Genomic DNA, 71,852 nt, shown 5'->3' with positions numbered 1-71,852 from the left:
CACAGCTGAAGGAAAACAAGGAGTTTCTGTCATGCCCTGCACTACTAAACTGTTGTAAAGGGAAAAGGGTGAAGCCCTACAATATGAAAGAAAGGTGAGCAGAGCAGGGTTGGTGACGTTTACAGGTTCCATCGACAATCCAGTGATCATGAGATAAATGCAAGGTGGCAAGGCAGGTACGGAGTCAATTGGAGAAGCCTAGAAACAAGTCAGGAACAGCAGGGGACAGGGTTGGACACAGGCCAATGGATGGGTCCAGGCTGGAGCTTATGGACCCAATGGTCCAGCAAGAGTAGAGGTACCAAATGATACAGCTCAGGACAATTAGAGCACCAGTGAGCCCTCAGGGCCCTGGTAAGTATCTCTTCCAAGAGAAACATATGGACAGAGATGTTTAATCTTTCTTGTTCTGTCTGTAAAGTTAGTATTTTTTCCAGGGCTTTCTTGGTTGAAGGGTGTGAGGGAGAAAGTGTCCATATATGATGTAAATCAAATTAATCTGTCTCTCTTTCTTGCCTCTCTCTCAGCCCCATTTCTATCTGTATGCAAAAGGAAAGAAGGCTTTGTAAATCTGACTTCTTTTGCTGAAATGTCATTTTATAGATTTGGAGACATCTGTTAATGTACAGCTCTAGCTACTAAGGATGTTAGCTCACTGTGAGTCTAAATGCATATCTGCTTTCACTTTTCATCTATTAGTAAAGAAGGGCAGTGGAAGAAAGAGCAATGAGCACTTCAAAGGAAATGAAGTATGTGATATGTATGCAACGTACAAATATGCAAATATGCAATATGCAAAAATGAATCAATTTAACAAAGTGGTTACAATATGACTTAAATTTTGAAACATAATTCAAAGCATTACACACATTTGGCAAGACTCAGTTGTCTAAAAAGGACTGTCACTGTACCTAACCCTGACCTGCATATTGACTTCCTGGCTTGTCCTCAGACTTGTCTCATCACTACAAACTTCTCTGGTGATCTGGACTCTTGGCTGATCCCAGTTGCCATCTTTGGGCCTGCCCTACTTGCCTTGCTCAGGTACTGTGGATCTGGACCCTGGCTGGCAAAGCCCCTGCCTTGGCAGTTGTGTTATGCCCCTCGGCTCCTGGCTCCCCATCACTTAGGGAGCAGCCAGCCCTCACTGCTCCCTGACAGATAGCTCAGGCATCCTTGAGCCCTGAGCCAAGGACCATGGAGTATGGCCTGCAGCTGTGCAGTGCCAGGGTCCTGAGTGAAACTCCCACTAGGCCCTTTTCCCACCCACTGGGGATCATCAGGCACAGCCTGGCTCCCTTTTGACCCATTTCCACATGCCAGGCTTGACCTCAGACCTGTCAATAATCAGAGGCACTGTAAAGAGTCAAATATGCTAATGAGAGTTCCTATTGAAGCCTCACAGCATGAATTTGAGGACTGTTTTGACTTTTGTCATCTCTTGAGAAGGACTAGGATTTTTCTGTTAAGTAAATCATTATTAACTCACTGATAAAAGCAGCACCAATAAAAACTGTGATCCTCAAATAAAATTTTGAAAACAGCCTCATCAGAATCAGTAATACTTTCCCTTTTCTTTCTTTTTTTCCTTCCCAAAATATAAGTTTTAGCATGCTGTTCTATATACTTCTTACACAGTTAACAAATTAATTGTAAGAGACTAATACAGACACTCTTCATACAGAGAAAAGCATATGCATAGGAAAGTACATAAAAATATAAATGCTATCATTTATAACATCCAAAGTAAAAAAGAATACACAAACTTATGCATGCATAGCACGTGAGCCTACAAGCAAGAAAGATACTCACAGTCCCCACAATAACAAGCATAGAAACTCATATATACAATCACCAGCAAAAAAAACTATACTAAAATTTTCATTCATTAATGCACTCATTAATTTTTTAAAAAAAGTTTAAATAATAATTTTTATATTCCTAGACATGCCCATACACTCATGACCACATATAAGAACGCTCACAAAACGGCCTATCATAGATGTGTACAAACCTGCATTCAGGTTCACCAGCAGTCTTACAGATTTTCTCTGGGTTTTCTGAGTAAATATATGATTTCTTGCTGAAGAATGGGAAATAAGCAAACAGCAAATAATCTAACACAGTGTTGCAGTTTATAAGATGAATGTCCAGTTCCCATACCCTTAATTAGGCTGACATGATAGTGTTATCTACTTACTTAAACATGAACCAAAACATGTAATTCTGAATACGTGAGAGCCATTCTGAAAGAAAGTCCGGTGCTTACAGAGCAGATTTCCAAACTTGGAACACATTTGAAAACTCTGAGGCTTGGATCTGTATTCAGATCCTTGTCTAAGAGTGGTTGCATTGGTAACATTTTATCAGTAACTTCTTAGTTTTACATTGAGACACAGTTAATCACAGTTTCTGAAAAAATTTCTCACCCTTTATTCTTTGATTTCACTCTCACCTCCTTATTCCAACTATAAAAAAGCATACCGAATAGAACCCCTTCTAGCCCTGCTGGAAGCAGCTACCTCCTAGTCAATCTTCTTGTTAGGTTCCCCAAATACAACCCATGTGCGGATTCCTGACCCATGTAATGTATAATACATATATAGACAGATCCCCCATACATATACGCATATTTATCTATATTGGATAGACAAGCTGATACATTTGAAGACAGGGCTGCCATTCAGAAGAGCTTACGATGGAGGAATGGGCCAGCAAGAACTACATAAAATGCAAAATCCACCACCTGGGAAGGAAGAACGGCTTGCAACTCCTCGTTTGGAGACTGACTGGCTGGGGAGCAGCTCTTTGAAAAAGCCCTGATGTGACCAACCAATAAACCCCTATAATAGGAGAAGGCTCAGAGGAGATGGGCAAGGCTGAGGTGCCCATGCAGCTCAGGAATAGTGTAGAGAGTGACTCATTAACCACAGCTGCTACACAGAAAGTTGCCTTTGTCTCAACACAAAGGGGACTGGAAGGTGGCCTTTGTTTTAGATAAACAGCTATGTCAGTTGAGTGGATCAACTGACTTCACCTCAGCTGAGTGGATCAGCTGGTGTAAATGCTTCCCCTTGAGTTCATCAAAAGAATGTAAATGTTTCTCTCTGAGTTAGCCAGACCACCACGTCAGGAAAGGTATACATGGCTCAACCCAACAGAGTATAAAACCTGAACAACTAACAAAATAATTTCAAAGAGAGCAATGGGCTTGAGCTGGCTTCAATCCATGTATTTCTTCCCAGCGACTGTGGTCCTTTTCTGCAAAGCTGCTGTCTAGTCAGTAAGCCGCAGCATGTGCTGTTGCATGGGGTTATTCCTTCCCAGGCACAGTACTTTGCATTTGCCTTTGTTGAACTTCATGAAGTTCCTGTCAACCCATTTCCTCAGTCTGTCAAGGTCCTCTGGACTGATGCCCTGCCCTCCAGTGTATCAACACTCTCCCAAATCTGGTATCATTCACAAATTTTCTGAGCGTGCACTCTATCCCATTGCCAAGGTCTTAATAAACATGTCAAGCAATATTGGCCCCAGTACTGATGCCCTGAGGAACCTTTATCAAAATTGGCTACCGTCTAGACTTCAACTGCTGATCATTACCCTTGTATCTCAACATTTTGGCCAGTTTTTCACTTACCTTGCATTCTCTCCATATAGTCCATAACTGCCCAATTTGTCTGCAAGGAAGCAGAGGGAGTTCAGATTGCCTCACCTCTAAGGGAATGATGGTGATTACCTCACCCATAGATAACTACACTGTTGGCTTCTAAAACTAGGTATAGTCAGTTCCTAAGATTGTTTTTCCAATTGGCTCCCAAGACAACCAATGGAAACAGAAAAGAGTCTAATTTTGGTGGCATCTCTTTTAGACTCAAAGAGTCTGCCTCCTCACTGTTCAGTGTATCACAGATTTAGACAATTGTACTTCCCATAGCAACAGACAACTAAAATGCAGTATCTTCTGCACCTCAGGACTCAAGCTGAAGTTATCTAGTCTTCTCTGGCTTACATGTCGAATTTCATGTCACCTCTATCTCGACCTGGCCATGAATCTGTGAAACTCAGACAAAGAGTGGAAAGATGAAGGTTCTTGTTTGGATTGAATTTCTCCAGGCAGCATCTGCCTCAGGTATGAAGAACTGAATCACTTTTTGTTATTAGCTCAAATCCAAACTCTAGCATAGCTATCAAAGTCTGGCAAAATGTTGCCTTACCTAGACTCCCTGGATTTTATGACAGACTACAAAAGCACTGTTTTCCCTGACATTCCTCCCCTTCCCATTTTTCCCTTTTTTCCTATTGGTGTGTTAGAATAATCACAATAAAAATTTTTCAGCAAAATCCTCAAAAGTAGGTCATCTGTACTGTAGGTAGGACTACAGAAAGAAATTTTTATTTTGATTCTTCTTTTCAAGAGCAATAGATTGTCCTTCATTATTCACATACTATTATTTTTTGTTTTATCTCAGAAATGTGTAGACATTCTAACCAAAATCAAGCTGGCTACTGCTAAGTCAGATAACAACATGTAAACTCCATCATAAAGTGATGACAGTTAATGACAGATAGTTATACAGATAGTTATTTGCATTATTCAATGCAAATATTTTTATTCCATAGCCATTTAGAACATATGGTAGTTCATTTGACAAGGCATAGTTTTACTGTTCACATTTTCAGCAGTTTCTCTTTAGCTTACAAGTAAATGTAAAGGCAACAAAATCTAATAGTGGCCCAATGGTTTCCCAAAGAAAGTCTCTAATGAATTTAGAACTTTTATTTATGATTTTTTTTTCTAGAGATAATCTTTTTTTTTTTCCTATGCTTCACTGGTAATGGTTCTAGACACTATGGATGTCCATCCTCCTCAAGTAATTTTATACAGTTAAAAACTAGTATCTAAGTCTAGACCTGATTGGTCTTTAGAGTTGATGGGTAGAAAGAGGCATATTCAGTGAGCAATTCTTCCTAGGTATTTTAGATGTCAATTTGCAGATAGGATGAATCAATATCAATGACTCTTGAACAACTAGAAGGAGTTTTTGGGAAAGCTTAACTCTACACCTATATTTAGGGAACCAAATTCCATACCTAAAATTTGGTACAATATCTCATACTCCGGATGCCCAGAATCTGCTGATATGAACAAAGCTTACAGAAAACAATCATCGCCTGACCCTTTGGCCATTTCTGTCTTTCACAGTCTGTTTCTTTTAAAACCTTAAGTTTAATTTAGGACCAGTCCTGCAGGCTTCTGTAAAGGTTATTCAGGCCCCAGATAATGAAAAGAGAATAAAAACCATACTGAAGTGCATCAATAAGGAGCACAATCTCTCTATATTGCATACATAAACACTGAATAGAAATAAGCATCCCTGGAGGGTAATAGATGGTGACCAACAAGAAACAAGGATTAAAAATGGCTACTCCCAAATATTTTGCACTTGCACAGACTGACACAATTAGTGGCTTTTTTGCACTCATTAGTAGGTTTTACAGCTACAGACATAAACTTTAAAAATGCAACTGTACAGGAATGATACAATTAATACATGCTGCATCAGAATTTCAGGAAGTTTTCTAAAAATGTTGTATGACTGCATTGAGTGATTAAAGTAATCAATGGATTTATTGGATGTTACAACAAACTCCAACAATCAACTAACTATGTGCTCTGCTTGAATGAAATTTGAAGAATTTTTAACAATGTTTTAATATTATTAAGTATGATCAGCATGTTCCACCTACCTATTCAAATGGACATTAGTATTGAAATGGAAAGTTTGAGAGGAATCGATACTGTATTAACTTTTCTTCATTTCTAGCTTTTTCTCTTCTGGAAGTTATGCATCTCCCTCAGGGTTGAAATAAAGCTCCATACCTCTGAAAACTTCTTAAAACTTGGGTCAGTAGGTGATTTCTGATCTTTTTGCCTATAAAGAGAAAGGTGCATGTGATACATGAACGGATTCACTTTTGACTCTTGAGATGGAATTTATGCCACCTGACTTGTTATAAGGAAGGAATATAGTAAGTGTTCCTGACAAATATCTTTCTGACCTCTGCTCAATAACCTCCAGGCTGCACCCTTTCCCCACTATGTATTGCAGTATCTTCTATTACAATGTATTCCATGCAATAGTCAACGAAAATAGCATAAGAAAACCAATGGATTTTTATTAAATTATCATAGATTTCTGGTCTGAAACTTCAGGTTTCTCATTTTATGACACAACTGAAAGGTCAGCTTTTTGTCTCATTCAGTCTCATTCAGACTTGAGAAAAAAAAATCAACAATACTTCATGCCTTCCTAGCATTTTAGGGTATGGTTAAAGTTGTCTTGTTGCTCTCTGAAAATGGCCTTTTGACCAGCTGAAGCAGGAGGTATAGAATATCTCACACCATGTACTCAGAATCTTCTTGGGAGGCATACAGTACTTTTGGGAATGATGTAAAAAACCTTCTCCCTGTGTAGGAGTAATGCACCAAAATCCATTCTGAGTATAGACCAGAGTTATGGAAAACATGGCTATTGTGAATCCTGCCTCTGAAGCTTTCTTCAGTTTCTGTAAAGCTGCCTCACTGTTTCACCAAGGTCTTCAGGATAACTGAGTGGAAGGATGTGTTTATGTCAGGGTGGCTGCCCATAGGTGGGCACCAGAAGGAAATGTGCATCCAATCCTTGTCCTGTCCTTCCCCCCCTTCCCATGTTTCCAGAATCCACAAATAGTAAAGGATATTTTATGTACAAATATCTTCTTCTTCTTCTTCTTCTTCTTCTTCTTCTTCTTCTTCTTCTTCTTCCATAATTCTCTCCTTATTACATTAGGAGAAGGTAGAGATATGGAGGATGGCCTAAGAGACAACAGTCAGAACTGTGTCTGCCCTAAGCAAGTGTCAGGGAGAAGCAAAGGCCAGCTGTTATGCAAGGGAAGGTAAGCTGGTAGCAGAAAATCATAAGGCAGGCAGGTACAGTGACCTCATCAACAAGGAGAAAGGATGCAGAGCAAGAAGTCGGGGTCAGGATCAGGGTCAAGAGAGAGCGATCAGGGTCAGGCACAGTCCAGTGCACCCAGCAAATCTATAGTAATAAGCCATGTCCAAGATCAAGCAAGGAAGCTGAGCCAGCTGGTCTGGGTCAGGGTCAGATTTGCAAAGGTAGGAGACTGAGCACAGACATATAGCTGCTGCACAGCTGCAGTTTAGCATAGGGTGGGGACCAACAGTAAAGCCTCAGTTTAAAAGCAATTCTAAAGGGAAAGGAAGGGCAAGCCCTTACTTCCAGCTTTCTTCACAAGAGCTCTTATCAGTGAAGGAGCTGATGCTGGACTCAGCCAGCTAAACACTTTAATTTACCAACTAAACTTCTAGATGGGGCATGCCCTCTGGGCCCTGACAGCTAGTTATTCCCTGACCAGTACAAATAAGGAGGTTCCAGCAGAAGACACTCTTTGAACCCCAAATTTTGTCTCATAAAGACAAAGTCATGGCACAGTCTTATGGCAGAAGGACCTGATTCTGCCGTTTTGTATCCAAAAGTACTGCACCCAGTACAAATACTCCAAGGACCAAACTTATCTCCTGGGCCTAGAACATGTGGTCAGCCATTGGCATTGTAGTCCTGGTGGCAAGGACTCCTGTAAAGTCACTGTTCATGTTTTCTCAGGAAAAAAAATACATCCAGGAAGATCAGTCAGATCATTTAAGGCATCTTTTTGGAAACATTGATTTAATGATAGGATTAAGCCCACTGCTCCCCTCCCTTACTAATAATTTCTTGTTTGGCTGCCAATTAGTTTTGTAGTTGGGATCAGGTTTGGGGCGTAGAGATTATGGTGTCATTCATTAATAAGCAGGAACAGAATAATAAGAAAGGGAAAAGAAGCTTGTTTCCACGTTTAAGGCCTTGTATAGGTGTTACCAGTAGAGCAGAGATGTACAATCATTGTATAAGACAGATGAAAAGAGAGTACAATATTTCCTGTGGGGTGCAGAATGACATCAATCTTCAGAGGGAAAGGGGAAAAAAAAGGGACGGTGGAATGGGAAATGTCCATAGTTTGGATATCTGCACCATGTCAATGTAATTGTACCAGCATAATGGTACAAGTGTTGTGGCTGGAACAACACACTCCATATGTGCTCTTCGAGTGGGCCAATAAAAGTAACTGCATTTAAAACCACCCTCTGGCATTGCAAGCACAAGCAATTGTTTCTCATTTATTTCATTAACACTGTATAAAGGGTGAGGTGCTTCTGAGGAAATGTTAAGAAAACATGTCAAGTGCGTAGTCTCTTTTATGAAATCCTAAGGTATCTGAGCCATTCGCATATGGCTGATGCATAACTTAAATGAAACACATTCCTCTCTGGTATTGCAGCTGGAAGCCTGGAGTTCCAGCAGCACTAAAATGACAGAAGGCACCGACACTGAAATGCTTGAATACACTCCATAGGAACGTATAACTCATATTGTGGTCTAGACTTTTTTCACAGTCAGTGAGTTAAATAAAACCTGTAGAGATTCCAATTTTTGTTACTCTCAGGTGAAATTGAAATTAGCTCTGATTAAGCACAGTAAAAATACCTACTTCTCTCATTTGGCAATGAGGGAGACCTTTCTAGCTCTTGTGCAGACATCAGCCTGGATGACCCCTGAAGTGAAGGATGAGTCCCAGCTCAATGAGCTACAGCAGGATCAAAATGTGAGGGCATCTGGATTAGGATCCATTTGGCCTGTCCTCTTCTGGATATTTACAACTCTCTTCATTGCAGCCACTTACTTTATAGCTAATGAGTAGAAATGGGCACCTGCCAGGTGTGAACAAGGGACAGGGGGCTTCTGTCACTTATTTAACATATTTATAAAATAGTAGCACCTCAATTCGATGTCATGATGTTGCTCCTCACTAATAAAAGTCAAACTGAGCCCAGGCAATGACTTTGTGTTAATTGATACTTGGCAACGTCTCTGTTTTTTGTAATTCCTCGATGACTTTCCTCATGTCTTCTCTGGTAAGTTTGTAATCACATTCTCATATCATGTCACAATTTACACAATTTAAGAGCTATACCACCTCAACATATGATCATTTATGCTGTGGAATGAGCCATATCCTTGTTCTATTCTGCTGTGCCCTGAGTAGTCTCAGTGAGATAAATTTATCCTTTTCAATCATAAGATCCACCTACTACCCCTCTGCAGGATTGTTCTCTGATAAAAAAATACCAGCTTGCTCGGGACTGGTAGGTTAACATATATTCAGAAGAGAGAGATAAGCATTTTGTCAATTCCTTGGCAATCTGCCTGAGACAAGTTTGATGAAATACCTTTTGGTACTTCTCCAAAGGTCCTTCCCAGTCTCCCAATGAATGCAACTAACAGCCAACATATGCAACAACTTGTGCAGCAGTTCACTCAGGAGGGCACAAAGAAGGGGTCCTTGTCTCCATTCAGAGCAGCATATGCTGTTATGGTTGTGAGACACCACAGGGCACATTCCCCAGTAGCTGCTGGAGTCACTGTCCCTGACATGTCAGAGGCTTCGATCCAGACAGACCTTCTGACAGAGAATGCAGCTCAGCAAGTTTCAGGCTGCAGGGAGTGCCTGGGGCTTCTCGGTGAGGTTGGGGCTGACTGTCATCTTTCCTGCAGAAGATGTGCTGTTGTTGAAGAGCTGTGTCACCAGGTAAAGGAGTTACGGGAGGAAGTCAGTAAGCTGCATAGCATCAAAGAGGTTGACCAAGAGGTAGATAAGATATTCTCAGAGACTCTACAGCTTCAAGAACCCCAACCGCCAACTGCAGCAGAGACGCAGGCAGAGCCTTTGCCTTGCCAGACAGTAAGTGGTAACTTGGAAGAAGGTGAAGGCTGAAAGCTGGTGACTTCTCATACCCAGAAGGAAGGTTTCAACTCCTCCTGAAGGCCTGCAGCTACTGAACAGATTCACTGCCCTCAAAGCTGAGGAGGAACTGGGTATGCTTTAGAGTGAAGCATCTGGGCTGACAGACTCTGAGCCATATACGAGCATGTGGGGAAAGTGGCAAGAGATAGTGGGTGACTCCCTGCTGTTGGGGACACAGGCACCCATCTGCCAACTTGAACTTTCATGTAGATAGGTTTACTTCTTGCTATGGGCTTGGATCTGGGATGTTGTGAAGAGACTGCCAAAGCTTGTCCGTCCCTGTGGCTATTAGCCCTTGCTGCTCTTTCATGTGGGCACAAATGATAGAGCAACTTGGGAAGTATCAAACATGACTACAGAGCTCTGGGGGAGATGGTCAAGGGTATGGGGATCCAGATGGTTTTCTCCTCTATCCTACCAGTGAGGGGCAAGGACGTGAGGAGTTGTGGAAGCATAGTGCAAGTCAACAATTGGCTGTGCAGCTAGTGTCAGTGACAGAGTTTTGATTTCTGTGACCATGGGACCCTGCTTGAAGATCGACATCTGCTTGGGAGAGATGGAATCCACTCCGCTAAGCAGGGCAAAAGTACCTTTGCCAACAGTCTAGCCAACATGGTAAGGAGAACTTTAAACTAGGAAAGCCAGAGGAAGGGGAGAGTTACAGGGAATACACAATCAACTAAATGGAGCTGGAGTAGGGACACAACAAGCATCTGCATGCAAGAAGGAAGGATCTATAAGACAACACTATGGGGAAACCTCTTGCACCCCTGTGGGGAAATCAGCATGCTCAAAGGCCTCTCTGAAGTGCCTGCACACAACTGCATGCATCCTGGGGAATAAAGAGGAGGAATTAGAAATCTGTGGGCAGTTGCAGAGCTATGATCTCCTTGGGATCAAGGGATTTAGGAAGGAATCCACCCTCCATGTGAAAGAGCAGCTGGAATGTATGGAGCTCTGCCTAGGAGTGGATGCTGGGCTGACTGAGAGCTTATGGGTAAGGATTACAGGGCAGACTAACACGAGTGACACTGTGTGGGTGTTTGATATAGGCCACCTGATCAGGAAAAAGTGATAGATGAGGCCTTCCTCAGACAGCTGAAAGTAGCTTCACTTTCACAGGGCATGGTCCTCTTGGGGGACTTCAAACTCCCCAGTGCCAGTACATTAATGCATGCAGCATGGGGAACAAACAGGATGAATTTTGAGTCTTGTGCCTCCATTCAGAGGGACTTCAGCAGGCTGGAGAAATGGGCAGAGAAGAACCTCGTGAAGTTCAATAAAGGAAAGTGTAAAGTCCTCTATCTGGGGAGGAATAACCCCATGCACCAGTACATCCTGGGGGCAGGAGTGTAGGAAAGCAGCTCTGCAGAGAAGGACCTGGGAGTCCTGGTGGGCAACAAGTTGAACATGAGCCAGCAATGTGCCCTTGTTGCAAAGAAGGACGATGGAATCCTTGGCTGCATTAGGAAGAGCATTTTGAGCAGGGCAAGGGAGATGATCCTTCCCCTCTACTCAGCCCTGGTGAGGCCACACCTGGAGTATGGTGTCCAGTTCTGGGCTCCACAGTGCAAGGCAGAAATCAAGCTACTGGAGCAAGTCCAGCAAAAGGTCCCTAAGGTGATGAGGGCACTAGAGCAGCTCTCCTATTAGGAAAGGCTGAGAGAGCTGGGCCTATTCAGCTTGGAGAAGAGAAGGCTGATGGGGGGATCTTATCAATGTGTATAAGGATATGAAGGGAGGGTGTCAAGAGGATGGGGCCAGACTCTCTCTGGTGGTGCCCAGTGACAGGACTAGAGGTGATGGGCACAATCTGAAATACAGGAAGTTCCATCTGAATCTGAGGAAATCTAAGGGAGACCTTTTTTACTGTAAGGGTGAGAGAGCACTGGAACAGCTTGCCTAGAGCGATTATGGGGATCCTGGAGATATTCCAAAGCCATCTGGACACGGTCCTTGGCAGCCTGCTCTGGGTGACCCTGTTTGGGCAGGAGTGTTGGACTAGATGATCGCTAAAGTTCCCTTTCTGTATTTATGTAATGTTCCCTTTTTCTGTATTTCTCTGAAGGTCTGGAACTGTGATGAGAAATCAGAGCTGAAGGTGCTTGTTCCATCTCCTGTGCAGGGAGGAGGATATAATTCATCTGACCAGCTAATGGAGGAAGAACCTGGTTACCTAAGCACAAGTACCAAACCTCATTTTAGGCTCAGTGTGATATCCCTGCTAGCCTCTAGCTGCCACTCCAGAAGAATTCAGGTCATCCCCAAAACCCATGTCAGTTCCAGTAACCCTGTGGAGACAGACCGATAACACTGGATATCTGTTGTCTAATCTTAGACAACTGAATCCTACCATAGGTTTCCACTTTGAGGTAAAACGAATCTCTCTGGTATCACTACTTTCTGTACTGAATAGCTTGCCAGTGATTGTAAGGAGAGCTTAGACCAACTTCACATAAAAGTACAAACAGGTGACTTCTTAACCTTAGCATGTGAATTCTGAGGGAGCTATACTACTCATTCTAGACTATTGGAACGGAAGGGAGAGCCATACTAAGGAGACTTACACCGTATTTCTGGATTTGGTTGGAAGATGACAGCAGCCCAGGGAAGGGCAAAAGTTTCTGTATCTGTTGTCCATGCTTTGAGCTGAAGGGTGCAATATCAGGGCAAGGTTTGCCATCAGTGAGAGACTTCGATCTTTAGGCAATTCCACCATACAAAAACATATTACAGTAACAGAAAACAATGAGCAAGAACTTTGACACTGACAATAATGCGCTATATTTTCATGTTAATCTTTGAGCTCATATTCTTTTTCAGAAATAACCTTGAGAAATAAATCTCTAAGTCTTATGACCACTACTCCCTTGGAAGTGCTATGTAGTAATTCTCCTGAGATTCAGAGTTCGGTGTATGGACATGGGAATTATCTAATCTTTTTAGCCTTTTAAAATTAAGAAAACAAACTCCCAACTTGTTGTCCAAGGTCCTTCCAAAGTCAGCACAGCACTATGCTGACTTTGTACTGACTTCATTCTGTCCTCAGGAAGGTTGAGAGCTCCCTGGCAAGTTCTTATTCCTCTCCTCTGACTTCCTTGTCTATCAAATCCACCTTCAATGTCTAAAAATTTGATGATGGGAATCCCACCAAGCATATATGCATCTGTATGTGTGTATCTACATATCCTAACTCCTTAATCCATGGTGCTTTCAGGAGCCATGATTGAAATCAAGTCTGAGTTCCCAGAGCCTGCTAGTTAAACCATTTGACCCTCAAGGACTACAGCTATTGTGTGATGCAGGCCTTCAGTTTCCATTTCCTTGCCTGGAGGGCAGGTGACTCAGCCAAGAACAAAGTTAGTAGGAGGAGTAGCATGAGAGAACTCTGGATGGTCAAGAAGTGGAGGGAAGGACAAACCCCAAACTAGCAGTAGGGAGCAGACACCCCCTGCCCTGTCTGCCAGTGCAGCCTATCCATGTTGGTCAGGGATGGATTTTAAGCTTGCACAGGAGGGACAGCCGTAACAGAATATGTCATCGCAGATGTATCCTGAGTCATTAGGATCATCCTTCCAATTTCTGTATGCACTTGTAGGGCTGAGTCTTCTCTGCAGGCATGTTCAAGCTACGGAGGGGCACAAGAATGAACAGGGTCCTCCAGAGACCTGTTCAGTCAAAAAAGAGAAGTATCTCAGATGGAAGCAACAAAATGCCCTCTGGAGACTCCTGAACAATCCATAAGCAATGATAAGTACTGTTTCTTAGAAAATAAGTCTGTCTACAGTAAGGTATCCTTGACTGGCTTCAGTTAGTTCCAAGTGTTAAAGAAAAAAAAACAAAACAAAATAAAACAACTGTGTTTATTTACTGGCAGAGAAATAGGAAAGTTATCTCTTAACTTTTCCTTTTAAGAAAAGTAAAAGTGTACATTGAAATTAACTTTTCTGCACTGTAGCTCAGCTCCAGCAGGATGCCTGGAGAACGCCATGTCCCTTGTCTCCTACCTTTACCCTATACTGTAGCATTAAGGGCACCACAAGATTCATCCCCCTCACCCTGAAGACATTGAGAACTCACCTCTCCCTCTTCCTTAACTTGTTTCCCACGTGCTACTATAAATAAGGTCATCACTATCCCTTTGTCCATTTCTGATTTCTAATTGTGGTTGTAACTACTGTGTTTTCTGTAGAGCTCAAAGCTTGTTTATGCATTTCTAATGTATTATGTAGACATAGTTTGTATTGACTGCTCAAGAGGCTTTGTAATAGAGTACAAGTAGGGTGTTATGCAAGTGATGACCTCCTCGATTTGATCCTCAACAAAGAGAAAAGGACATTGCAGGGTAAATTAGGAGTGTTGCAGAGGGGTAGAAGGGCTTAAAGGAGAGCAGTGTGAGAGATGAGAAGAGAAAGGGAGGGACTTTTCCACAGGTGCCAGTCAGGGCAGGAGGAAAATCACAGAAGTCCAGGTGCGCTCCTCCTCCTGGAGCAAATAGTGGGTATTGGTGGTAATGGCAGGTGGGCTCCCTCTGCACCAGGTGAGAAGGGCAAGGACAACTCCATTCCACTGAGCACAGTCCAGGACCAACCTCCAGGACACTGAGGGCACTTCTGCCACATTCCCAAGTACGCAGGAGGTTTATAGCCAGGATCTCAGCAAAGAGTTCTAACATGCACATACACACAGATATGCATGTGCATGCACACACACAAATGTGCATACATGCACAGATGCCATGTGTGAACCCGGCTGCAGATGCAGATGAGCTTTCCTGATGACAGCTCCTCAGTGGTCAGAACTAGCTGGATTATGACCACTGCATTCTGCTGAAGGGAAAGGGAGTAAGGGATGGAGAAAGAAGATGGAACTAGACTCTTCTCAGTGGAGCCCAGTGGCAGAGTGAGAGGCAATGGGCACCAAGCAAAATACAGAACACTCTACTTAAACATATATATATATATGTATACATATATATATGTATACATATATTTAAGTATGAGCATGGTCAGGTTGGACCAGAGCATGGGACAGATTGCCCAGAGAGGTTGCGGAGTCTCCATCCATGGAGATATTCAGAACCAGACAAGGCCCTGAGCAACCTGCTATAGCTGACTTTCAGTGAGGAGTTGGACGAGAGACCTCCAGATGTTCCTTCCAGCTTCAGTGATTCTGTGGCATGAAGGGAAGTGCTGAAATCCTACCCACCTCCTTTATGGCTCAGACACTTTTGCAGCTGAAAGCAGGATCAATGGCAGGGAGAGATCAAGGGAGACATCGGACCCCTACCCCATTGTACAGGGTAGTGAGTGAATAGGAAGGAGCTTGCCTGCCACCGGTCTCACATAGCTATTGCTTTTGACCCAGCTAACCTGAGAGGGAGCAGGTGATTTGGAAGGCCTACACACACACCACATCATGTGCCACAAAGTCATGTTGGGAGCATATTGGGAGTGTGTCAACAGGACCACCTAAAAAGTCCTCTCTGAACTCCAGCTCCACCAACTCCTCATGGAAGAGACTCAAGAAGGTGACAGAGAATAACAGGCCAGAGAAGGGGCTGCCCTGATGCATTCCTTTTATAAGATCCAGATAAACATGGCAAAACACTCTGCAACACTGTAGTAAAGCTCTCCTATGTAAGGGGTAAGGCATTTTATTCCCTGAAGTCTTACCACAACCAGATTAAAGCCAAGGATGTTCTGGCATGTGCCATAATGCTAACATACTTCTTAGTAGGATGAAGAACTTCCAAGAACTCAGCCAACATGGTCCAACCAATCACAGCTACTTGTCCTGACCATGGGGATCCTCTCCCATGTAACTTGTCTTTTAACAGAATGTGTGGTATCCACAGAGGTCCATAAAAAATACTCTATCTTTCTTACATCTGCTCTGGATCCATAAGAGGAATGCTCTCAGTGAGAAAGCAGGTAAGGTGTTCCTCAGTGCCCATCTTATTTTGCAAGATGTAGAAGAGCATGCCACAACCTACTTCATGAAGATATCAGGAACGTAACTGGATGAAGGCACATAGGACACAGGGATCTTAAAGGACATGAAGTTTGTGCCATTTATCTCATCACTCATTGCAGAAGGATGGATTGTTAGTGGGGGCAGCCAGGCAACTCAATCTCAAAATTGTCTTTCCCTAGCTACCTATCGCAACATCCTTCTGTGAGCTGCTGTAAACTTGCCATCATTGCAAAAAGGTCTGACATATATTGTTTCTCCATCCCACCACATTTGTGGCAGAACTCCCAGAAGGCTGCTTCATGTTCTTAAATTTCTGAAGAATCTGTTGTTAAAACGCCAGTTGGATGAACCTGACCAGTTGTTTTTTATAACTGTCTGTCTCTAGATCCTACCGTAAGCTCCCCCCAATCCCCAGGGGATCAGCTACCTATGCTCCAAGGATCCAAGGTCCACTTCAGATATGGACCAACTCTGTAACATTGATTCAGACTGATGAAAAAGACCTGTGAGAAAGCCTGTAGAGAGGGAAGAAAGGTAAAATTACAGACAAAGGTGGGATTTTTGAGGCAGGATCTTTGCTAGCTCACAGGTTTAAGAATGAAATCACCAGCATGGAAAGGTGCAAGACACTAAAGGAAAAGAAACAAGAAGGCTGGTCAGGTTAGTTGGGGCTAGTCAGGAATCATCAAGTCATAAGGTTGAGCTGTTAGTCAACAGTGCTGACAGAACTGGTGGTAAACAGCAATTCTGCAAACTGAGAATCCTTTCCAGGGAGCCACCGCAGGGAGTAATATTGCTCCTTCTGGCAGACACCTGCTTGGCCAGTAAAGTCTCTTTAGGTGTTTTACCAGGAGTGGAGAGCACACTAATGCTTAGCCTTACAACATTCATTGCCCACACAGGAGACTGCAGATCAGTCTCCTTCTCTCTCTGAGAAAGCTTGAGCTCTCTTCCTCCCTCCTCCCACGTGAATATGCCAAGATTCTGTACTCCCTTATCTGAGGATGCTTGCAGGAGGCTCTCAGGCACTCCTCTTGAAACTGTTATTCATGGCATAATGAAATAGCATCTGAGAGAGGCAGAATACAAATGACCCTATGGCCCAGATGACAAGGTACTCACGTGTGAGACACATTGCCATCTCTATTACAAGGATTATACTATATGAATGCTTTATTTGTTCTGGAAACAAAGATTGAAACCTAAATGTTCTTCCTCTCTTCCCTGTCCTCCAAGTCAAATAATGAGGTGCTCATCCTTTAAAAGGTGTGTATTGGGCTCTATCTCTATGAATTAATGAATATTTCTTTCATCTGTGCAGGAAGGAAAGAAAAATCACATAATAGCAAAAAATGAAAATGTCTAAGTCTGATGCAAGGCACTGTATCATGAATACTGAATTAGAAAAAATCATATATGCTCAGACTGGACAGCGGAAACAAACTCTCCAGGTAGACTTTGAGATACACTTCTTTTGAGAGTGTTTCAAATCGTCTAGGTTTTTAAAAGCAGTCAAACATAAAAGAAATACAAGAAAATCCAAATATACAGAGGAAAAGAAAAATTCCTTTCAATCAGAATATATCTTTTTCAGATCAGCTATACTTTTGATGAGGACACCTTTGACTTCTTTATTTCTCAAGCTGTAAATCATGGGGTTTAACATGGGAATTATGGCTGTGTATATGACAGCCAGAATTTTCTTAGTGTCTTGTGAAAAAATGGATCTGGGCCGTAAGTAAATCAAAGTCCCACTCCCATAATACAGTGTTACAACAACAAGGTGTGAAGAACAAGTGGAGAAGGTCTTTTGTCTGCCTTCTGCAGAGGAAATCTTCAGAATGTTGGAGATGATGCAGATATAGGATAGAAGGATAAAACAAAATGGTATGAGGATGACAAGGACCGTTGCTGTAACTATCTGCATTTCATATGAAGAGGTGTCAGTGCAGGAAAGCATAATGAGTGGGGGAATATCACAGAAGAAATAGTGAATCTCGTTGGGTCCACAAAATGGCAGTGTGAACACCCAAGCTGTCTGCACCACAGACACCACATTACCACTCAAGCATGACAGCAGGACTAGAGAAGAACAAACTCTCCTGTTCATAACAACTGCATATCTAAGCGGGTTACATATGGCCACATAACGGTCGTAGGCCATGGCTGCCAAAAGGTAGCATTCTGTGGCTGTTAAGAAAATTGCAAAGTAGAGCTGTGTGGCACAGCCCATGTAGGAAATGCTCCTCTCCTTTGACAGAAAGCTTACCAGCATCTTGGGAACAACAACTGATGCTGTGGTGATATCCAGGAAGGACAGGACCCGGAGGAAGAAGTACATGGGCATACGAAGGGTGGGGTGTACTGTGACAATGAAGATGAGAAGGTTCCCGGTGACAGTGATGGTATAAATCAAGCAGAATGTGAAGAACAGCAAGTTCTGCAGTTCTGGATGGCTAGACAATCCAGAGAGGACAAATTCAGTCAGCAGAGTGTGGTTTCTCAGTTCTGATCCCTCAGTTGACTTCATCTGGGAGGAATCAAATAGACAGACTTTCAGAGGCATAGTCACACCAGTGAGATCAGGGCACTTCAGCTAGTTACTGCAGCTAAGAGTTTCGTGGAAATCCCTGGAGAGTCATTGGAAAGAGGAGAGCAACTCTAGAGCTAGCTTAGCTAAGCAAAGTAAAAAGACAATGTCTGTATATGCTGAAAAAGTGTAACATTACTGGTCTCTAAGTTCTGTAACTTAGGGTAATGAACAAAGCACGCAAGTATTAGGAATTGGCATTTGGTGGCTGGCTCCCATAGCCGGGTAGGGTTAATTTCTGAGAACTTTTGTTCCCCTAGAATGTCAGGTCTGTAGTCCCAGATGGTTCCACGGGCTGCTTCTGCATTGCAGTGAGGCATCCAGCTACCTCAAGAAGCAGTGACATTGCTCCTCTTAGAAACATCTGCTTGTGCTCTGATGGGACCTTTTTCTCTCTACTAATTGGATGGCAGGCTGGCAGCCCTTCTCCAAGACTGAAGTTAGCTTAGAGGAACATAACCTTAAACAAAAGTCAGGGAAGCTCAGGCTATGAGAGGCTTTGGCTCACATTAACAGCCTCTCCCAACAGCCAGTGGGACAGAAATACTTCAAAGAGCCCAACTCCAGGGAAAGCACACCCAGATGGAGCCACTAGAAACTGGGAGAGGACAGATCGGCTCCTGTCATTGGAGGAAAGCCCAGCTGACAGCTGAAATACCCACAAACCAAAGACAAAACAAAACAAGAAAACATATTCTGCCTATAGTCTGGCAAAGGAAGAAGGAATAATTAAAGGGAAAGATACCCATGGAGAAAACTAAGAAAGCGTAATGGGTAAAGCTCAGCAATATCTGCTTCGTTGGTAACCTCAGCTCAGTACCCTGATTAGTACCTCTGTGTAGGTGCTGCAGGTGGGATATTCATGCAGGCATGTTGGTGCCAGCCATGGAAACTTTGTATTCTCTTACTGCACAGAATGGGAAACTGATGCTCAGAAAGAGAAAAGAAATTAGTCTGCCACAGAGGAGAAAATGGTTATTAATTCTGAGTTCTCAGGCTCATCCTCTCTTACTCAAGCGGCAACCCAGCCACTTTACTATCTCTCGGCATGTAATGTACCAGTAAATCTCTAGGCATGGGATGTGCTTTTGTACAAAAAACCTGATATCAGGGTGAGGGGAAGTATCTTTTTCTCTATGGACATATGATGCGGTCAATAGACCACAGCACATAGAGGAGGACACACCATCGAAAAGAACATCAATGAAGCTTTCATGAGCCAGTTATTCTTGCTACAGACTTAATTCAGCCTCTCTGCCTTGTGTAACCTAACTCACATGAGGTGTCTCTTTTGTCAGTGGGTTTTCTATCATGAACATGGAAGTGAAAGCTATGGAGGTTCCAGCTACAGATAACTTAGGTTACAAGTGCAATAAGGAAACTCATAATGTTTTCAGGCATTTAAAAATCTGATATATTCGAAGGAGAATCTTTGTGGATTTGATTGCTTCCGTTGACACAGAAATGAAAGAAGAGTAAATTACTTGAAGGTCCAAAGTTTCATGGAAACCTCATTATAGCCTATTTTCCTCTCATAACAGAGGAGAGAAGAACATAAAAAAAAAAACCAAAACCCCAAAAAACTGTAATATGTAATGGCACACAGTCACAGTACTTTTCTTAGTTTATCTGACTGATGTAAATAAAATGGAATCTTCCTAACTGTGCTCTTTGATTCCTTACAAAAAAAAAATATCCTATTATATTGGGCATTAGCTGTTAATTAAAGTTAATAAAATCCATAGCAGTCATTGTTAAACTGACAGGCTAGTATTTCATTACCTAACACAGAGCATCCAATGCAAAGCACCTATCACTTTCTGTATTCTTTGTTTTGTGGATATGAGGAGGTATATGTTTGGGGATTAGCTTTTTCTTGGATTTGTTTTATGTATTATTTCTATATTTGTAAACACAATAATCATTTCGAAGTAAGTATCTTACCTTTAGCAGTTTTGTCATCCAGTACCTCCAAAAAGGATTATGCAAATTTCATTAGAAGTGGTTTCTTTGTTTTCTTGCATTAGGGACAGTGTTGGGCTGATGATTCCTACAGACAGCTTATGTTGCAGATTTTAATTTGTATTTTAAATATAGATACTCTGCTGCCACAGCTTGAATAACCTGTGGCATTAGAATATGAATTCCCTTCCATGAAACATCAGTCAGTATTCCTCCTAAGCATCATAAACGGAACTCATCTTCCTTTCAAAGATACCTTAACATCAGTTGCTGAAGACTGATCTCATAGAGAAGAAAAGGCATTTGTTAAAGTAACTTCAATGTAATTGAATTGGATGCAATTGAAAAGGAGGATTCTTCTGTGTGTCCGTGTTTCAGCCAAGAAGAAAAACAGAGCTGCCTCTGAGATATGACTCATTCTAGGTTTAAGTATACTCTCTTGACATCACCAACTCTCTTATGGGTGGGATTCATTTCAGCTAGTTCTGGAAATGTTCCATTGCTTGACCACCCTCGCTGTAAAAGCAGTTTATTCCTTTTTTAAATAGAATATCTTGTATTTCTATTTGTGCCCATTGCCTCCTGTGCGTTTACTGCTAAGAAGAATCTGGCTCCTTCTTCTTTCCCATCAAGTATTTAGACACATTGCTAAGATTCCCCAAGTCTTCTCTTCTTCAGGCTAAACAATGCCAGCTCTCTCAGCCTTTCCTCATATGAGAGGCTCCAGTCTCTTCAGCATCTTTGTGGCATTCTGCTGGACTTACTCCAGTATGTCCATGACTTTTTCTACTACAGACCCCAGAACTGGACACAGAACTGCAGATGTAGTCTCACCAGCACTGAGGAGAAAGCAAAAATCATCTCCTGCAACCTGCTAGTGATGCTCTTCTTAATGCAGCCCTGGATACATTGGCCTTCTTTGCCACAAGGGCACATTGCTGGCTTGTGTCCAACTTGGTGGCCAACAGAACCCCTAGGCCCTTTTCTGAAAAGCTGCTTTCCAATTAGTTGGCCCCTAGCCTGTACTTGTGCATGGGGTTATTCTTGCCCAGGTACAGGACTTTGCAGTTCCCATTGCTGAAATTCATGAGGTTCTTCTCTGCCCATTTTTTTTTCCAGACAGAATAGCAGTGCAACCATCTGGTGTATCAGCCACTTCCAGTTTTATGTCATCTGAAAACTTGCTGAGGGTGCACTCGGCCTTATCTGCCAGGTCATTAAGGAAGATGCTAAACAGTTTTGAACCCACTAACCACCCCTGGGGTACACCACTAGTGACTGGCCTCCAGCTGGACTTTTTGGTGCTGATCACAACCCTACAGGCTCAGAAGTTCAGCCAGGTTTCAATCCACATCACTGACCACTTATCTAGCCTGTACATCATCAGCCTGTCTATGAGGGCATTATGAGAGACAGCTTCAAAAGCCTTACTGAAGTTGAGATAAACAGCATCCACTACTCCCTCTTCATTCAACAAGCCAGTCATCTCATCAGAGAAGGCTATCAGGTTGACCGCTAATGATCACATTCCTTTCCTTCATGTGCCTGGAAATGGTATCCAGGATTAGCTGCTCCATCACCTTCCCAGGGATTGACATGAGGCTGACTAGTCTGTAGTTTACTGGGTCCTCCTTCTTGCCTTTTTTGAAGATTGGAGTGGCATTGTTTTCTTCCATTCCTCAGAAGCCTCTCACAATCACCATGATCTTTCAAAGGTAATAGAGAGTGGCTTCACAATAACTTTAACTAGTTTCCTCAGCAATTGTGGCTGCATCTCATCAGGTCTGATGGCTTGTGTATGTCCAGTTTGTTTAAATGTTCCCTAACATGAATCTTCTCCATTAAGGCTCTCTGCCTTGCTCCTGTCTTTCACTCTGGTCTCAGAAGCTTGAGATTCTTGAAGGCCAGTGTTACCAGTAAAAACTGAGGTGAAGAAAGCACTGAGTACCCCGCCCTTTTTCCATGTCCTTTGTCATACCTTCCTCTTTCCTTCTTTTACTTTGTCGCTTCTCCCTCCCTTCCTTCCCTTCCTTCCTTCTCTTTTCCCTTTGCCTCACCTTCCCTTCCCTTCCTCTCCCTCCATTTCCCTTCCTTCCTTTCAAACCCCTAGAGTCAGTGGTCATTTTTGGTTAATTATGGTAGCTGGAAAAAGAAGAAAAAGAAAAAAGAAAAGAAGATTAGAATTATTGGAATTCAATCTGTATTTGCTACCAGGCTGAAAAAGCTTTTTGCTGTCTAAAGGCAGGTGAGATGGATCTCACTCCATGGCACTATAACAACAGGTGTACTAAAAACAATAGTTCTGTCTTGCTTTATATTACTCTGTATTGTTCTTTATTTTTCTTTGTAAAACAAATAAGTAATTTTATATAAAGTTTTACTCTGAAGTGTCCACTGTTTGGATCGTATAATTTTTCTCAGTAATTCAGAGAGTAGTGAATTCAGCAGTTCCTCAGGACTGAGGAAGACCCAGTAAAAACTTGCTATTCTGTAAGTACTCTAAATGCTGTTTCTTCAGTACCAGGAACATATGCTTGAATTTTAAACTTACATAGTTTAGAAAGACACATTCACCATTATCACCAGCACTGATTCCCAGTACCTAGATGGCATAAGAGAGCTGAAAATCACACACTATTTAGCTTAAACATTAAACTATCCAGCAGCTGTTTGTCTATGTATAGTATTACATAATGATGACTTTTATTGCAGTTCTATTCCCAACTCAGAGTATTTATGTTCCATATACAGTTCAAAGCTCTGGCAGAAATAATCGTGATGACCGAAGATGGTTCAAATGATCAACATATTACTGCAGTTCATTAGCAAAATTAGGAGGAATATAAAACCATGAAAGCAGCTAGGCTTGTACAGAAGCAAAAATTTCTGTATCATTCTATTTGATGCAGTTAAATAGCCCCTATTCTGGGCATAATCTCCATCTTCACTTTCAGATGGAAATGCTTAATTTAGAAAGATGAAATACTGTATATTGACTAGATTAGAACTCAGACATCTGTAAGTAGGCATCTACAGTTATGTGCATGTCCTAGGATACCTAAAATATCAGTTCAGGACTGATAGATAAGTCTAAAGACTAAGGGAAACCAATACCCTCCTAGCGCTGTAGCTGGAGGCTGAAGGAGATACAAAAGAGTATCCAAAATGAGACGCAATGGCTATCTTCAGGAAACTGAATTCCACCTGTGAGGACATGTGAGAAGTATCTTAATCCAAATATCTATGGTACTAATGTCAATATCTGGACTAATCACCATGCATCCTTCTAGAATCAATGAAGAGAAATGGGCGCTTCAAAGACATTATTCACCTCTTGAGAGAGGGACAGTTCATCCTCTAGGCCTATGGAAGATGCTGACTTTTTAAATATATATCCAATGTCTAAAATTAGAAACAGACTTGAAGGAAGGAAAGCACAAATTGCTATTAAAAAATGAGCATAAGTACAGACTAAGCGTTTAGGCAGATGACGTCAAGCATTTTCAGCCACATTTTACAATGCATTTGACATCATCTGCAAAGCTGCTTTTACCTCTTTGTTCCTCAATGTGGAGATAAAAGGGTTTAACAGCTGAGTTACAGCAGTGTTTAGGATGTTGACAATCTTGTTCACTTCCATTGAGGCTTGTTTAGAAGGTCTAACATAAAGAAAAATGGTGGAGCCATAGCAGATAATGACAACAACGAGAAGGGCAGAGCAAGTGGAAAAAGCTCTGTAATGGACTTGCACTGTTAGGTTTCTGTGTATGGTGGAGATGAGATCAGGGACACCAAGCATGACCCAGGAATGACAAAAATAGAGATGGAGAAAGCTGTCATGTCAACCACATGGCTGTCAGTGCAGGAAAGGATAGTCAAAGAATCAATGCTACAGAAGAAGTGATTGATGGCAGGGAAAGAGTGCACGATTCATTTCATCCTGAAATAAGCATCTCAGCAAAATTGGATGACTTCCCTATTTTAAGGACCTAAGTTATAGTGTATGCAGCCCACCTGAAATGTCAACAGAGCTTGTTTCTGTGTATCCTGTCTCAGTAGAGTACAGGACAGACTACTGTGAAATATGTCACACTTTTGGGCCACAGTTTTTCCATTTATGTAGTGAAGATAAATGAGATATTTAAGTCTCACTGAAGCTATTAGCCAACTAAGTGTTCTGAATTAAAGATGATCTAAGCACAACAAATACAGTAAATAGATGAAAGCCTAAGTAAAGTATTTTCATAATTTCATTAATAATTCTTAAGAAATTATTCTTAATTACTATATTTATTAAATTAACAAAATATTTTCAATATAATTCTTGTAAATGGAGCTATAGTGAAAACTATTTCTTAGTTTCTCAGGGTGATTTGTGTCCTAGGTGAGGAAAGAACAGAATGGAATATTTGCTTCATACTTAAGAATTTCTTGGATTTGAAATTTCTCAGGTGAGAAGCAGCTTCAATTTCAAACATCTAATTCAGAGCCTATCTGTGTGTAGGTTTCTATACTCCCATTGCAGTTAACAGAGATCTCGTAATACAGTCAGTCAAGTCTAGGACAATATTCAGTTTACTCGCTTTCGGTCTACTGAATAAATCTCTACCCTTCATTTGGTATGTTTCAGTACTCTAATATGACATTTAAAAGGCATAATGTACCCCATCTGGTCTCCATCTGCTGCTATAGAAAGACATGGTGTCAGGTAGTTCCTGTGTTGCATTTACCAGGCCTATGTGTCTACTTCAAATAGTCCATAGTCTCAAAGGGTACTAAATACCCATCTTTACGCATCTCAGTGCCATCCATCTATATTTAGGTCATATGCAGATGTGTATATGAAGATGTCTAATTTTAATTGTTAGTCCAGTGAGCTGAATTCTGCATTTGGAGGTCTTAAAACAGTTAAAGCTGGCAGTTCTAGTTTGGTTAGTAGAATGAGAATTTGCCGTCAGTTCTCTGAAATCATCTCATGCAGTCATGCCACAGCCATCAAAGGAAGGATTCAACTGATTAAGTGTAAGTTCAGGATTCATTCTGAGATGAAGAACTCTGCAGTTCTGAATTTACAGTGTATATGGATAAATATGACTGAATGTTCATCCTCAGCTAGTATAAACCATACTAATGCAATTTTCTCAGTCAATAGGCAGATGTCTAAAACAGGTCAATTAAAATGTGCCCTAGAAATGACTATTTGTATTATTGATGCTAAAAGGATTCTTGATGACTAACTCAGCTCTAGACATTTGCACTGTGGTATCTGTACATAGATGAGATCAATACTTTTGTAGATCTCATTTTTTGCAATTGCACCATGGTAATCGGCACCAGAGGATTGCCAATATCATTTTTACACTTAAAGGGTGACATTTCAATGCCAGTGACATGGAATCTAAAGGAATAAATAGAGTTATATTTGAATTTCCTCAGGAATAAAAATTTATAACCTTTATTTCTGGCAAGCATGCAAATTCTAACTCATTGTATAGTTATAGTTCAAAAAATCCTGTTCAGATCTCATGTGTATTGTTTTAAATCTGAATTAAAGCCAAAAATTTGAGGCATAATGCTGCACAGACCTGCTTAAAGTAGAGAGGTGGACTAGAGGGCCTACAGAGATGACTTCCACCTTTAACTTTTCAATGATTCTATGACTTTAGGATTCATGTAGAGGAGTGTAACACTAGTTACTTCAATTGAATTATTGCTGTTAAAATTCTACGTGAATATCATCATGGCATTCCAGTCAATCAGTTGCTGGATATGACAGTAAGACTATGTCATACTGGTATGTTTAATGCAGAAAATGGACAGATTTACTGGAAATCAAATGAAGTCCTGTAAGTCTCTATTTCAGAATGTGGTCCTGGACATTAAGTTGTGTGGGGCCCACATTTACATTAGGATTGTGTCCATCCTCAGAGTCTTGAAGTATCCATGGCATGCAAAGTAGTCTTCTGATCTAATAAACATTCTCATAAACATTTGTAACACAACTATTTCTACGTGATATTTAAAGTCTCTTTACAATCTTTAAAATTATTTATGTACACACACACACACACACACAAGCATTGCTAGGAAAAAACTCACTGGACTTGTATTTGACCTTAATCTCAGCATGAAACAAAAAATGCTTTAGCTGTGCATGTTTCTTTTCAGTGCTCATAAAGAAAGCATGGGTTACCAACTCATTTATTAACATTTAGACAGTAGATTTCTAAATTTTGAGAAAAAATTCCACCTGGCGTATGTAAAACAAAACTATCAGAGGAAGGTAATACTTCATTTTACACAGCTTGGGGGCTAGGACAGAAAGTACATGAAGTGTCAATGAGCACTTGTGTTGCACTTTAAGAAAAGAAGAATTTGTAACTATACGGATGGTAAATCATGGGAATAGATTTTTATAGAGATATCATCATGGAGGGATTTTTTTTGCAGGTAAATAAACAAGTGTATGTTACAGTAACATGGATCTGAACTCTACTTCAAGCATACAAATAAAACTGAATATGTTCTAAAATTCTTCCCAGAATTCCCAGTTCTTCCCAATTCTTCCTTTTTTGTTCCTTTTTCTCAATTTCTTCTTTTCTCCTTCCTTTTTTCTTTCTTTTTTTTTCCTTTTCATTTTGGCTTGCATATACATGAGCTTGCTTCTGCAGCACAGCTAGGTAGTTCCTTTTAAAATGAAAAAAACAGGAGCAGCTTAGCAAATGGCTTACTCCACGTACTACGCTAAACATAAAGTATAAATGTACATTTGCTCAAGCAGGGCTTTAGCACTATCCTAGGATGTCTTGAAGTCACATCATCAGCATGATATTATAAAATTAGCAGTCTGACAGGCTGCAGTGAAGAAGTATCATTATGTGAGGCAGTTCAAACAGAAACAAACAAAGAAAACCAGATTTTTTTGTTTGCATTCTTCTTTTTTTATTTCTTGATTACAGGAGTACCATACTGTGAGTCAGTCCAACAGAAGACCTCAGAAGAGGATAAGAATTCAACAGAGCTTAAGACAAACAGGCACCAAATTCCTTTAGACCCTAGAAAATACCAGCCACATATATTAGGCTAGTTTCAGCCAAGCTAAAATGCATTTGCCCCAATTTTCTTCAACAAGTGCTCAAAATTTAGGCCAGAGCTTGGGTACATCTCTCTTAATTTTTGATATCTAGAAGTGGGATAACTCATGTTAGGTATTGTTTCCTCTTTTAGATAATGAAGTAGTTCTCCAGATTGTTCTGGAGAATGATCACTCTAACCAAGCTAGATTTCTAAAGAGATCAGATGAATCACGCTCTCAAAGTTCCTGTTTCCTCTGATAATTATAGAGACACAAGTGTAAATATCTCAGATACAGGCACATGACTTTGATATGGCCAAAGATAAGTGAGACTAATCCAGCCCCTCCCATTTGGGAATATAACCCTACTGAATTCAGTTCAGCTGCATAAATTTATACCAGATGCCAAGCTGATACTTGTATTTATTGATCTCTGCTGCAAATCAGAATTTACAGAAGTTTGAAAATAATGAAAAGCAGTTGGTGAAAGCTCTATCTGGATATTCACGAACTCCCTGATTATAGGAAGCAAGAGCAAAAAATGTATGAAACCAAATTTACTTTGACGCTTTAAAGCTGAATAGAAATAGTTCCTTGCTTAACTGAACTGTAATTTCTTGTTTTCACACTCATTCAGAGACAGAAGGAACTCTTCAGACTCTAATTGCTTAAGGAGGAGCCAGCCAAGAAAATATTTGTGTCTTGGAGCTATGCTTGACTCACGCTTTTTCCCCCAAGGTAAGTGCCAGAAAAGTGGGCTTCAGAAATGCTGTGCTGGCTCACAGAGAGGTATTTGTGATTTCACAGGAAAAATGTTGTTCTCACACTGATCCTTGTGATCTTTCTTTATGATGTGGAGGTTTTTACCACTATGAAAGTCAAGACGAAGTTTGAAAAGAGGTCTCTAATTTGTTTCATCTCAGTTTTGTCTCTCTGTCACTGTATATGCATTCATCTTTCTCTTTATCCATCCACATGAATGTAAAGCCCTAACAGCTGACCCAGCTTTAAGAAGGAGATTGGACTAGCTGACCTCCTGAATCCCTTCCAACATGAATTTTTCTGATGCTATATATACTAACTCTTTACCTTTCTATCCATCCCTGCATATTGGTGCAAGTTTTGGGGAGCTTTCCACCCATTTTTATTCTTTGCTGTCAGTCCATTTATTTCTGAGCTTGTCTGTCTGTTCTGTTTATCTAACTATGCATTCATTCTTGGATATCCTGCAGTGACTTTCTTTCTTCTTCACTTCTCTATACACAATTATGATATGGTTCTTCCCACTCGGTTTCTGTATGTTGATCTTTCTGTCATTGTTCCTTGTCTGTCCATGAATTTTCCTGAATCAGCACATAAGATATGTTCCTTGGCGTCCATAACCAAATTGTGCAGGAAACAAGTGGTGAAAGTCCAGAATCCCACCTCACTTCTATCCACAAGTGGGCATCAGAGTTAACCTAAAGAATGGTCTGCTACCCGTTGATGAGAATGTCAGCAGATCCAACAAGGGTTTAGTCTCCATCCTCCTAGCAGCAGATGGAACCTCTCTCTATAATAGTGACACATAAATTTAGTCTCAGTAATGACATATCAACCATACATAACTGGAGGATAAATTCAGAGATTATAGGTACGATTGCTCTGTCCAAAGACAGAGGTACAGTTCAAAATCAAAACTAGACATGTAGAGTAGAATTCAAATAGCTAAAGATAAGCACCCAGTACATTCTAGGAAGTTGTCTGGTGAGATGCAGGACCCATCCTTCTAGACAAGAAACTGGAGGCTAGGCAGGTTATTCCAGAGTGCATAAAATGGCACGAGGAAACCATATTTAGGAAGCTGAATTCCATCTCTACATTTTTTAAGAGAAATTGTATCTTTTTTTCCTCCCCTGTGTCCCTCAGGTAACTATGTTGTCTTGTTCAGATGTAGATATGTACACCACTGGCATCTTAAAACAGGCAATATGAAGGCCCCCTAAAGTGTTCAACTCATAAAAAGATGGCTTTATGTAGAAAAGACAAGAATGAGTCCTCACCCACATATTCTGAATCTTAGGTCTTCTGTGAACTATTTCTTGTTGAACTAAATCATTTAAAGGGCTGAAAAGAGACAAGTAAGACAAAAAGTGCAGGAATTAGCTGCATTACACAGCTTTCCTGGTAAATTTGTTTCCCTGAGTGAAGACTGAAATGCAGCAGGGAAAATACGAAGCAGAAGAAGGAATCCACTTGAGTTCAGAGTACCCAGTCTTTTTCACTGAGGAAGGCAGACTGGGTAAATCATCATCTGCATTTGTAGAACGGAGAGAATACTGATGCAGGTAGTCTGCTATCATGGGAGAAGTAGGTAGAAAAAATCAGAAATATTAACCACCTTTCTGAAGTGGGAAGGCAGGGAACAGCAAGGAGGTAGTAACCTTGATTAGTTCTTTGCTGGTTAGGGCTGAGCGACAGACAGTGGAGAATACAAAGCAGTGCACGTGAACCATGGATACAAAGCCAGAGAAGTTGGGATTCTGCATAGAAGGCTGTGCAAGAAAGTAAAGGTGAGGAGAGAGGGTCGTTACTGGATTAAGTGGATCTATCTGATACAGAACAGCAGTGTGGAGTGGAAGACTCCTGTTGGAACATTGCTCTCAGGTGACAGGACATACAAGGATGCTAGCTCATCTCCAAGGCTGATCAGAACACTGAGAGAGAACTTTAATGAGACAAAGAAAACCATAGCTCCAGGTGCCTGTAATAAGAATTCCCAGTCAGCTGAGAAATGAAATAGTGGATAAGATGGACCAATTTATGCACAGATCCAGCATAACCAGCCCTTCAGCTGTGCATGTGACAAAGTCAGAGATGGGGAAAACACAGAGAATGCCAAGAGAAAAAAAAAATTAAAGACATAGCATGAAATTTTGAAATTTGAAGGAAATACCAAAAAGTGAGATAAAGTTTTTTTCTCTCTCTCTTCCTTTTTCTCTAGTCCTTTCTTATTTTCCTTTTCTTTATTTTACTATTTTTGTCACTTTCTCTCCTCCTTCCCTCCCCACCCCATCTTTTTTCTTTTTTTTTATTTCAGCTGTCAAGACCAATTTTATTTCTCACTGGTCTCATTATTGGAGCTAAACCATAACTGTTTTAAAACTAAATGCTACTTACAGGTCTGAGTATTTTGTCCTCTATTTTCAGTACATTTTATTCTCTATATCAACTCTGCTGGCCAAGCCAATAATGCAGTAATTAATGTGCAGACGCAGTCATGCATGCAAACATACCTTCTCTGTAGCAAAATGGAAGAGTCAACAGTGTTCTGTTGACCTCTTTGGAAAATCATACACCACTGTGCGATTTCTGTGAACAAAGTTAGAAGTCTGCATGTGAGCTAGGCACCCTTAGTTCCCTTTAAAGACAATTGGGAAAATGGACTCTTTAAAAATAATTGAATTGATCTATTCTAGAAAAAATATTCGATGAAACTAGTCATTTTCTGAACTGGTTACACTGGCTGCACCGACACCATTAACCACAAAACAATTTTAGATTGTCAGTTGAAAATAATAACTTTGTAGCTGCCAGATGAATTCACCCCAGGGGATTCATACCCTTTCTTCAGATGTGAGTAATCTATACGTAGTTTCCCTTTATAATCAAAGGAGTGATTTTTAGGTTAATCAAGTAATTTTAGAGTGCATTTCATCTAGACTTCTTTAGCTGTCTACCTTAAAATGAAATGTATGGCACCCTAGAAGAGCCTACTTCTTAATGTCAGGAAGAAAAGAACTACATCAGATGAAGATATCTACACTGTAAACCACAAAAATTAGCCTATGCCAGAATGGACTGATACTTTATGCCCTATGTTCCACCCAGGTGCCAGTTCCCAGACAGCAGGGAAAATATGGAACATCTGAAGACAAACGGAGGTGTGTGAAATGCCCAAGTTAGTAGGGCATCTAAATTACTAAAGTAAATTAATCTAAATTAATCTAAATTACTGATGATCAAGTATTTCACAACTATGAGTTCCCTAAAGGTAGGCAATGGGCAAAGGATGTCTATTTTAAGCAATCTAAATATGTCTTAGATTGCTTAAACACTTGCGTAATTTTGTCTTTTCCGTGATTTCTGTCTGTTTTTCACGGTTCTTTACAGTGGAAATGGAACAAAGGAACTATACAAGAGTTACAGCGTTCATTTTGTTGGGATTGTCACAAACCCACGAAGTTCAGATGATTCTCTTCTTCCTCTTCCTACTCTTTTACATGATCATTCTGCCAGGCAACATCCTTATTGTTCTCACAATTCAGAGTGATTCCCAACTGGGATCCCCCATGTACTTTTTCCTGGCCAATTTGGCCTTCTTGGACATCTGCTACTGCTCTGTCACCCCACCCAAAATGTTAGCTGACTTCTTCTTACCCTGTAAGACCATCTCCTACAGTGCCTGCATGGCTCAGCTTTTCTTCCTCCACTTCCTGGGAGCAGCTGAAGCTTTCCTGCTCATGGCCATGGCCTATGACCGCTATGTAGCCATTTGCAAACCTCTCCACTACACCAGACTTGTGAACCAAAGGGTATGCTGTGTCCTGGTTGGAGCTTCGTGGGGCGGGGGCTTCATCCATGGTATCATTCTATTTGCTCTCACCATTCATCTCCCTTTCTGTGGCCCCAACATCCTGGACAACTTCTTCTGTGACATCCATCAGCTGGTTAAGTTGGCCTGTGCTGACACCTACATGGTGGAGCTTCTGATGTTCCTCAACAATGGTGCGGTCATCAGCATGTGCTTTGCACTTCTCCTCATCTCTTACACTGTCCTGTTGATGAAGCTCCAGACACAGTCCTCCAAGGGAAAGAGCAAAGTAGCTTCAAACTGCATTTCCCACATTATTGTGGTCTTTGTCATGTGTGGCCCAGCTATGTATATCTATGGCTTACCCTTCCAAGCTGTCCCGATGGAAAAAGTTGTTGCTGTTTTCCATACGGTCATCTTCCCCTTGACCAATCCCATGATCTACACCTTGCGGAACGGGGAGATCAAAAGCTCTATGTGGAAGTTTGTCCAAAAACACATACTTTAGTGTGGAAAATTAAATATTTTGATGCAAAGAAATGAAAGGTTTTTATATTTTTTTGTTTTGTTTGTTAGTACAATTTTCTAAGGAACAGCTCCATAGTGTATGCTTTATAACTACATAATACATATGTTAAGTAAGCACCCAATAATTTCCTACTGTCTATCATAAAGCCTTAGCCTGCCTCTGAAATCTGTAGTGGATAACTTAGAGGAGAACTATCCTGTGTAGAAGAATTAACTCAGTTATGCAATGAAGTTCTGCTGTTAAAGTTCTACTACTATTTCTGTAGAAATTATCTGGCAAGTGTCTGGCAGTATTTACAGAATCATGAATGAGCTTTTGGGAAGAACTTTTCTGTGCCTAGATGCAGACAGCCAAAGTTAGGTAGCAAGCATGTTCACAGTTTCAACTTACATTTGAATCTCTGACTCTCTGCACTGCCTTCCTCTGACATGACTCTATTCTTGAGTGAATTGATTGTTTCTCCGTGAAGGGAGAATGCGTAAATGCCTGAAGGATCTAGCTCATTGTCAAGCTTTGCCTTTTCATGCAGCATAGGTGGGCCACATAAATCTGGTATCAAAAGTCAACATTCAAGTAAAAATCATAGACAATATGGACTTACCCTTATGGGAGGCACTACAGACAGGGATTCATCTGTCCAGCATAGGCATCTGCAGAACAGATGTCTATGTCTGAATTAATCACCTCAGACTTCCGGTGCAACCAACAGGCATTTATAGGAAACAATTCAGCTAACCCACTTTTAGCGTCAACTTTAGGATGAAGTAAACCATGCCTTAGCCACTTCTGTCCTGCCCCTAGTACTTGCCCTGTCATCCACATCGATTACTTCTCATTTTGACTCCAAGGTGAAATCAGCAAAATATTTCCCTTTGTGAGGAAACTAGGATTTCAGAAAGGAAGATTTTTCTGCTGCAGTGCAGACTCCACGGATAGAGGAGATGCAGAGTGTACTAAGTATGGCTCCATCCACAAAGAACAGTCCTTAAACAGTATTTCAGAAAGCCTTGCACTCCCACAGGCCATAGTGTTCTCAGTCCTCATGAAACACTTTCTACGGCATACTGTAAGTGTCCAAATACAGTTACCTGTGAAGTAGCTCTTTCGTTATTTATCCCCTTGCTTAACTGTTCTTTGACCTATCCTTGGGCAAAAGAACATATTATAGAGACAAAGAGAGAATGATTCCACTTGCTAAGCATAGGTTTCTTTTTAGACTTCTGAGGCCACCCTTTGATCTGCATTCCAGAAGGCTGCCAGTCTGCATGTTCTGTGTCATATCCATCAGTCCCAGGAAAAAGTCATTTACACCTTAAGGCATCTAAGGGGGCAGTGACTGGCAATACTTAAGCACCTGAATAGCTACTGCTCATCTGTCTTCAAGATCTGTGCTGCCCACAAGATTGATGTACATGAAGATGCAGATACGCTGGGTGACAGAGGTCACAATGAAGTGAGATAGGCAGGTGGAGCAGGCCTTTTGTCCCCCAGAAGCTGAGGAAACATGCAGAACAGTGCAGATTATATTGGCATAGAAACATAGAAATCATAGAATTACAGAAAAGACTATGCTGGAAGGGACCTGCTGGAAGTGAAACAACATCTTCAGAGAGCAAATCCAACAGTATAGCAGTTCTCCAGCTGTTTCCAAGTCCTGTTACTGTCAGGGCCCTGAGTGCATTCCCTGCCTTCTAGGAGTTTAGCTGGCTGAGTTCAAGGTCAGAGCTACTCTGGCAAAGGTGGAAGCAAGGGCCTATCCCTCCTCCCTTTGAGATCTGCCTTTAAGCTGAGGCTCTACTGCTGGCTCCCAACTGTGCTACATTGCGGCTGTGCAGCAGCTGTGTCTGCATGTGGTCTCCTGTCTCTGCAGTTCTGACCCTGACATGCACACACTGGCTCAGCTTTCTGAGTTGGCCTCAAACCTGCCTTGTCACTGCAGACTTGCTGGGTGGACTGAGGCTGATCTTGATTACTGTCTCTAGACCCTATGGTGACCTTGACTTGCAGTCTCGATGTCTTGGCTCCTTGCTGGTGAGGTCACTGTTCCTGCCTGTTTCGCTACCACTCTCAGCTCCCAGCACACCTTCCTTTGCACAGCTGTCTGCCCTTATTGCTCCCTGACAGGTACTTAGCTAGAAATTTGTTGAGGGAAGCACACTGTAAGAAACTTCGCAAGAGAAAAATGCCTGTCACAAGCAGAAGGAGGTGCCTGAAGTGGGATGGGGGACTTGGGGTACACTGAAAGGGCTGTGGGCAGTACAGATAGCAATCTCGATGGGAAGCATTGGTTTCTTCTACTCATTTAGCCTACTGTTCTCTCAGCAAATGGCCCTGGGATCAGCTTGGAAGTTCTCAACAGTCATAGAAGACCTCAGTTTTTCTGGGAGCTAGGTGAGAGGATTTAACTTAAATAACTTCTGCATTTGGTCCAGCTGGGTTTAAATAAACCTTCTGTTTTCCTCAAATTCTGCTATTGAAAGGGATTCTCTAGGGGATTTCCCAGATCACTGGATAAAATTGTTAACCAAGTACACACTAAAAGGAGGGGGGGAAAAAAAAGTAATAATAGTGAGGATTGTAATCAGGACTATAAAAAACTGTCACTGCCATTATTTGCTGGCTACAAATATAAAGGAAAATCAGAAAAATAAAGTTGTCAGAGTGTTTCCAAAATACAGTGAAAGCAGAAGAGACAGGAACATGACGCGTAAAGTTCTCTGTCATGGAATCATAGACCTCTTCTTCCCAAGTTTTCATTTCTGAAAAAAGACAAATTTTATTTGGCTTATCTGATATTCTCCTTGTTAACTCCAGGAGAAAATTGCTTTCCTTGTTTTCTTCATGCTTTAATATTACTAAATGAACCTTAATATCATCTTTCATTTCCTCATCCTCAAGGACCGGAGGGCTAAAATAACAGAGGTCCAGAACGACTTGCAAGCAATTCTGCAGGTATGCTATGGATGGGGAGTAGTCAGAAGTGCGAACTTCGTATCAGCCAGTACAATTATGTACAATTTTAAAGTTTACGTTCAGAAAATAAATCTTTTCACAGAAATACATTGACTTCAAGGTTTTTCTGTGTGTATATATATATACACACACAATTTGAAAATTCCAGTTTGAAACAGTGATTACTGAAGCAAATAGCACATATCAAGAACACAGAAAACATATACATATATATATATATATATATCCACTCCAAAAACCTCTGACAAGGTTAAATATCTGCTCAAATATTGGAATTTACACATAGGTATTCATATGATTTCATGAGCACATTCCAAAGTAGCCATTGTTGTTGTCTTCTTTGCAGCCTGTGACCATGAACTTTCAGTTGTGGGGTTTGAACAAATCTGTTTGGAAAAAATTGTGACCCTCTCTAGAAGTGTTTAACTGTGCTATGTATTTGTGCATGAATCTGTCTGTTTGGCATAGGTGTAGGAGTGTGCGACAAATTGCCTGGGAGCGTGGGATTCATCAGTCTGCATTTAGATGTCTAGAATGTTCATTACACTTGTCGGCCTCTCTTCCTCCACCCTGTCCTAGCTAAATCCTTTAAGACAGAATGATGCAGCTGCTAGAGAAGCAAATTTCTATCTATTGACTCTCTGTTTCTGTAGATTCCTATATACAGGTACACAGATTTTCTTAGGCTACTCTTGCCACTGAATGCAGTCACATTCCTACTTTTGATCCACATCTGCTTCACCCCACATCTTGATTCCTTCATCTTCCCTGATGTATGGATGCTGGATTCCTCCTGAGATCCCTCCTAGAGCAGAACAACTAACCCTTCCTGTCCAAAGCCTGGAAGTGGTTCCTCAGTTACATCAATCCAGAATGGCTCCCATGGGCAGAATGAATTGGACAACTTGAGGTCTTTCTCTCTTTTTCCAGTCTAGTTCTCCCACACCATCTCTGTTCTGTATTTTCACCCTGCCCCTCTATCAGCAGTGTGCCCCTCACAACTGTGCTGTAAAAGCATAAATACAGCAAGATATGGCGCACAATCCCGTTATCCTAGCCAATAGCAACATCAAAGAAACAGTAAAAATTATATTGCCATGTATGGCAAAATCAGGTCTCAGCATAGGCTGCAAGGGGTTAGGAGGCAGGCTCAGCCATCCTCACAGGAGGCTTTGTGCAATCTGAGATCTAGAAGAGTGGAAGATGGTTTGTGACTGCAAGAATGAGCTGCTCTGCCTATAGGGATATGGCAGATGAGCTTCACAGTGCTAGGCTATGTGCACAGTGCTGCAGAGAAGAAGGTGAAACGGCTTGTGGGATAGGTACTGAAGAGGGGATCACTCTAAGTGACCTAAAGTGTGGAAGTGCCCAGACCTCTGAGGGTGGGAGATGGAGGAGTAATGAGCAGTGCATACGTAAGTCATGGATAAGCCCCTGGGGAACAGGGCTTGATCCCTGGAGCAAATCAAAAAGTAGATGTAGCCAATGCAGGGAGACTGGCACTTCCATAGTATAAATCACCTCATCGAGACAAGCTATGGCATGCTATGCCATGCCATGCCAGGATTTGATACAGATGAAAGAAATCTACACAAATTTTCCTTTCATCTTTTTTTTAATTTTGTAAGTTTTATTTAACCGATAGCCCCAGATTAACAGAGTTCATTTTATAGAACTGCTTCCTTCCCTTTATATAGCCCATGTTACTTCCATGTAAATTCAGTTGTAGCAGTTTAAAAGCTTCTTTATATTTAGTCTCCTGTCCTTTCCTCCCACTCCTCTTTCATCTTTGCCTTTCACATTCATTGATTTTCTAAGTGGATTTTCTAAGAATGGTTAGTGCTAACCAAGAAGAAATGAGCAGGAAGGAAAAAGATCTTGATTTCCTGAAATGGAATGCGGCACAGTCTTTTAAAATGTCACATTTCTTCATTTTTTTACTGAACTCCTGAAAATCTGTAATAAAGTCAGGGTGTGTGAAGACTTTTTTTTAAAGATCATCTCTGTATGTGATGCATTCTGTTCAAAATGGTAACTTATAAACTATGTATATCTATATTATGATAACTTCTCTCTCCTGTTCCTTAATATTTTAATTTTACAGATTTTCTTTACCAGGCATGTAACGTGACATCACTTTCTTTTTCTGAGATATATACCATGGAAAGAACAACTGTACAGGATAGAGGAAATGTCAAATCCCTACCTACTTATCAAATCAATGTCACACAGTTGTTTAATCTGTTGGTTTTCTAAATAGCCTTTTGTATTCCTATAAGCCTGTCTTATAGCATTGCCACAAACTTTCAAGGTGTCAAATTCATGCAGTTAATTTCAATTAGGAGATTTTGAAAAATAAGCTTATTTTTATATTTTTACTACAATATGTAAAACTAAAGAAAACTTGTCATGGGGAAACAGGATTGGCAACACTTAAATGTACTTTATTTGTATTAAGTGCCCAATTATGTATTTTCTCTGAGATAAAATGAAGAAAAAATTCTGATTAATTTCTCAATATTGATCGATACACAGTATACAATAAATCTCCTTCTGCTACTGAAAATACTGAAACATAATTGAAATAATTGATTTTATGGGCGAGATATTAAAGGAGAGCAAGGCAAAGTGAAACAGGGTATGAAAAGGCTGGCATTAATTACATGATCTGGGGTATCTAAAGCATCTGTGTGAGGTGGAGGGGAGACCTGTGCTCTTGTGGAGCAATGGCTGGAGCCACGTGGGCTACCAGCAGACCTTGGTAACTGAACTGAGCCTGCAGAAGTTCAGCTTAGCCCTAGATATGCGTATGTGAGTGTGCATCTGCAGCCCTGTGTTAAACTCCCATGCCATCACACCCCCGCATTACAGATAGCCAGAGACAGGAGAGATGACTCTCATGTCAAATGCATAATCTGTAGACATGTCTGAGGTACACGGGGGACAAAGCCCTGCAGACTTCTGTACAGTCACCAAACCCACATCTTGTAACCACCTAGGCCGAAATCCTGTTGCGTTGTGTTGTACTGAAGGTGCCCCGGAGCACAAAACCCAGCGTCTCTCCTCACCTTCGCTCGCCTCTCAGAGGAGCGTGATTTCCAAGCTCAGCCAGCAGATGGAGCAGTCATGGCGAAGTAGTCACTTTTTCACCCTTCTCCACACGAGAAAACGGAAGTAACACCTCTCCTAAACAGACACCCTGCCTGGTCTCCCCTACTACCGACAGCTTCCCAAGAGAAGTTCAATTTCCTGTTCAGTCTGGAAGTATGCTCCGTTTTTCCTGCTATGCTTGCAGTCCGTTTTGGTTTTGAAATAAAAGCTCAGTCATTGCCACAGGATTGCCTTATCAGCAAAGCTGTCAGAGAGGTGGTTATTCAAAACGCCTACCAGTCTCTTCTTGGCTCCTTTGCAAAGTGAATCTGTTATCTTAATCTGTTATCTTATGTGATAAAAAGCCAGTCTCTATGCATACAAAGGAGCACACAGGCGCGAGAGTACGCAGGGGAACCCCAGCAACCCAGTCCGAAAAACAGGCCCCCCAACCCAACTCCTCCCAGAGCTGTCCTAGGAGAGCCAAAGCTAATGGGCCAAGACTGCCACCCATCCTGGTGAGTCCTCAGCAGCAGCTCTCCAGAGCATCTTGCACCTCTGAGGGGGATTACTACCTAGGGGTACAGGACACATTTTGGGATGCAGGGGGAGACCACTTCAGAATTGCACAATACCTGTAATGGGATGTTTAGCAGAGGAATCAAAGGTGGGAAATGGGAGGGATCAAGATGGCTTGGGGAGGAACAGGCATGAGAAAATTGGGGGAAAGGAAGACAAAAGGAGTCAGTTAAGTGTGAACAGTGCTTGTTGGTACACTTGTCTAGCCATGCCCAGTGCCTGATCAGCACAGTCTGTCCTGTCTACTCATTAAACTCCATTTCTAACCAACCAGCTACTGGATGGACTGTGTGTCTAAGCCCAGTTACCACAGAGATCCACATCATATATATGCTCCAGTAACACCCTTTATCCTGATCAGAAGAGAGGTGAACAGGATTAGGCTGCTGGTGATGTCTGTGCATGTGTGAGTGCTGTTTCTGCCTGTTGTGTGTGGCTGGCCACGCATACATGTGTATTTTATATGTGTGTTTGTGTGTGTGTGCCTGTTTTAGGAGGCTTTAGGACAAGGGCTGTACCACTGCATCTCAGAGATATTAGGATGAAAGGAACTGTACCTGTGGGTCTCAGCAGTTTTCAGACAGGGACTGTTACTCTGGTCCCCAGATGCTGAGAGGAAGGGCCATGTCACTGGATCTCAGAGGTGATAAAAGGGTTGGTATCACTCTATCTCAGTGAAGGGTTGCATTGCCAGCCCTCATGTATTTTAGAAACAGTTGCTTTATGGCTAGATCTCAGAGGTCTTAGGAATAGAGAAGGTGAGTTGCTGGTTAGCAGGTATAGGAGCAGAAAGTCTGTATCACTGAGCCTCAGAAGCAGTATGGACATAAGATCCATACCGCTTGATATCACAGGCGTTAGGACTAGATGGTCTGCATGAAGTCTCAAAGGTGGTAGCGGCAGAGGGGCTGTATCACTGACTCTAAGAGCCAGTAGCAAAATGTTTGTCCATACCATAGGGTATCACAAGTGTTAGGTGTAGAGGAGCTCTATCACTGGGTCTCACGTGAGATGAAAGCCAATGCGCTATACCAAAGGCACTAGGATCAGAACTGCATTGTTGGACCTCAGAAGGGTTAGAATCAAAGCTGCTGTAATGGTAGGTCTCCAAAGTTGTAGGGTGGAGGCAGTGTACTACCAGACACCAGAGCTGTTGGGGCTGAGAAGCTATGTAATGCTGAATATCAAAGCGGGTATAAGCAGTATCTCCATAGGCATTAGGAGTAAAAGGGCTGCATGGTTGAGCCTCTGACCTGGTACTGGCAGAGGGTCTGACCACTGGATTTCAAAGGATGTAGTAACAGAAAGACTATTGCTGGATATCGGATACTGCAGGAATACAGGGGCTGTATCGCTGGGTTTCAGGGTGTAGGAGCACAGCAGCAGCAAGGGAGCTCAGAACATGGAACAGGAGTTCAATCTGATCCTTCTCACCTGCTGCTTGTCCTCCTCCCTAGCTCAGCTAGCTGGGGGGAGAAAGGGGCAGCGGAAGCTGAGTAATACCATGGATGTGATTCAGCTGCTTCTGCCTCTCCTGATGGAGGAGAGGGGAGGGGAGGGAGAGGGAGTGGGGGAGGGAGAGGGCCCTAAATAACACAAGGACTAGAGTCAGAGTTAACAGCCTGATCAAGTTGAGTGAACTCCTGAGAACTGCACAATAGGGCTTCCACAGTTACCACTCCTGTAAGTTACAGCCCCTTTTGGAGTTGTGAGCATAGGGAGGCACCTGTCGGGCACAGAAATGGCTCAAACTCACAGGTTTTAATAGCAATTGTTTCTAAAATATATCTTCATATCTCATGTAGTACTCCCTCACGGGGTGGAGAATGCCACAGGCCTGCAGGCAAGGGTGGGCCATGGATAGTACAGCCCTTGCTACAGCAAGGTGTGCTGGTGCATCCCACCAGTCAGCAGTCACCTGGGGTGTGCATGCTTGAGGTACCACACTGCAGAGTTGTGTGGGAATATAGTGATAAGGAGTGAGATGACACTGCAGAAGCTCTCAACGCTGGTAGCACTATGTGGGAATATGGTGATAAGAAGTAAAAACAAAGAATCGTAAGGGAACCTGATTGGATTAAGAGACAATTTGGCTTGTGATTGGTTTAAACTGCTGCTACTGGGGAAGGACAATGGGGGAACTATAAAAGATAAACACCATCTTGCACAGTGTAGATCCTGCTCCAGGCAGCTGGCCTGACCACAGCACCTCCCACATGGTGAGAAAGGGACCCCTGCACCTTGATTCCTCTGTGACTGACAGGGCGTGGAATTTGTAAGACAGCAACATAGTTGCAAACCTGAAGTGTGCACAGAATGACATTTAGTGCCTGGCTATAGCAAATTAGGCTGAAATTGCAATCTAAAAGTGAATAATGAATTTATTTGTGGTCATGCTACACCTGCAGTCCTTGCTCTTGACAGTCCCCTTTAAGTTAGCGAATATTCAAAAGAATCCTTGGGCATAACACCACACCCTCTCAGGACAGATTCTCCCCACCACAACCCCATTCCCTAAAAGACTGAGACAAGTAAACAGGACAGCATAACTAGATCTCTTGTGAACATACAGTGCAAGACATGGGGGAAGGTGGGGTGGGCAGCTGGAACAAGGGGGACTTACAACAAAATGGACAAGGGTTACAAATCCTGGACACTCGCCTTGTTGCAACTCCTTTTCCTCAGGAGAGAAGGTGTTGCACCCCCCAATGCTCTGCTAGCAGCTCACATGCACACTGTCAGAAAGGGAAGATGTCAAAGCCCCTTAGGAGGGCTTATGCCCTTCCCCAAAAGCTGGTGATGTGGGGACTGGAGTCTGCAGTAGGAAGAGAGACTCCTAAATTGGGGATGCACAACAAGAGACAGAGGGAGAAAAAAAAACCATAAAACCATCCTAATACAGAGGAGATATGACAGCCAAGAAGGGGCAGGACTACTTTCACTCAGGGAAAGGCATGTCAGCTGAGTAGCTCACAAAAACAGGTTCCCAACCCACCCCAGCTGTCCTCAAGCCACGATGTCCTTCAGAGCCGCAGAGAGATCAGGGAAGATGAAACGGTAGCCACTCTCCAGGGTACGTTTTGGCACCACCCTCTGGCCCTCCAAGAGCATGATGGCCCGTTCAGCCCCAAACACAGCCCGCACAGCCCAGGCAGGTACTGGCAGCAGGGCTGGGCGTCCCAGGGCTGCACCAAGCTCCTGGGCAAAGGTGCCGTTGGAGGTGGCAGAGGAGGATGGGGAGACACCATTGAAGACCCCTTGCAGGCACTCACTCTCCAGGGCATGACACACAATTCCAGACAGGTCCCGAATGTGAATCCATGGGAACGGCTGGAGTCCAGAGCCCAAGGGGCCTCCCAGCCCCAGTCGGAAAGGCCAGAGCACGCGAGAGATGACACCACCATCCCGGCCCAGCACTACCCCTGTGGGGAGAAAAGAGTGAGACAGGGATCCCCCTATCCAAAGGATAAAAGCCCACCTCACCCCCAGACCTACAACCATGAGACAACTCTCAGGGGGTTGGACTGGGACAGCACCTCAGCAACAAAGGGCACACGGCCTGATGTCCTTCTCCCACAGAGAACAGAGTGGCTGAAGTTGAAAGGGAACTCTGGAGATCATCTAGGCCAACCCCCCGATCAAGCAGGGTCACCTAGAGCACGTTGCACAGGATCACATCCAGGCGGGTTTTGAATATCTCCAGAGAAGGAGACTCCATAACCTCTCTGGGCAACCTGTGCCAGTTCTCTGTCACCCTCACAGTAAACAAGTTTTTCCTCATATTCAGGTGGAACTTCCTGTGTGTTTGTGCCCATTGCCTCTTGTCCTGTTGCTGGGCACCACCGAAAACAAGTCTGGCCCCATCCTCTTTACACCCTTCCTTCAGATACTTACACACATTGATAAGATCCCCTCTCAGACCTCTCTTCTCCAGGCTAAACATGCCCAGCTCTCTCAGCCTTTCCTCGTAAGCGAGATGCTCCAGTCCCCTAATCATCTTTGTAGCCCTCCGCTGGACTCACTCCAGTAGTGCCATGTCTCTCTTGTACTAGGAGCCCAGAATTGGACACAGCACTCCAGACGCGGCCTCACCAGGGCTGAGTAGAGGGGCAGGATCACTTCCCTGAACCTGCTGGCAACACTCTTCCTACTGCAGCCCAGGATACCATTGGCCTTCTTGGCCACAAGGGCACAATGCTGGCTCATGGTCAGCCTGCAGTCCACCAGGACTCCCAGGTCCTTCTCTGCAGAGCTCCTTCCCAGCAGGTCAAGCCCCAGCCTGTACTGCTACATCAGGTTATTCCTCCCTAGGTGCAGTGCCCTGCACTTCCCTTTGTTGAACTTCATGAGGTTCCTCTCCGCCCAACTCTCCAGCCTGTCCAGGTCTCTCTGAATGGCAGCACAGTCCTCTGGGGTATCAGCCACTCCTCCTGGTTTTGTATCATCAGCAAACTTGCTGAGGGTGCACTCTGTCCCTTCATCCAGGTCACTGAAGAATAAGTTGAACAAGACTGGACCCAGTACCCACCTCTTCCCTCTCTTGCCCAAGACCGAACCAGAGCCACCGTGAATAGGGATGATGCCGCATCTCACCAGATCTCACCACAACACCACGAGCTGGGTTCCCAGGGATGAGAGCTGCAGCTTCCCAGGAGCTCACCAGGTGTGAGAAGAAGTCAAAATCCCCCCCAGGGCTGTCCTCCGTGTACTCAGCTGTCGGGCTGGGACGGTAATAACCTGCAGGGGTAACAAGAGAAAGGGGTCAGGGCTGGATCATGACACCAAGTTCCTCTTCCCTGACTGCAGGAGGAGCCCAGAGCTCAATTACTGCAGCAGGAGCATGGGTATCCTCATATGAACAGAGCAGAACATCTCTGACAGGAGGCACTGACAGGTTTTATGCTGATAGGCTTTTTTTTAATCACAAATATGCTCTGCAGACTCAGCAGGATCTGCTAGTATTCAGGTTGAGCTGGCAGCGCCAAGAACCAAATGCATCTGCAAGCGAGGCACAGAGCTGATGGTATGAAAAGCTTGCTCTAAACTCAGGTGTCGCAGATGCTCAGCTACTTCAAAGACTACAGCAAGCAGGAATGCAAAGTTGGAGATATACGGGAGGATACAAATGAGCCCTTGATTAGATCAATTGTTCCTACAGGATGCCTAGTGGCTTACATAGGAAAACAGAAAAGATGTCAAAATGAAAAGATGGCAAAAAACCTATGCGCAGCATTTCAAGGCAAGACACATGTCCCCCAGAAGTCTTCCCGAGTTGGCAGAAGACATGCCTTGTCTGAGCCCAACCAATACCTACGCCGGTGATGAGGATCCAAGCACGAGGTGGCTGATCAGCATCAGCAATAGCTTTGGCCAAGGTCTTGGTGGTCTCAACCCGGCTGCTGATGATTTCCCTGCAGAAGGCACCATCCCACCTGGGGAAGGGAGAGCCCGTCATCATATTCCCTATCAGGACATCCCAGAAAACAACAGCCCAAAGGGCAAATGGCCCCAACAGACACCTCCCAAGCACAAGGGAAGTCACATGAATTCCCACCCCCCCCCCCCCCCCCCCAGGGTAAGGGGAGGATGCAGGACCCTACTTTCCAAGCACACAAGGACTTTGGGAGAAGATGGTTCCCTACTTCCTGCAAATGCCTGGATTTTGGATTCCCTTAACGCAAACATACCAGAGAAGCCAGACACTAAAGCCATGTGATATGAATTCTCTTCAAGTATCCAGAGGAGGCATCTCCAAAAACATCCTCAGCAATACAAGACAGGTTTCCACAACATGTTTTGGTTCTGATTTTGCATTATTACTTAAATGGAGGCATCCAGTGCCATTCAGGATACCGGAAGCTGCTTTGCCTGCCTCAAACTGTCAATCCAGAAGGTCACCTGTCTCCCAAAAGTTACCGGGACCTATCAGTCCTATAGAATTTTTTTGGATACTTGAGGACCCAGATGTTGACAGGGAACCAAACTCCATTCTGGATGCCCTGTCTGCTCTCCAAATTCCCTCTACACTCTCTTACAACACTGCACTGTCTTGCCTTTGCCTTGTCCTCATAGCACCATGGGAGATCAAGTTACCTGCGGAAAGGGTTGAGGACATTCTCACCAGCCAAGTTCACCACGGCATCGCATGGGGGCAGTCCAGAGCGGGACAACTTTTCCTAGACAAGGGTAACAGAGACATCACACTCCCAGTCTCCCTTCTCCTCAAGCCTTCTCAACAACCAAGCAGTGTGGGCGCCTAAAGCAGTCCAGCCAAGTCCTTTCTGACCTTGTGGGACACGTCCTGGAGCACAAGCATGGATGGAGAAGATTTTACTCTTTGGATCTGCAGCATTACCCATTCCCATTGCTCTGACACATGGAGCACTTAGAAGCCCCATGCTATATTCAGGGAAGACATGTTCCCAACTGCAGACACCCTGTATTCGCAGCAGGCCAGGGTAAGCTAGTTTGTTCCTCAGCCCTGACACGTGGCCCCTCCTGTGATCACTCCCATCGCATACCCAGCTGATACGATCCTTGCCCCCTTGTCGAGAGATGTGAGTCACCTCATGGCCACGGATACGCAGTAACTGGGTCAGGGCTCTGCCCACAAACCCAGTCCCTCCACCTAGGGAAAAGACAGGACATTTGAGATTTGCAGCTCTGTAAGCGAAGTCCCAAAGCCTACACTCCCAAGCTAGCACATTGCACCTGGGAGCCCCCATTACCAATGTCCAGTTTCCCTGGCTGCAGTACCCCAGGGTGAGAGGACCCTTGTTCCCAGGGCCCAGCTCCCCTGTTCAGCACCCTGCAGCCCAGCCCTGAAGGCCCCATTCCCAATGCCCGGACTCCATGCACAGTATCCTACTTTCTAGCCTCAGAGGACCCTGATTCCCAGCTGCCTTATGCAGCATGCAGAAGCCAGGCCCAAGGCCCCCCATTCCCAAAGCTCCACCGCCTGCACAAATCCCCCCCCCCACTAACGCACTTGGAAGACAAGCGCACTGCCCCCGCAGGCCAGCCCCCATGGGCACTACCCTGTGCGCAGCCCCACAGCTCCCCAGGGTGTCCCATTGCTGGAACCAGCCCCCCACACACTGCACCCTGCTCACAGCCCCCATGCGCGATGCATAGCCCCCAGTGTGGGGCTGCCCTGCTCCCTCAGTTGAAGGACTTCCAGTGCACAGCCCCCACTATTCCCAACACTCAGCTCCCCACACAGGCCACCCTGCACTCCAGACCCATCACCCTGCCCATACCCAAGTGCCCCTACCGCGCTCAGCCCCCCCGCACTCCCGGGTCCAACACCACCATCCACAGCACCCTGCGCCCCTCCCCCCCACGCCGCACCAAGCACCGGCCCCCTCGTAGGCAGCACCGAGACACCCCACCCCCCCGTGCACAGCGCCGAGCACAGCAGTACCGCCCGCCCCCCTCACCGCCGAAGCGCGCCCCCCCACCCCGCACTCACCCACCAACACCCGCATAGCTGGAGCTAGTGCGCATGCTCCAGGTAGAGGCGCTTGCGCATGCGCTAAGTGAAACTTCGCCACGACCCCTTCCCAACCAGAGCGGGGGGGACTTAAAGAGCCAGCGCGTCACCGCCTGTTCGTCCATGCAGCCTCGCGGCTCGCCTCTCTTCCTGGCCGTGCGAAGCGGCCGGCACACAGGCGGCGGCGGCGGCAGGACCCGCCGGGCCTGGCAGCAGTCCGCGGGGCGCAGTGGCGGCCCCCCGCCCCCCCCGAGAACTCCCCCGGCCGGCCGAGGTGCTGCGGCGGAGCACCCAGCCCGCAGCGGGCCGCGGCGGCGGGGCTCGTTTAAGCGCTTGCCGGCGCTCCCGGTTAGCTCGGAGTGCCGCTGGCGGCGGGACGGGGCAAGGGACGGCGGCGGGTGCCCTGCCTGTCACCGCAGCCCTGCAGCGGCTGCGCTCAGCGAGACCGCTACCAAAGAGGAAACAGCATGGGAAAACTGCGATTTGGGTGTAAAAGGCTGACACTGCCAAAAGTGTGGGGGGTTTTTGCTTTTTTTGTTTTTTTTGCTCGCATGAAAAATGCCAGAAGAAATAGTTCTTACGGTGGCAAGTCTTTAAAAATAAACTGTACCCCTCCCTCCTCTCCCCCCGAAGAAAGCTCAAAACAAGTTCTACCTGTTGGATAGGAAAGAAAGCAGTTTGGAGGAAGTAAGTTGAAATAGTTAAAAGAGCCCAAGTAAATGCCAGTGAAATATGTTTGGCTTTTCTAATCAAAAATACAGATTTTTCTAATCAAGAATCCAGAATCCAGAAATAGGGTGGAATTGTTCTCACTGAATCTAATCCATAGTGATGGCTCCTCTCTGCTTATGCACTTTCTCACCTCTCTCTCCATAATCATAGAAAACAAACAAACAAACAAACAAACAGGTTCTTTCAAGGATGTGATTCTTCCGCCTGATTTTAGATGTCTCTTCCGAGATGTGATGAAATGGACATTGAAAGACACACACCTTCCACCTGTAGACATCACAGGGAGTCTGTAAAACTGGTTCAGAGAAAGTTGCCTATTTTGTCAGCTGCTGCATCCCATGTCTTCTGCAGGGAAAGGCAGAGGGTGAAATCAAGTTGCAGACAGGGTCTCTACATGTCACAGTGCTCTGAAGCAGGGATGAATGCTGAAGAATATTTTACTCCTCTTACTGCGTCTCTATCTAGAGCTCAACCCACTTAATTATCGATCTTTATCTATACATACACCCATAGGCATTGTGCCATCCATCTGTCCATTTGCCTTCACTTCCCTTGCCTTCTTCATGAATCTGTCCATGCTTTTATCCATTCTGCCCCTCAACACACAACACTAGCTATCTTACGTGTTCTTATCCCCCCTGCCGTTGAGTATTTGTGTTTGCCAAGTCCAGTGGTTAAATGGGAAGGAACTGGGCTTCTGTGAGAAGAACCAGTTCAAAATTTAAGAGACAGGATTATTTGCCCAGGAAGAGGCATTCTCTTCATTTGCAGGATGAAAGGTAGGCATAAACAGACAGTTTCCATATGGCATGTATTGGCAAGTGTGTGAGTGAGCTGGAGCTATTCTCCATATGCCTTTTGGTCTGCTGTCCTTCTCTGTCTGCTGGATCACGGTGGTGTTGTTAGATGGGGGTGCTGAAAGACTGTCCATGCATTCTCCCAAAAAGTGCAAACGGCTGCACCTGGGCACATCTTAACATGTCTTTCATTTCAAATTGTGAAAAAGAGACAGTTGTAAGAGACCTTTAGGAATGTCCCAATCCTACCTTTTTTTTTCTTGCCTCCCTCTGCCTCAGGGTGTTTCACTTTAGGACTCCGTAAAAAGGTAAAATCTGGCATGCCCTTTCTCACTTCCCACTCTCAACTGCACCTTGTCCATTTAAAAAGATGTGAAGGGGAAAGAGATATGGCAGCAGTCGATCTCACAGGTTGATCTACCCATAATACAGTCCTAGTACCAGGATTTAGGGAAGTCCAGAATTCTGCCCAAAAATGATGTTCAGAGAAGTGAGACCTTGACTGCATCTGCTTATCTCTGACTCATTAGATGGTTCTGGTATATGCTAGGAAAACAAACCACAGGTAATTGTTAACATAGTAGGCTCACCCAAAAGCTCCGGGCTACATCTGTTGTGCTCTAATGGTCTAAGTATACGTGGGGGAAAAAAAAAAGAAACACAGATGAACTTTTCACAACTTTGCATCCATATAACAGATTTGGAGAGAAAGATCGGAAGGTGAGAGTAACCCAGCTAATTTGCTTTGGATGTGAAGGTCTAAGGGACTGGCCTGAGGTGATGTGACCAATGAAGCCATTTACAGCTTATATTGGCCATCTAAGTCAGAAAACAGTAAATAGTTAAAAAAATAACCCTGCGGAGGAACACATCAGTCAACACCCAAAACTATGTAGAAGGCTGTGCTCCAGGTGGAACTGCTACATTTAAAGGCTAGGTCACCAGCCAAGTCTGGACACATCAAAAAGCTGCAGTGAATGTCCCATCCCCAAAATAGGGGAGCCTGGACCAAAGGCCTTTGTTGTGTGCTATACAAAGTGTGTATCTGTGTGCGTGGTAGAACAGAAATCACTATCAATCTGCTATACCCACCCTGCTTGGTAAATAAACCATAAATTTATGCCATTGAGTAGTGTGATTCTCTACTTGTGGCTACCCCATCCCCTGTTCCCTGTGAAAGCTACATAGCAGAGCCTGGCTATGAAGACCTCACAGAGAGACTGTTGGGGCTAGAAATCAGCCCATTTCCAAACCCTTATAATCTGGGCATGACTTTGGATTTAAACAAGGGAAGAGAGATCAGAATTCATTCCTGACTGCTTGTTGTCAAGGAGCTTCTGGATTTACTCTGGTATAAAAGCAAATGCCAGTTCTTCAGTATCCAATAGTAAATAGTTCCATGTAGAGTTAGTTGATCTTGTCTGCAGAGACCCAAGCTGGATTTATTCAAACCACAGTTATAGTTCAAGCCCTGATGTGGTGAACAGCTGCTACAGTGCTGTAGCTGAAGAAACATGGTCTTGCCATTGCTACTAGCAGGCCATGAGCTTTGTGTTAGCACTGCAGGCCTTGAAACTTCTCAGGCTTTTTCTGGACTTGTCTTGTTCTGCTTGGAGAATGACCAGGTGGTTATTACCTAGCTTGTTTTTACTGTTGGCTTTGCTTTGTGCAATTGAGTGATGCAATGTGTGCCCCATCCCTGCATGCTCTGACAATGTTCCTATAATGCTCCCAGGTTACCTGTCCCTGCTTCCGCCTATCTGTATACTTCCTTCTTCTGTTTGATTGTTGCCAGGAGCTCCTTGTTCATCCATGCAGGTCTCCTGCCCCCTTTTCTTGACTTCTTGCTCATTGGGATGCACCGTTCTTGAGCTTGGAGGAAGTGATCCTTGAATATTAACCATCTCTATGGGACTCTTCCTTCTAAGGCCCTAACCCATGGGATTCACGCTTACTGAGTTACCTCCAGCTCTATTCAGCTCTATTCAACAACCTGGTGCTGTTGTGTTATATGAGGTCAGTGGGAGGAAAATGGACCCCTTAGTCAACCCTGCTTTTCAGTTTATCACAGTACCTTCTTGATGAGTGATACCTCTTTCACTGGGATATTCAAAAAGGGACAGGGAGGAGAAGGGGTGCTTGCCTCCCTACTGCATATCAGGTACCAATCTGCCTAATTTGTGATATCTGAATTGCTTTTAAGAAATCCCAAGTGATCTGCACACGCATTTAATCAAAAAACTATTGAGAACAGGGTGTCCAAATCCACTTTATAAAAAGAGCATGTCAGCAAAAAATACTGGTTTGGTTGCCATCCTTAAGTCTTCCATAAGAAGACAGCCATTCATTCCTGAGTCCTCTAAAAAGAGATGGCTGTACTTCATTCATTGTCATGATTTGGGGTGGAGAAGGTGGAATTTGGAGGGAGCAGGATAGGAGGAGAGAAAGAACTTATGAAACAGTACAGAAATGTGGATTTTGGTCAAAATATTGTCAAAGGTTTTTAGGTAGAAGTCACCCGTGTTTCAGCCTTGATCAACACATAAATCCACTGGAAAATTTCAGGCTAGACATCAAAATCCCTTGGATGACGTGAAGATTCTCAGTCTTATGTAAGAGTGAAGGACCTCCTTCAAGTCTGATAAGCAGTCAAAACTCCATTGGGATAACAGGCATTTCAGAGGGAATTCATATCACCAAAATGCAGATAACTAAGCTTTAATCACTAAGTTTAAGGCTTTCTCTGTAGTTAGCAGAGAAAAATAAACACCTTAAGGCAATGATTCCTACTGCCTGTTTTGAACATCAACCTTAGCAATGGATGAAGTGTTCTCTGGAGTTGCCTGCATCTTACTAATGAATCTAAAGGGAACCTACATACCTAACTCAGACTTAAACACTGGAAGTTGTATGTCCAAGAAAAGATTAATCCCTCCCAATCTTGAGATGACTGTGCTCTTGAGATATTTATGGCTATGTATGTGATTTACATGCCTTCTGCACAATAATGGAAATTAAAGATGCAAATCCCATTGGAGGTTTTGAAAAGCTTGACTTACATGTGTAACGAGCAGGCAACATAGTATGCATTCTTAAACTGACTTCACATCTACCCCACAGTTTCCTAGAAGATATATGTAGCTGGCATGAAAACACCAAACTTTAAACATCTCCAGTAGAGAAAGCTCCATCTGTGCTGCACTTACAATCTGTGCAGAAAAATAAGTACTTCTAGGTTATCACCTCTCTGATCAAATGTGATGGTCTATCTTAGGATGAAATTAACTGTGCTCTAGAAGTGCTTCTCTGTCTTCATTGACTAAAGGGAGCTGAGGAGACTGCTTCAGATATAAATATATATTCACAAAAAAGTGGAATTCTAAACTTATGTGAAATGTAACTCACACCAAGGATTGACTGGAAATAGCTAAAAGAAAAATCCACAAAGATTGAAAATTTAGGTTGGAAAGCAGTTTTTGGTGAGGGAACATACTTTTCTTTGATAACTTTTGTTGTGTGTGTTTCAGGGTGGGGTTTTTTTGGTTGTTTGTTTGCTTCATTTTCTAACCAGACTTAGCCACTTTCTGTGGATATTTGACATACCTACCTACCTATTTATCTGTCTTGTGTAGGGTTTTCAGACAAAAGATCCACAGAGTTGAGGGAGGATGAGCTACACTGTACAATATACCTAAGGAAATGGCAGCTGGAGGGCAGAGAAGATACTTTAGAGCATTTAAAATCTTACGTTCTTTATTTTTCAACTGAATCTCCTCCTTTCTGCATCTAGGTCTATATATCTATTCATACCTTCATGTCTAAATCCAAATGTCTGTCTGTCCGTCTATCAATCAGTCACTCTGTCTACCTTATCTGTCCATCTATCTGTCCATTAGTTGTGATCCCAGGATATTGATTTGAGGGTAGCCAGGAGAGGCAAGTTCAAGATTTTCAAAAGAAAATAAATGGGAAATAAACATAGGATTAAGGTTAGAAAGGAAATATAATAAGAATGATAACAGAAGAATAATTAGCAATTCCCTGGAAGGCTTTGCCTCGGAGGAAAGGATACATTTGGCTCCCTCAGAGCAAGGCTAGTTACAAAGGCTAAGTTATCAATGAGAAACAAATTTTTCAAACTCCTCTGAAAAGTAATTGGAGAGAAAGAAATTCCTTAAGGGGCATTTCAGGACGAGTCCATTTTGCAGATCAGGTTTGTCCTATGAGAAAGACCTGCAGCCTTGGTATCCTGAGTGTCCAGTCCGGGGGACTTGCTGGAGGACAGCATGTCTCCTTTTGAGTCCCAGAACCACATTTCTACTTTCATGAAGCCCACAGTTTGGGAAGGGGAAGGCATGATGAATGTTTGGCTTTCATTCCAGGATGCAGTCATGACACAGCTAGCATCACACATAACTTCCCAGAGGAAATTTTGCGGATCTGAGAATGCAGATTATGAGAATAAACTCAGTAAAATACAGAAATCACCTCTGAGTAAAATAAGCTTCTACTCATTCAGCTCTGAAGGGGCGTCTCCTAATCTCAAGTGATCAACTCAAGTGACTAAACAGAGGTTTCTAGTGCCATCTGAGATGTCCTGAGCTACCTCATGGGACTCCGTGCACAGGTTCAGGAGAGTATGGCTCTCCCAGAAGTACTGCATAATATCATCCCATGCCTGTGGATGTCTCACAAACTCTAGGTGTTAGATTTCCATATTTAGGCAGCTGTATTGCTCCTTTAATTTCAGTAGGCTTAAGCTACCCCTCATGAATAGTGCTTTCCTACCAAATGGCTCTTGCCTATATTTTCATTATGAATACATGGTACCAGCATAGCCTGGCAAAATTATTAAGAAAAAAACATACTCCAGCAACTGAATCAACAAAATTTTGCTCATTCACTTACATTGTCCTGCCTTAGGCTTGAGTGCTTTGCATTCAGGTGGATTGGACCACACACTGGTAATTTATGGGACCTTACCTCATGTGTTACGAACTGTGCTGGCCTTCTGTTATGCTGTACTGCATTATGCCACCTTTCTCTGCTGTTGTGTGTCTCCTGACATATGCTCACAGCAGTGGTGCAAATAACCTTTGTCAGTGGGGTGGTCAAGTTGGACACCAGAGAAAAAGAAAAAATCTGCGCTCCAATCAAACAGGATTTTTGCTGTCTCATTTCTTTTTCCCTTGCAAAAACAACTGCACGAAAAATGAAAATGAACCTTCCTGTCAATACATTTCATTTCACCTAAAGGAAAGACTTGTAAGAAAAGCAAAAGGCTGGGTTCACCAAAATCATGAAAAATGTGGTGGTGACACAATTCCAACAGGTATTCATTAACCAAGGTTTGAATTCATCTGCATTAATCAAGATAATTAAAAGACAGATATCCAAGTCTAAACTATATGTCTGTTCTCCCTGTAACTCAATGGAGAGCTTGAAGCATCTCCAGAGGCTTATTCATTCCACCTTTAGATAATCATTTTGATTTTGCTTTAGATACTTATTTTAGATCAGATAAATCCTCCTCTGAAGATGGGCCGTAGAAAATGGCTGGCAAATAAGCTTTCATTTACACTACAGTCCTTAGACATGGAAGATGGGATTCAACTGCAGACAATGCATACTTCTGCAGCTGAGCTAGCCATCCAGACATGATCTGTAGTCAGTGGTAAGAACAAATTTACATCTTGGATGCAGTTTATCTGACTTATTTTCCGTAATTTCCTTGTGAAGGGATGTAAAGAACCTGTTTCCCTCCATGCTGTTATTTTTTTAATTTTTATTATTTTATCGTCTGATTCTTTCTCTGCTATGTGTAGTGGCATAAGCATAGATGTGCATGTGTGTATACATATATATTTATATGTGGTTTTGTTTTGTCATTATTACAGTGCACTAGTACCTAGTAAAAGGCGGGGGGTAGGCGGGGGAGGGACAGCAGTCAGTATAACAATGACTCTCTTTTTTTTTCCTTATCTATCTGTAATGCTGTTTTACAGAGAAAAAGTTTATATTCCCTGTTCCACAGACCTGCTTTCTGAATTCACTATGGCTGATTAAAGGCCTAACTTACCTTACTGTTATGTATTTTCATATTCAGTAATATTTTCTGACTTGTAATTTGTGTTTTTCTGCTTAAATATTTGAAACAGCTTTCATTTTTATTTTATGTGACTTTTTGCTCTAAAATATTTAAAGAAATATTGTTTGTATTTGTTTGTTTTTAATTTATCATTTGGTCAATAAGATTATTATCTAAAAATGACATGAAAATAGTATTTTTCATCCCTTTCCAATACTATGTTCTACTCCACTAAGTAGGTCACAAGAAAATGCAATTAAAAAAAAATATGAAAATAATTACAATGAAGTTATATAGGTATAAACTGAAAATGGATTTAAAACTGAAAAAGGTTAAAAAGTGAAGAATCAGCTGAAAAATGAATTTGTTTTTAGTGATATTTACTATTTCTCATAGCTTTATAGCCATTCTTACAGTTTTTATATATTTAAATATTTATCTACACAAAACTTTTAGCTATAATTGCAGCAGTATAGCTATCTAAAAAAAGGTGATGTGCTCACATGCAAACATGTTATTACTATAAAAAGCTACATATACACGTAACTACTTGCACATATAGCCTTTTAAATATTATCTAGATATTTAAATATATAGCTAGAGCAAAAGAATTGTTTAGTCTATGTGTTTTTTTTTCTTTTCTTTTCTTTTTTTAATCTAGAGCAGTTCTCTGGGCAGACAGATTGATTTTTTGTTTTTTTTTTTTTTTCCTGAAAAGCTACCCAAATTTGGCATGGCTTAGCTCAGCTTGGAAAATTAGCATTTATGCTTGTGTCCATACCAGAATGCTCACAAAGAAGAGGTTTGTGAATAGGAGAGGTGCTTGAGCCTCCGAAGGAACAGTAGATGCATCATATTTAATTCTCAGTGTTTGATTTTGTGCTGCAAATAATGCTTTTAAAATTCTTAGTTTTTTACTTTCTCTTGTGCACAATTGATACTGATTTCATTAGATCTATCTTAAATAAATCATAAAGATGTATCTATACTTTAATATATAGATACAGAAAACAGTAAAAAATGTGTGATGGTCATTGGCCTTCCCATTTGAAGGGGAACGGAATTGAAAGTTTTAGTTTTGGACATTTTTCTGCTCAAGAATAGGCATTTGATTGGGACTCTCAAGTTAGGAATCAGAATGAGTTTTATCTCACCTAATTTAAAGCACCTACAGTACAGACATTTACAACTGGACTAGACACTATAGGTTTCCTTTGTAGCCAACAAAGAGAAGTAGGTCTATCTTTGGCATAATTTATTTGCCTTACTTGAGAGTGATAAATGATGAATGATGAATGAGATTAGTGCTTAGTAGAAATGGTAATGTCTCTTTTCACTATTCATTTCATAGAGGGAGTTTGGACTCTTGACTTTTAACTTCAGAGATTTCTAGTACACAGGGACCATATGCCATAAGGGAGATGTAGCTCATTCTGCACAGAATGTGATGCATGTACAGGGGCAAACTGTATTTTAGATTCAGTATCCCAGAAACGAGTTGTAGGGTTGCCTGGCTCTGCAAAGTTTGATTTGATATGTAATAGGGCTAAAAGGAATGAGACATCTGCGTAAAGATTCATCTTACTTGATTTTATATATTCAGTACTTATGCATGCTGTCTAAATTAGTCATTTAATCAATGAACAACAACAGAAACATTTGAAGGGTGACACCAATCTTAAGATGTGATGAACTACTCTTTCAAGGTCCAGTCTGTCTTCACTGATAGAGGTGGGAACCCAGGTGACTAGCTTAGAATTAGACAACTGGCTTCTAGATGACTAGAACTGAGGTGAGATGAATCTCTCCTCTTAACGGCAAAGAAACTGAAATGAAATTTCCGATTCTGTTTGTATTAGTCCCTGAGGGAACCTCCCAGACAGGAGTTTTGCTGCCTCATTGATGTGATTGAAAGTTCTGGAGGGAAGGGGGGGAAAAAAAAAAAAAGAAAAGGTTTTCCAAGTTAGCTGCTTGTTTCTCCCACTTCTCCTATTGCCACTTGAGCCAATTTTACTTGGAGAAAGTGTCCTTTTGCCTCAGAAGTACTTTCTTCATGCCTTGCTTGATGTCATTGTTCCTTAGGCTATAGATGACAGGGTTCAGGACTGGAGTAACCACAGAGTAAAAGACAGAGACAATCTTGTTGAAATCAAAAGCCTGGATGGTCTTGATGCGGATGTACATGAATATGGTGGTCCCATAGAAGATGGTGATAATGGTCAGATGGGAGGCACAGGTAGAGAAGGCTTTGCTGCGTCCTTCAGCTGTGGGTATGCTTAAGATGGTGGCCACAATGAAGATGTAGGAGACCATGGTGAGGATAAAGGAGCTCAGAAGTACTATTGTGCCCACCACAAAGTTGATGATTTCAATTTCAAAGATGTCCTGGCATGAGAGCTCCAGCAGAATTGGTGAGTCACAGAAGAAGTGGTTGATGATGTTGGAACCACAGAAGGGCAGACGGAAGATGAGGGCAGCAGGAAGAGCAGGTGCAAGGAAGCCACCCAACCAAGACCCCAGAGCAAGCCATAAACAAGCTTTACGATCCATAATGGTGGTATAATACAATGGATTGCAAATGGCCAGATAGCGGTCATAGGCCATGGTAGTCAGCAGGAAGCACTCAGCTGAGCCAAGAAAGAAGAAGATGTACATCTGTGTGAAGCAGCCAGTAACAGAGATGGTCTGTGACTGAATGGCAATGTTGGTCAGCATCTTTGGCACTGTCACAGTTGTGTAGCCAATCTCCAAGAAGGAGAGATTGCTGATGAAAAAATACATTGGAGTATGAAGGTGGTAGTCCATACCAATGACCAGGATGATGGCCATATTCTCAGTGAAAGTCAGCACATACATCAGCATGAAGGTGGCAAAGAGAAGCAGTTCGACTTCCCTGACATTGGGAAATCCCAGGATGATGAATTCAGTTACTGGAGTCTTGTTGCCAGAAACTATGTCCTAGTGGGGATAGGGAAATGGAGATATAGTGAAGGATACATACTCAGATCAATTTGAAGGGAAGAACAAGGGGGAGGGGAGTGGTAATTTTTACCACCTGTCACAGACAGCCAACACAGTTCATCTGAATTTTATATCTCTCTCAAGTGTAATACACATATTTCCACTGAGAATACCAGGACTGGACAACACTGTTTTGACATCTAAGACAGGGTATCGCTACAATGTTAAATACTGTAGTTCCTTAGTTCACTCCTTATTCCTGATGATTCCTGTCAATATTGCATGTGCATTAATTCATCTATGGTGTGTCTCTTGGGTTGACCAAATTAATTCCCTCGGAGGAGGAAATTAAGAATATTTCACTCCAGGGATCACTGTCTGTGGGCTTCATGGATGACACTATACTGGGATTACTTCAACATGACAAACTTTTTCAACACTATCCTGCCTGGCCTTGCAGCCTCAAAACTACCATGTAGTTTTTGTATCACTTCTGCCATGCCTTATGGAAAGCAATGCAAACCTATGATTTTATATTATAAAAATACCTCTTTTGTGATAGCTACAGAGCTCTCACTATTTAAAGAACTTAGAAATTAAAAACAAAAAACGAAAAACAAAAAAACCCCAGACCTTCTTGGTTTCTTTGTTTATTAGTTGGTTTTAGGACCCCAAGATCACAGCACAGAGAAGAAGTGCTGTGTAGTAAGTAGAGAACCAGCTCCAGTCCAGTGGACACCAACCCTGAACTGTGTGGGTATGAGCTTCTTTGTACCGCATAGCTCAAGGACCAAGGATCACTCCTTAGGACAAGTGCCTTTAATATCAGTGTCCCCATAGGCACTTAAAAGAAATGGCTGTCCTAGGATGCCCCTGAGATAACTTTATAATCTGAAAGATTTAAATCTACATCTCGGCAAACCAGCATTGGCTATTTCTTCAGTTAATTATGGGAAATAGTCTTTTCTTGAAGAGCCAGAAGCAAAAGAAGAATTCTAGGGAGAATGAGGATATAGGAGCAACACAACAGGCTTGAGAAGAAACAGAGAACACTAACTGCCACAAAGCGCCAATTATTTTGTCAAAAACAAAGCAACAACACAAAGAGGAAAGAATATGAGAAGCAACACCAGTGTGGCAAGAAAGATTAATAAAAAGAAAATTACATTGCTACCTGAGAAGTTTAGGAAAGTTAAAAAAATAAAAAAGAATAAAGCATCACTATAGCCAGAATATGAAGAAGAGATTATAGAGCTATACATCAAAACATTTCTAGAGGGCTGTTAATATAACATCTCCTCAACACTTATCTTATCCTGAGAGAGGAGACGCTCTGGGACATCCAGATTTTCCATATTCACGTTTTCAGCACAGAGGAGTGGGAAAATATATGTTTTTAATGGAACATTTTAAGACTTTCAGGAAAAAAATATAGCCAAAACATATGAAATTTAAAAGATTGAACACAGAAGCAGCCTTAAAGACCAAAACTGAACAGTAATAAACATATACCAAAACACAGCTATTAACATTTTTGAGGATTTTTCCACTGACTATGTTTTATTTGCAGTTTTAATTTTCTAATTAAAACTTGAAAATTTTAAAAATATGTAGTTGTTAAAATCTGAAAATACCTTTCTTTCACAAAACCAAGATTATCCTTGGAACACTTTCAATGAGAACCCACATTAACTTTGTCCTTGCCTAGTTTTTCTGAAGTGATACAAAACATTGTAACATAACTGAAGTGGCTTAGAAAAAAGAACAGAAGCAAGATTGCAAACATTTTATGAAGGGATGAATCAGGTTATACAAGTGACAATATTTCTCCCTTGACCACTGAAAGAGAGTGACATCAATTTCCTTCTAAAATACCTTTCAGAATTAGGTGTCAATGCTACGTACTACAAACTACTGCTGCAGGTGGAAACGAGGGAGGTTGCCAGCTGATTTAAGGTAACGTCTACATCAGAATGAATTGTTGCCTAAGCTTCACTGGCAACACTGAGTGGATCTCTGCCAACGATTAGTGCAGTTTAGATAACCAGCTCACAGCTAGATACACAAAAACTCCAGTGTAGATCCTGGAGGAGTGACTGCATGTTGCTGAAGTGACACTGACTGAAATATTTGTCCCTGTGTCAGTCAAGTTAGAAGATACTGGAAGTTTCTCAAGGGAGTATCTCCGCCCTCTGTTTTACTCAGCCCTGCCTTAGTCCTTCTTTAAAAGAGACCAACACTTTTTTTTTTTTTTCTTCCCCTGTTGTACTCGGTTCACAAGAAAACAGGCCCTGGAGAGATAGGAAATTGTTCTGGTGAGGAGGTTCCAGCATGTTTCTTTTTGCAGATCTGTGTTTAGAGGCTTCAGATATGGAAAGATATTTCCAAGGGTGTGGATAGAACCAGATTTCTTTAATATCAGCTGCTGACAATGAGATCAATGACCTAGTAGATGAATGAACTCCAACAGAGCTATTCTGAACTGTTAAGGTTACAGTGAGGCCTACCTGTTACCCTTACCTCCCTGAACTTTGTGACTCCCTGACCACGTGTTATTTATTAAGAAATGAATTTCCTTCCACAGCAGTTGATAACAAGGTCTCAAGGCTAGGAATAGAGCTCTCACTCTGGGGCAGGGGTGGGGATGGGAGAGCCCCTCTGAACTCAAGTCTTTAGCAGACAAAACTTGTTATCAGAGGCGCACTAACACAAAACAGGACTCAAAATGATAGCTATGTCCAGTACTGACCACGTGAAACACTTCTGTGATCTCCTGGCATTATCTGTTTGAGTACTGGTGAGTAGCCAAGGTGAAATAAGGTTCACAGACTGAGTTAAGTTTTCCTCTCTGTAATGCTGGTATCATCACTCATGAAACTAATTGACTCCCAGTGGTGGTGAATTTGGCAAAAGGGCCAAGAAGGTCATAGTCTGGAGAGACTGGGTGAGAACAGGCTGCAGGCTGTAAGGTGAACAGAGTCTGACTCTGTTTCTCACAACATTTAAGAAGATTGGACTGTTGCTGTTCATGCTTACTTTCTCTAGAGAAGCCTAAGGAAAGCTTCAAAGAGAAAGAGAAAAATACCATTAAGCTGAGGGTCCTGGAAGTGTAGAACCCCAGCTTTTCCAGAAAAATGAAGTAGATCTCTCCCCCACACCATTAATACATATTTAGCAAAAAAAAGTCAAGATTCGTGGGTAGGAAATGCTGCTGAATGATAGAAGAGAGTCTTAGCTACCAGAGTAAGATATTTTTGCTGGGGTTGAGCATTTAATGGAAAGCAGTTTAATGGAAAGATGTGAGAAACATCATTTGTTATGAAATATTACTGTAAAGAAATTTGCTGGTTAAAGGTTTATTTATTTATTTATTTTCTCTGACAGCGAACTCAGATGAATACCCTATTTGTGGTGACATTTAACAAAGTCCTAGGGAGTTTTTGTTTTAGAGACTGACAGTGGAAACTAAAATTTTCAACAGGTAGCACAGGCTGGTATTGATTCAAGGAAATACTGGATAGACACCAACCAGAGATTTCATGTGGCTGGAAACTTATATTTCTCTGTACTAAAAATGCTGTTCTTCTGTCAACACTTTAGACAATGTGAACTTATTGCTTTTTTCATCATGGAGAAAACAACAACAATAACAACAACAAACAGAATAGATCCCAAAGGCCTCCTGATTTAACATCACAATAAAAAGTGAAAACTTAGTAAGGTAAACTGTATTTCAATTAACATGCTCGTTTTTTAAAGCAACCAAAAATTTGAACCCTTTTGGATGCAAAACTGAGATGCAAATACAAACTATCCCTGAATACCATCAAATGCATATATAACCTTTTAGTTAAAAATGCCTTGAAACAAAAGAAAAAGAACTGAACCAGTAATATTTTTGAAGGAAAATTATCTGAAAAGTGGTAAGTACTTAAATTGTATGCCCGAAGATGACTCTATAACCCAAATTCACATAGACCCCCACTGGAAAACCAAAAAAACCAAAAAAACCCACCTAAGAGCTAGAAAAAAAAAATTGAAAAACAAACTGTTTTCTTCTTGTTCTGCCTTTTTTCCTTCCTTTGTTGTGCAAAAAAAAAAAAAAAAAAAAAAACAAGAAAAAAGAAATGAAATGAAATCCAAATGTTGGGTTTTGCCAGTTATTTTCCAGAAATAAAATACTTTTAATAAAAGTATGTATTTTTTCATTGGTTGCAGTTTTGAAGGAAATTTTCAGCAGTCCAATGTAATTTAATATATGTGATTTGGTACCAAACAAGCAGAAATGCTCTAAAATGTACCAAATATCACCACAAACTCCATATCAAGCATCTCATATCAAGTAGCTCTGAGATTTCACATCAAAAGTGATATATTTGTTTCTTTTGGAAAATTTATTTGAATTACATTGCTGAGAGAAGCTGTAATAGACAAAGACCAGGTACCGAGGGTTTTTTTGTTTGTTTGTTTATTTTTTTCTTACAAGTCATGCATTTATTCATCTTCTGTCTACATTACCTGACAGTAATACATGGAGCAGACTTTGCTAAAGTTGCCATGGAGAAACCATAATGACCCTATTTTCCTGTTGAAAGTATCAGTGTTCTAAGAAAATACATGTGGTGGTTTGAATAATAATCATTTGTCAATTAAAAAGTCTTACCATGGCCGTGCTTCCACTGTCAAAAATAACCCTAAATGTTCTTAGCGTGCTTAGTTCGTTGTCATTTGTCTCATGATGGAATCTGAAAACAAACAAATACAGAGTATTAATATGATAGTTTGTGATGGTCTGTCATTAGAGTTATCCTGGCTTAGTTGCTCTGGTGTTTATTTGTAGTTCTGTTAGTGAGCTATAATACTTGTTTCCATATTTAAGTAAAAAAATCTGATAATTAATAAAGGTCCAGCTATGTCAATTAATACATATTAAATATTAGAATTATATGAATTTGGTTTTAAGCAAATCAAACTCACTCCTAAATTCTTCATATATATATATATACACACACACACACGCGCATATATACATATACGCACACACACACACATTTAAATAAAGATAATTAACAGGCTTCAGTTGCAAGAAAATGAGGCTTCTAATACCAGAGTTAGTTTTGGATGCATATTTTCTCTGGAACAGTGTATCCTGGTCCTGCAAGCATTTTATTGCCAAAAACAATTACTGATCTTTTCAAAATACAGATCTAGTTGAAGAACTGCTGATAGAATATAACTGGCAGTTGCTGTGCTGATCATTTCTGATCATATTGGTTATGAAAATCAAAAATCTTAACAACAGTGACAGTAAAAAGAACTCTGAAATGCAAGCTAACTCATTCCTATTTTTCAAAGCTGCTATATGTGAGTCACTCTTCAAACAAATAACCTGTAAGAATATTGTCATTACAGTAAGGTGAAGATAACATTACACAAAGAACAAAATCATAACAAGGCAATCTATATAATCCAAACACATTAGGAAATCATGTAAGATAATATTATTATTAAGTTCTAGTCATCATCACCACTCTCTGTTGTTATCGAATGGTTACCTTATCCAGAGATGTCCATTGAATTCAGGTAGTCCCTTACATCTTGCTTTTAATTTTAATATCTCAAAAACTCTTCCAAGCTGAATCTGGCTTGGTGGAAAACAATGTAGTTTATTTCAGAAAGAACATATAGTGTGTAGAGGAGCAGAGCGGAGCAGAGGGGAAAGGAGGGAGCAGAGCGGAGCAGAGGGGAAAGGAGAGGAGAAGAGAGGAGAGGAGAGGAAGAAGGGAGTTTTTTGTGAGCTACATTTCTATAGCATTTGAAGTAACAGAAGAAAGATGTTAATCTGTTGAAGTGGAATTCTGTGAATATGACACTGTAGCTGATAAGATACAAGAAGAAAATGCTGCTTATTCACCCTTTTGGCCTTTTCAGCTTCTGAGGGAATTAATGTATTTCAAATTAAGTCTTTTTGGTGAGCTGGGTGCCTAAACTACAGGGGAAAGAATTGCTACTACTGATTGAAGCTGCTTTCTACTAATCTATTTAAAAGTTCTGGATCTTCTTGTTTGTCACCCACGGAATCTAGCAGAAGCCAAAATCTGATATCCTTGGGGATGATGTGAGCTCCACAGCATTGTCAGTGCCTCAGGAGAGATTGTGTTCAGCCACATATGCTAACCTTTGAATTTTGTCACCACCGTGGAGTTAAAAAAAAAAAAAAAAAAAAAAAAAAAGACTGTGGAGGAGGCAGAAATTGACTTCAAGACATCGTGTGTGGCTTCATGAGCCTAAATATAGCTATCTGCATACAGATGGTTAACCCTGGGCCAGTTGTCCTGATTCATTCTGATCTCCCATTATGGGGAGAAATGGACCCCTCTCTGAGGAGGGGAAGGAGTACTGAGGACCAGAAGTGAATTTTATCACTTCCTCACAAAACCTGATCTGGTGCTGGTGTTAGTCCCTCGTTGAGAAGGATATTAGACTAGAGAGCTCCAATGTCCTTTCTGACCAAAATTTCTGTGACTGGAAATGCTATGAATGGAAATTTCAGCTTCTCCCTCACATGCACACTTTTCCCTTATTGTAGAAGTGTCTTCAACTACAAAGAAAGGCAATATGCATAAACATCCCTGGAATTTTTTTTCTGCAACTCTCAAACGAAGAGGTGAGACAACTTTCTGAAACTCGTTTTATTTTCAGCTCTTCTTTCACATTCCCTGAATGTTCTGTATTGGAAAGGTTAGCCAGATGAATCTATGATGTTGACATGTCTCTTCACTGTTCTTTTTCTCATGAATGTTACTTCAAGAAGCTGGTAACTTTGATATGAGTGGGAGCTGGCTGTAAGCCTGTTAATAAGGTCCTCATGGACCTCACGAGTGAAAGGAAAATATAAACTAATCTAATAACAGCTCCATCGCTTCCTAAGTAGAACTACTAATGAATAATTAATACTTGAGGAAGTTTTTAGATAAAACAACACACTTTATTATCATTTTGATTGACATTGTCTACTAGATTTTTCTCCATGTCTCTGTTGATGGTGGATCCTAAAATAGATAGTACTATTAGCTTTCCTATAGTGGAAAGCTAATGGAGTGAAAATTGTAGGTTCTTTCTCATGTCAATTAGCTGTTTATTTTAGGTTCCTTTTATACAACAGCCATCTACCTGCTGAGTCATGCCAGCTATGTAAACCTCTGCCTCAGGACTGGGTGAGCTATCTTTTGTTTTCCTATCTATTGTCTGCAGACAGTCAGATGATATCAGAATATAGCTCTGCTATCTTTGTGGGCTACACTAGATGGATAATCCTTTCTCCTTTGGCTGTTTAGTGTAGACTGGTTCATGCCAGCACTATGTTACGCTTATATCAACTTTCTTCTGTGTCCCATGCAGTATCCATCTGGGACTTCTGTCAATAAGGTAGGTTCATAGAACATTTGGAATTGCGTCCCTCTGAAAATAACTCTCAAAGCTTTCTTATGTTAAAACACCATTAGAAAGGTGATAACTTCTACAGCTTAGTTGGTAGAGCATCATGAACATGAGAGAGAATGGTAGAATTCTTAAAAAACTTTGGAGTATGAAAACCCACTTCTTACACAAGAATGAATTGTAAACTAACTTTGTGTGGAGAAAAGCTCTCACACAGCGACTGGGATTCTGAAAAGCTCTTCTGCAAGGTAGGGGCCCTCTTGGCCTACTGAAATCCATTAAGAGCTGTGTACTTGTACTGAAATACTGAACTCAGATTGGCATTACAGCAGCAGGAGAAATCCATGGGCTGTAGAAAAACATGACTCCATCATCAGATCCTTAGCCAGGCATGAAGAGCATTCACTTACAAGCAGAGTCTTGCATTGTTACTAGTCCTTACACAAGGAGCTTTGAAGTCTGTCAGAAAGCAGCATCTGCAGGCCCAGATCCTTCCTTTCAACTTGAGGTGCCTAGTGTGCGGCCACATTCTCTGAGTCGCTGTTCAATCAGTGCAGAGGGACAGGAATGTCTGGAGGCTAAGCATGTCAACAGAATTCCTTTCACTCTCAGCTGACTATAGAGAAAGCTCAGACCCTTGCTTTAAGAACTTTAACTCTACTGATTAATTCCCAAATGGATAAGATCCTGTTTGTCTTTATATAAAATTAATTCCACTTTATATTCCTATCTGGAACAGCCATGCTAATACAGAACTCTTACATATATAGGGTCACTCAAGTGTGTATTTGAGTTTTTGTGAAGGATCCTACACTCTCCTCTTCTGCATTTCATCCCCCAGAAGCCGTAAAGGGCCACGGAGGATTGCAACATGCCTACAGCTTATCAGGTAGAATTCATATGAACTGGGTAAGTCTGAACTCATTGTATTAGGGATCCTCTGTTGCCAATAGATAGAAATAGATAACTGCAGAGATATAGAAAACAGTGAAAATGAATGACTCCGAAGAAGTATAGTTAGCAATAGAACCTCAAAATTCCATTAAATACATATATAGCCTGGAGAATTAATTCAAACTTAGATAATTAACTTTTGAAGATCCACTTGTAATTACAATAAATACTCTTTTTTCCATCAAAATCTCTGTGTGGAATATCAGTACATCTGTGCAGGTTTTATGCATGCTTATTAGTAGATTTCTGTACATCTCAGGTATGTCTGCAATGCAGTGATTTCAGCATTGCTAGTTCCTGGAGAGGCATTCAACACCTCCACACATTCACTTTATAGCCTCGGGCCTCTTTCTTGTGCTAGCATAGACATAGTTAGCACAGATATGCTCTGCATGATATACATGAAAGATTTGTGTCCTGGAAATTTAGATCTGCATGTTCTTTACCCAATGCAATGGCAGCTGTAGATGGAATTACGACTCTGCTTGACATGAGCTGGTAACTCACAAGGTTTTTTGGGTGTTTTGCAACAAACTGGACTGCTTTAGTTACAGGCCTTTCTGTGTATCATCTTCTCTTTAATATCACCTTCATTTACTTCAGGTGAGATAAATATAAAATATTACACAGCAGGATAGCAGTCTTGTGTATTCTTTTATACTATCTTGGGATAGGGGGTGTAGCTGATACTTCTGGGAAAAAGGGGGAAATAATACAATGGCTGGATAGCCATCATTCTTGACAGAAAAAAAAAGAAATTTACACCAACAAAGAAAGGACAGTGTTTTGTCATTGTCAGACAGGGCTGAAACAGATAAAATAGAAATAGTTCAAGAAAATTAGATTTGATTATATTTTTCTAATGCATAGCATAGATAAAATTCAAGAGGGGCAGGAACCTCAATCTTGGGTCCTAATTCTACTCCTGGTTTCACAGGCCACAGAGGGCATTCAGTTCCCTCAGGATTCATGACAAATACTAGCTCTTTCATGAAGACCAGTTCAAGATCCATATCTGTCTTACACTGTCAAAATGGGATTAAACTGTTGTGAAGGCCTATTGCTTATTGATTTCTGAGATATCATGATATTAGGCGTACTAGTTTCTTACTATCACCAAAGTGCACAAACTGTTTAATGATGCAGGTTTACAAAAGATTGCCATTATATGATCAGTTTACTTATAATAATATGATTACATAATTCCTTGTCCATTTATTCTCCTCACTTTTGCCCAATTTAATGTAATTGTGTGCAACTGGTGACTCATGTTTCAGCTGTCTTTGGGTTTTTTATGAAACTGGGCTCTAATTTTAAATAGAACAATGGTAAGATGATTGGGAACATTTAACTATATTAATGTAACATTTTTTCATTCTATAACAACATGTGAGCTTTAGCAGTCACATTCTTCAGTCTGTAGAGACTCATCTGAGCACTGTTTGCAGCTGCAGAAGCCCTTTGGCCCTTCAGGGCTTATTAGAAGTGGTGAGGATTCCAAGGGCAAAGTTGTGAGCATCTCTGAGGCAGTTGTAACTAGAGTGACTGGTACTCCCCAGGGTGGTCTTTTCAGATGCAACCAGTCACTTAATAAGGGTCTTGATCACTTGGCCAAAACCCATAATTGAATTAAGTGTCAGATGACACCCTTTCCTTGGTGCATTTTCTGTGATATGAGTGGGATTCAGTCATTCACAGTGTCTTCAATTAATACTTCCAACCAGGAAGCTCTGGGATGGAGTTAGATTCTGCAGTTTCTCTTTTGAAAAGCTGAGTTATTCAAAACATGAGAGTTCAGAGGTAGAATCTCTGGTTGTAGTAATAATCATTAGAAAATAATAGGAATTACTGTTTTGGATTCATTCCACTTCACATAATTGAAGTGGCTATATTAGTCACAGTTATAAACCTGGCTCCTTCTGCTGTCAATGAGATGAGACAGGAATCTCCAGGGGACTCTTCTTACAGAAGATTGAGTGGCAGATTAACTGCAGATTTCAGACACAGACACACATACACACACACACACTCAAGTTATTGCATAAGACCCCTTACCACATGCTGTGGGGTATTGTAGCTATTATTGTTGGTGTAATTCGTGAGTAAATGTGCTGCCTGTACAATGGTCTCAGAGGCATCAGCTTAATGTTTCAGTCAGGAGATTCTAGTACTATTCTTGTCCCGCAGAACAACCACGGAATTTGTGTTTTGGCAAGTTTTCACCATGGAGTGGCCTTAAAACATTCTTTCCAATGTCCCCAGTAAGACAGCGGCACAGACCTGCGTCGTGTAGGCAAGATCAAAGTCTACACTATGTCTGACTCTTTTATGCGTTTTATAAGAGATCAAAACAATTACTCATTGGACTCTACTTGTATCTGTTTTGTCTGATCCATGCTGTTTATATCTTTATTGTCTTTATATTCCAATCCGTGTCATATCCATGGAAGCCATTTTGTACTAAGTAAACAAAGATTTATGACTCACATATGACAAGACTGTGCATCTTTTAACACCTCCTCCCCTCTCCACACACATACACAGTTAATTTGATATAAACAAGCCAATCACTCCTGGCTTCTATGAGGCTTATTTTAATCAATGATTTTGCAGACTCTTGATCTGTGTATACAAAGTGAGGAGTGTTCCTGTAAGCATTACACAAGCTTTGGTAGAATTGAAGCTAATGAAGTTGCCCCAGCAGTGACAAGATTTAGAAGCATGGCAAGTTTTAGGAGTGTTCTGGCTGGACCTGCAAAGGTATTAGAAGCCTTTTATGGTGAGGCAAACAATTTAGGTGTAAGACGTAGGAACTACAAGTGCCTATCTCTTATGTAGGGTTAGATTTATTATATCTTCACATTAGTAAGTGGCCTACATACACTTCACAGATGGTAGAATAAAAGATGAACTTTGGAGCACAAATCAACTGACAATTTTTAGATGTCTGTCTTAAGAAAAGAGGAATCCAGGCGTAGCAGTACTTAAATTTGTCTCTCTGACAGGGTGATAGCTCTGATGTTAGTTCCCACATTATGACTGTCCTAAATTAAATCAAATGCTGGATAAGAAGCAATGTGATTTGATGCCTGACTCCTAATTTGGTCACTCTGGTTGATGAAATGAATGAAGGCTGCTGTGTTACCCTGCAAAGGCTGACATGTCCCCCCCCCACACACACACTTCAGTGTGTGTGTCAAAGTGTGACATTTATCTGCATCTTCTCATGTCCTGACTCCAGGTTCTTGCAAGAAATCTCACTGGAGTGCTGAGTTGAAGTGTCTCTTTTAATAGTTGCAAACATGGTTATTGTATTTGGGTGAGACCCTCATCTAAGCTACATTAAAAAAAAGAGAGAAAAATCTAATTTCTTAACAAGCGAACTATCCCATAGCCAGACCATATAAAATAAATATTTTTCTTTAGGGGGTGCTGACATGGCAGTGGTGCATGGAACCCAAGTGATGCTTGTGTGTATAGGAAGGAGGGATGTGAAACAGGTGTCTTGTGGAGGTGGGGTGTGTGCACAGCTGCAACTAAGAAGTGAAGAAAGAGAAGAAACAAGTACTCATCTACAATAATAAAGTCTGTGAAGAGTTTAGAGCCTGGGCTCAGATGTCAAAGTAAAGTAGGAAAATTTGGGTATCTGGATGTGAGGGACAGTTGGACCTAACATCCGATAGAATTTGTTTGTAAGCCACTGATGAAGGAAATGGAGATGAATAAGTGTGAGTAACAGCACTAAGGACTGCATGGTGATAAATGAAGGGATATTTGAGGGATGGAACAGGAATGATTCAGGTATATCATCAGAGAAGAGATTTTGGAGGGAAATTTGAGGGTGAGGCTGTCTGACAGGCAGCCCTCATCTCCTCTGGACTTTGTTAGAAGGGAAAAAAAAATCCTAAAAATTAATATTTCCCCATTCTTTTATTTAAAGATCACAAATCCAAAGCAGGGGTGCATAAGGTCAACCATAGACTCATAGCCTTGAGACACTGTAGCCTGGGCTATTCCAAGACAAGTAATGCTCATGGCATGCACAGTGAACTAGATGCCTTTGAGTGAGGTCTGCAGGACTGCTGCTAAACCAGAGATCAATTTAAATACTATGTGATGTGGATTCAGAAGTTGACAGTGGATATGGGCCACTATGGGCCAGTTTGGTAGGGAAACAGGGACCACTCCATAGAGATGTTCACAGAAACAGTACAGGCATAGCTTAAGTCTGTAGTTTCTGTGAAGGATGAGGTTTCCCTGCCTGAACTGATGCATGCAGAACCTCAGATGTCTGAGTCTAAGCTCTAAAGGTTCCCTCTGTGGCCTAGGCAGAGAAATAGGCATCTCCAGAGGCCACATCCTTTCATCTTTCAGTAGATCCTTTTTTTATTTATTTATTTTTATTTTTAAACAGAGTAGAGCTTTGTTTTACTGAATCTTGAACTTAGATGGTGTAAATATTAGTTGTCTACATGTGATCAATGAATCCTGGATGAGGTGTCTGAGTAGGGCTGTCTGGGGAGAAGCTGAATGGAACTGCCTTATATCTGTTTTTTCATATTTATCTCAGAGGGAAGAAGGGATGACTGGAAGAGAGGGAATCTAGGTGTCATGGCTGGCAGCTGGGGGTAGAGAATGTGGGAAAGAAAGCTAAAGGGTAGGCGTTTCAGGTTGAAAGATCTAGGGACTGACCAAGAGTACCTGAGGGAAATCTGGAAATTTGTTAGGAGTATCTGAATATGACATATTGAGCACAGGTACCTGAGAAGAAGCTAAAGGTGCTGATCTGGGTGGGAAAAGATGAGAGTTATGAAAATGGGTAGCAGTTCATGAGTGGGCTGAGGTAGGACAGGAGTCTCCCACTCCTTCCACTTCTTTACCAGGACAGCATCTTCAGTGGTCCTTCATATGGCATTGGGCAGGAGAGCACCAAGGATCCCTGGGTTTTTAGACCATTGAGTTACATGTTTGTTGTGGTAGTAGTATATCTTGCCTGCAGTCTTGCTGACCATAAAACATTGTGGCTACATCTATACTGATAAATGCATCTATAAAGGGATAGCAAATTATAACACAGGACATGTGGGAGACCACACACGCTTCTAGACTGTCACCTGCACATTCAGCAGGATATCCTAGTGACATCTGAAATGTAAGCAGTCGTCTGCATGCCAACATACAAATTTCATTCATTAATTCTGGAATGATTTAACAAAATCTGAGATGTCTTAAACTCCCAAACAGGTCAGATGGTGCCAGGAGATCGCCAAATCTAGTAACAATAGGGCTTGAGTTGACACAAATATGGATGACAGGAAGGGAGGGATTGTGACTAGACTTCTCTACAGTCAGTGGAGAGAAAGTCTCTCTCTCTGGGTCAATTCATCCAGTCTCAAATACCCACTTAAATTACCACAAACTTTGGAGAACCTTGTGTTTCTTCATTGAATATATGGGGAGACTCAATAATTAGCATACTTAGCCAGTATATGCCCAAAGTCAGAGAAGATAATATCACAGCACTAATCAGCTCTGTTCCTCAGGCTGTGGATAAGTTTCTGTTGATCGGAAGGGGCCAAGACAGTATAGAAGGCAGAAAACACTTTGTTCAGTGTTGTGCAAATGCTGGTGGCTGATGTCAGATACACAACAATTAGGCTCCTATTGAAAATCAAAACCACTATGAACTGAGAAGAAAATGTGGAGAATGCCTTTTGCTTCCCAGTGGGAAAAGAGATTCTCAGGATGCTGGGGATGCTATACACATAAGATGCCACAGTCAGTAGAAATGAAGGAAATGTCCCTACTGAATAGATTAAAAAACTACTGATCTGATTAAATGGGTATCAGCACAAGAGAGATTTAACAGGGGTATTAGCTCACAAAAAAAGGATCAATTTCTTTGGAGCCATAGAGAGTTAAAGCTGACATAAAAATTACTGTTATGGTGACAGCTAGAAACCATTACACTTAGGCTGACTTAGCACAGAAACTTAAATTCATAACACCTGCATAATGCACTGCACTACACAGACCTAAATACCAATCATAGAACATGGCTGACAAGAGCATACACTCTGTGCAGGCCGGGTATCCGAAAACATAACACCGAAGAAAGCAAACAGGGAATGAAAT

At 41.9% G+C, this 71,852-nt stretch overlaps 4 protein-coding genes across 7 annotated transcripts; 1 reads left to right on the top strand and 3 right to left on the bottom strand.

Moving 5' to 3' along the window:
- Window positions 1-17,452: 17,452 nt before the first annotated feature.
- LOC135330585 (olfactory receptor 10A7-like) lies at window positions 17,453-18,412 on the bottom strand. The gene has a single exon (XM_064524496.1). The coding sequence runs from the start codon at window positions 18,410-18,412 to the stop codon at window positions 17,453-17,455; it is 960 nt and encodes a 319-aa protein (XP_064380566.1).
- Window positions 18,413-31,666: 13,254 nt separating this feature from the next.
- LOC135330650 (olfactory receptor 4N5-like) lies at window positions 31,667-32,590 on the top strand. Its single transcript, XM_064524882.1, has one exon. It carries the CDS (start codon window positions 31,667-31,669, stop codon window positions 32,588-32,590), a length of 924 nt encoding a protein of 307 aa, XP_064380952.1.
- A 9,026-nt stretch (window positions 32,591-41,616) lies between these two features.
- On the bottom strand, window positions 41,617-46,874 carry LOC135330649 (epimerase family protein SDR39U1-like). Of its 4 annotated transcripts, none has more exons than XM_064524880.1 (7): window positions 46,725-46,874; window positions 45,775-45,881; window positions 45,540-45,554; window positions 45,347-45,429; window positions 44,564-44,685; window positions 43,847-43,990; window positions 41,617-42,675 (listed from the first exon to the last, which is right to left on the bottom strand). In XM_064524880.1, exons 1-7 carry the CDS (start codon window positions 46,738-46,740, stop codon window positions 42,260-42,262), a joined length of 903 nt encoding a protein of 300 aa, XP_064380950.1. In that variant the 5' UTR covers window positions 46,741-46,874; the 3' UTR covers window positions 41,617-42,259. The 4 variants fall into 4 exon arrangements, with proteins under 4 accessions (XP_064380950.1, XP_064380948.1, XP_064380951.1 ...); XM_064524878.1 differs by having other exon boundaries at window positions 46,729-46,797; XM_064524881.1 differs by lacking the exon at window positions 45,540-45,554.
- A 9,226-nt stretch (window positions 46,875-56,100) lies between these two features.
- LOC135330651 (olfactory receptor 6N1-like) lies at window positions 56,101-57,225 on the bottom strand. Its single transcript, XM_064524883.1, has one exon. The coding sequence runs from the start codon at window positions 57,222-57,224 to the stop codon at window positions 56,373-56,375; it is 852 nt and encodes a 283-aa protein (XP_064380953.1). The 5' UTR covers window position 57,225; the 3' UTR covers window positions 56,101-56,372.
- Window positions 57,226-71,852: the final 14,627 nt, after the last annotated feature.

This window comes from Dromaius novaehollandiae, chromosome 22 (assembly GCF_036370855.1).
Source record: "Dromaius novaehollandiae isolate bDroNov1 chromosome 22, bDroNov1.hap1, whole genome shotgun sequence".
Classification (NCBI taxonomy): domain Eukaryota; kingdom Metazoa; phylum Chordata; class Aves; order Casuariiformes; family Dromaiidae; genus Dromaius; species Dromaius novaehollandiae.
This window is presented reverse-complemented; position numbering and strand designations above follow the sequence as displayed.

Excerpts from the sequence above, each read along its gene's own strand:
- LOC135330585 (XM_064524496.1), bottom strand. The coding sequence starts at position 18,412 with ATGAAGTCAACTGAGGGATCAGAACTGAGAAACCACACTCTGCTGACT.
- LOC135330650 (XM_064524882.1), top strand. The coding sequence starts at position 31,667 with ATGGAACAAAGGAACTATACAAGAGTTACAGCGTTCATTTTGTTGGGA.
- LOC135330649 (XM_064524878.1), bottom strand. The coding sequence starts at position 46,759 with ATGCGCACTAGCTCCAGCTATGCGGGTGTTG. Across the intron at positions 45,882-46,728 it reads CTCCAGCTATGCGGGTGTTG|GTGGAGGGACTGGGTTTGTG; the intron begins GTGGGTGAGTGC and ends TCTTTTCCCTAG. Across the intron at positions 44,686-45,346 it reads GTCCTCAACCCTTTCCGCAG|GTGGGATGGTGCCTTCTGCA; the intron begins GTAACTTGATCT and ends TCCCTTCCCCAG.
- LOC135330651 (XM_064524883.1), bottom strand. The coding sequence starts at position 57,224 with ATGCTGATGTATGTGCTGACTTTCACTGAGAATATGGCCATCATCCTG.